Source organism: Ochlerotatus camptorhynchus, unplaced genomic scaffold, assembly GCF_037179485.1.
Source record: "Ochlerotatus camptorhynchus isolate MF236.1 unplaced genomic scaffold, CSIRO-AGI_Acam_v1.1 ptg000424l, whole genome shotgun sequence".
NCBI classification, from domain to species: Eukaryota; Metazoa; Arthropoda; class Insecta; order Diptera; family Culicidae; genus Ochlerotatus; species Ochlerotatus camptorhynchus.
In genome coordinates, this window is record NW_027040910.1 from 476,798 (window position 1) to 548,886 (window position 72,089).

The following is a 72,089-nucleotide window of genomic DNA, read 5'->3' on the forward strand; positions in this document are numbered from 1 at the left end:
CCTGTCCAACACACCTCCTGCAGCGCTACGATGCCGAATCCGCGGTCCTTCAGTAGATTGGCGAATATTCGGGTGCTCCCGATGAAATTGAGAGACCGACAGTTCCACGTGCTGAGTTTCCAATCGCAAGTCCTATTTCGTCGCTGGGGTCGTTACCATTGGTATCGGTTCGTATTTCTCTGTTGCTGATTTTCCGTTGCAATGCTTTTTAACGGCTGGCTCGCAGGGCCTGACATCAACCCCCTAACTTTCCGGAGGACCAGGGTGCACAGTTGTGCTTAGAGTCCTTCACTGGCACGCGGACGTAGATCAGCCGCCCCTAACATGGGGAACAGACGCTGTTGTGAGCCGCTCCTCCTGGAGAACAGACGCTCAGGCTTGCCGAAGCAAACCCCCCCTTCCCTGTCAGCCTATGACCAAAGTTCCCACCGGGGTTGGTTACCCGATCTTCCCTAAGGTTGCTCACAGTTCCCGGCCGGTACCACGGGGAGGTAGGGATAGGAGTTACTGGGAAGAGGTTAGTGATCTCAATGGGATCTGTATTGCGCATTACCCAGCATTGACCGACAACAGTATCACATCTGCTGTTTTAGAACCCCGTCGCCACAGGTAGGATCAACGAATTAATCATTAATTCTGAGCCGGCTTGAGCGTGGTAGAAGAAAAATCTGCGCTACCATTACCCACCTCGCCACCCAAGCAACATTGCAAGTTTTATGGAGGTTTTAAAGCATTCTACAAGTCTAAATCAGCTTCTACAGAACCCTCATAAAACCAAAATTGTTTCTTGGGCACTCTGCACCAGCGAGCATGACAGTTTGTCGGACTTTCAAAACATACCTGCTCAACATCTCCACTGCCGCAGCTATCATCACCTCAAGCAAATTTGTCTGTGATTCCGTTACTCACGTCTGTAAACCCAGCTTGTGCGACAAATAAACATACCGTTACCTGCTGTTGTTTTTATCTCGCCAATTCGATGGCCCTGTGTTCACCTGAAAAGTCATCCATTCGACCAAAATCGATTTCTGGGCATCATTAATCACCAATTAAACTGCCAACTGAGACAAAATAGTGTGAGAGCATCGCATTGTGTTAGTGACTTGACTGCAAGCCGCGTCATCGTCACTATCGAGTCATCGATCCTGTTGGTGGCGCCATTTGTTTGTCAGTTCGTATACTATTCATCAGTTAGAGCATCTCCACCTACTACTATTCAGCTAAGGTTCTCATCATGCTTGGGGTTTGTGAGAGTTGTGCAAACGAGCTCATTGAGCGGGCTGTAGTTAAGTACACAGAAAAAAAGTTGTTGAATATTACATCCAAACTGCTGTAACCAGGTCAATCCATCGGTTGTGTAACATAACGTTGTGAGATGTACATCGATTTTGCGAACAAAATTACATCCATTGATGTAATATTGTATCTGCTTTTTGCTATATTTCATCATTATTTCATACATCAGCTTGAATTACATTGATCGATATTACATTTTTTTTGCTGTGTATTGTTGATACTGTTCGGCTCAGTTCTGCCTTAAGTGCTCGAAAATGGATAGTACCATCTGTGCACAGGTTTCAAGTAACACGAACCTATTCTGGATGTGTAATGCTTCCAGATAACTGATGAAAAATGCTCGATTCAGGAATGTCATGGTTTCAACGAACGCCACAATATCTCAGAACTTCGACGAACTGAAGAATGAGATCCGCTGCATCGTATTGGATGAAATAAGGTTAGAAATTCGCACGAATCTATGTGTGTGGAATCTATCTTCGTTCGAACTCGCCACCGGAATGCACTCTGCAGCAGGCCATCAGATCTGTGAACGTGCCTCGGATTCTGATATGATTGTTATCGTTGGAGATTACAATCTATCGCAGCTGGTATGGTCGTAAGATGAAGATGCCAATAGCATGCTTCCATCCAATGCTTCTACTGAACAGTAAATCGCTTTGGTTGAATCTGTGGTTGCTTAATTCGAATGGTCGTACACTTGATTTGGCGTTTGAAAACGAACTAAACCTTGGTGATCTCATCGAACCTCCGTCATTGCTCCTCAGAATCGACAGCCATCATAAGCCATATGCCCTTCGCATGGTCAGCTTTCCAGAATTGAACAGCGCTATCATGAACGTCGATTGGAATGAACTGTTACGTGCAACAAATACGGATGAAACGGTACATATGTTTTATGAGAAATTGAACAACATTCTGGAGGAACTTGTTCCACGTAGACAAGGTAGACCTTATTAGTGCAAGCATCCGTGGTGGACATATGAGTTACAGTGTCTCCGTAATGTCATGCCTAAAGCTATGTAGAAAACGCTATTTTAGAGCTCGAACTGCTGAGAACCGAATCAATCTACATTCGCTCGAAACAGATTACATCGATTGCCGGACTGCTGCATTCCGTAGCTACATCAGACGAATGGAGCTGACCGCGAAGGAAGACCTAGTTGTGAGCCAGAACGAAATATTTTAGCTTTGCAAAAGTTAGACGTTTCGAAAGGGCTTAGCACTGACAACATACCACCGTTGTTTTTAAGAGAATGTGTTGGTTCACTGCTGACGCCACTGACGATTATTTTTAACAGATCACTCAGTGAAAGTACATCTCCCGAAGCATGGCAGTTGGCCTCGAACACCCCGATCTTCAAAGCTGGTAACAGTCATTCTATTGAAAATCATGAATGAATCATCTTGCCCCTTAAATGCTGCACAGTAGGCCTGGTCGTTTTTATGTATTTTGCGCATTTCTGATGTACAAAATATACCAAATAGACAAGAAAAAGGATGGAGGTTAGAGTGATGCAAAAAATTTAATTTTCGCTCCACAATACTTAAACGATTCCAAATCGGATCCTGACTAACCTCTCAAAATTTGAACCCATTTGGTGAGAAACTGAGATGGCACAAACCATTTGAAGTTTGTATGGGAATTACTATGGTAAAACCAAGATTTTTGTTCATGTCTATCTAATAATTCACCATATCGGTCTGCTTCAAACGCTTTTAACTTAACTTATAGGAAATTTTCCCAGCTACAACTTTGCTGAAGACCACTTTTTGATTAAATGCAAGGATCGAAAGTTATTAATGGTTCAATGCATTGATGTCTTATGATCATGCTCAATCAACTGCTCAGCAGGCAACATTGGTGTTTCTGGGGCGTTGAATAGGACACACAAATTATGGCTACTATGTCACACTGCAAAATACAGTGTTGCCTACAGAGCAGCTGCTTGATCTTGTCATAAGTTTTCCAGGATGCTTTCATGAACTGGCTGTGTTGGTGTTAGATTAGATTAGATTAGATTACAAGAACATTCTATGAAACGTTGAAAATATCTCTAAGCATTTTTTTTATAGTTTGTCTACAAATAAAAAAAAATTAAAAGATATAACATATTAATAAATTTTATTTCAAACCTGCCATGAGCATAGGTCGTCCAGATTGTCTTATCAAAGCATTGGTGGTAGTCCAAATGGATATCGATGTGGAGTTCTAAACAGTTCGTGAAAGATTTACTACCCAAATTTAATATAAAAATATTCTATTTGAATCCCTATGCTACGATGTGGAAATTATTATTTACACGTAGCCCAAAAGCAATTCTAGATAGAGCTGGAATTAGGGCGTAACAGCTTTTGTAAATAATGGCTTCTCTCGGTGATTTCTCGAAAGTGATTTCTGACTCTCCCTGGCAAATCAATATTACCATCGAATAGGGGAAGACTTCCCCTACCCGATGGATATGTTGGTTTGTGTAGGCGTGTCTTGAGTTGCTAGAAATCAACGAGAGAAGTCATTGCTTACAAAAGCTGTCACGCCCTAATTCCAGCTCTATCAAGAATTAATAAATTTGATTCAAGTTTCTATGAATGTCATGGTAGTCAAGGATCAGAAATTAAAATAAGTGAGTAATGTTACCATGCTACATTCGATATGTATCAATGGAGACGCAGGGTAATCTAGTTGTATTGGAGTAATGAGCGAAATTTCTTAACATGATAATGTTCAAAAACGAAGAAAAATGCATCGCTGATTTTTTGATATGTTGTGTAGAAAAACCTTAATTTTCAATTAAAAAATTAAAAAAACGTGCTACAGCCATTGTCTACAAACCATGAAAACCATAAAAAAATACAATCAAAGTGCTTCTATACAAAACTCCAATTTCTTAAATGTTTTGTTTTTTTTTCTGAAAAATATTTTTAAATACTTTTCATTTGATATTTGATCATTCAAATCGGCAAAGTGGTTCAAAAGTTATAATTAAAAAAAAATTAATTTTTTGAATTAAAAAAAAATTGATTTTTTGAACCACCCTAACATGGAAATGGTCACCTTAATGAGAAAAGAAAAAAAAAATCACTCAGCTTCATAATTCTTTTTCCAAAAAATAGGCGTACATAATTATTCGAGGCTCTGTAATTATCACTTACCATAAAACAGCATCACCAAGTGACTCACTGCTGGATTATTATTTTTAAACAATAATCAAGAAGAATATGACTTCACTGCAAAAAATTGCCAATTGCAGAAAACTTTTATTTCAAAAATCAAATTTAGTATGTAAATTTACGCACAGATGTTTAATTAATATGTGGCCTTGCTAGGGTTACCATATGGTATCCTAAAGGAGGACATGTCCTCCTTTTTCAACAATTTTTCTATGTCCTCCTTTTGCCCGAAAATGTCCTCCTTTTTAATCCTTGCATTTTTTCCAATAACATTTTCATAAATTTCTTTTCAAAGAGCGTTGTTTGCAGAGCTTATTTGTTTAATGATGTCGCAACTTCATCTTATCTAGCAAATGCTATTTGATGGTGGGACTAGGAGTATACTACAGTTGCCAACCCCGCTACATTTAGGCTGCGGTCAAGGCTGCCGTCCATTTCGTAAATTTTAACTTAAATTGGCATATGGAAATTTTTCAAATAAGCCTGCTATTCTACCAGACTTATTTCAGACAAACCAGGAATCAATTTTGACAAACAAATCCTCGAAAATTGAACGATAAACAACAGAGGGATTTTCGAACATTATGTATTATTTTCGAAGAGTCAGTGAAAATCCATTAAGGCTCTGAACCATTTGGTGAATTATTTTAACTTTTGGTTAAAATTTGACAGATGGAAAGTTATCGATTAACCCTGCTTTCCGAGCGTGGTTATTTTTACAGACAAGAAGTCAAATTTTGACAACCGTGGCTGAGTTCTGCTCGAAAACCGATCGATAGGTAACACAGGGATTTTCGAACATAAGAAATAACTTTCGAAATGTCACTTTTAACCACGAGTTAAATTTAACTCGGCAGACGGTTCACAGCCTAAATGGAACACAACCTTAGACTGTGTTCAATTTTTCTAAATTTTTACTTAAATTTGACATTTCGAAAATAAATTATAATGTTCGAAAATCTCTCTGTTGTTGATCATGTGATTTTTGAGAAGAAATTTGTCAAAATTGATTCCTGTTGTGGCAGAAATAAGTCTGGTACAATAACAGGTTTATTTGAAAATTTTATATCTGTCAAATTTAAGTCAAAAAATCACCAAATGAAATACAGCCACACAGATTGAATCCAACATGCGTTCGATTTTGACGTTCTGGTTCTATGGGTATTTCAAGCAGAACTATACAAATCGACGTATCTGATTTTGTAAACAATCACTTCAATCGTCGATTTGAGGCAACTGCAAGCTCACTCACAGAAACTAACAACACCAGCTAGTAGGGGAAAGATTTCTCTACCTGATGATGGTCTTTGTTTGCGTGGGTGAGTTAGCAGTTAAGAAAAATCGTCGATTGAAGAGATTGTTTACAAAAGCATTTTTCGTCGATTTGAATAGTTATGCTTGATTTGGCCGCTGCCATACTGAGAGCGAAGAGGCACGTGAAGCGTGAAGTCGAATGTAAGGAATGATAGGAATTATTTTGTACATAACGCTAAGCTAAAGCTATAGGCTGTCTTGAAATGAGCACTCATACATTTAGTTTTCACTGGAAATCCTATGTATGAGTGCACATTGCAAGACAGCCTATATTACATGATATAATCCATAGTCTGTACGGGGTATTGGAGTCCTATGCTGAATCAATGGTAAAATTAACAGGTTGCTTAGATGTTCCATGTTGGTTTCAATCAGCGATGACATGTATACTGATTTTTGTACATGATAAAAATTGGAATGGTTTTAAGGCTGTAAAGCTGCAGTTTTCATGCAAATCAGCTGGACTAGATCTTTTCCAAGTATCAAACATGAATTGTGAAGGCTAGTTTGATGCATTTTTCAGAAGTACAAAGAGAAGATGAATTGAATTGATAACGACCACAAGTTATGAACAATATCAATTGAACCTTCGCAAATCATGAATTTTGTGATAGCGCACATATTATTAAATTGTATGATAAAAACTCATTGACCTCCTTTAATGTTAAGAAAAGTAATCATTGTCCTCCTTAATCACCAAACCTCAAATGAAATGTCCTCCTTTTCAAGTTTTTGATATGGTAAACCTAGGCCTTGCTGAGCATGAGCTTCACACTTTGGTCACCTTGATGAATTGAGGATAACCCACTTTGAAACGCATCAAAACTCGGTGAGGTTTGTTTAAAATATAGAAACATACTTGACGCGTGCTCAATTCTAATCGGAAATCTACTTTCAAAGAATTCAACATAAATTCTCGTCAGAAGACGATTGGCTTCTCTCAACAATTCACTTGGATTGGTGGAAAAAGCTCAAAACATTTTTAGTTCGATTTCATCACTCACCGTTTAATAATTTCATCGGAATAACTCTCATATTTTTTGAATTATAAGTGGAAAAAATCTCTCATCATATACTAACAGTCAAGCTATGGTTTAAAGTAAATGTTTCAATACTAATCGAGCTTACTCGACCTACCGATATAGCCTTGAATACCTTGTTGCGTAGAATAAGTCATCTGCATATCACAACATGACTGTTCTATATGCACGAACAAATTTGACGCATTATCAAAACACAAAGTTTCCAAGAGTAACCTAGTTTCAACCATTCATAGAGAATAAAGCCTCCTCTAGAGTGAGGTACATTTTCATTCGACTACGTACGGTCCTGCTGAATAGTTCATCACAGAGAGATGATGCTGCCTGTCGTTCAAGCCGAGTGGCAAGCGTCGCAGTAAAAAAAAGACCCTGCTTCCATGCAAATAATGCATCTGCATTTTTCACCACTCGGTTTTGACCGACCGTAGAAGGGCCTGTTCAATAATTCAGCTGATTTTTCAACTTTTCGGACCGGTTTCAGTTTCAACTGCCATGGCAGCAAACATACGCCGTTGCATTTTCCGGAGGAGGAAAACCCCAGGAGTGAACAAATGATCCGCAATTGTTTGAACGACTTTTCTTGTCTTCCTTTTTATGGGAGCAGTTTTTTGGATCGTTTATTCCCCTCCCCCCTTGCGGCCATCAGATAGTGGAAGGCACTTAACCGTTCAAGTGGCGGAATTATTATAAATTTTTATCGATGCATAATTTCCCGTGGCGCTTTGGGGATGTTTTCAGTCTGGAGTCCACCTGCAGAGCTCCGGCTGGCTGTAATCGATACGCCATTTTCGACTATTATTTGAGCATTTTACGAGTACACTGGCGCTGATGCTGAGACTACCCCCCTGAGAGTGAGAGCCGGACGGAACGGAATGGTTATGCGAAAAATGAAACTTTGAACTCGGACCGAGAAATTCGATACCCGGTCAAAACAAGCCGAAGGCGAAGGGATGGCACAAAGTGGAAATTTTCTCTAGCTGAAAAGCGTCCGGCCGTGGAAAAGAACAGAAACAGAAATATTGAGGTAATTGTTTTACGGAAATAAAAATTGATCCCAACAGCACCGTAAAGTGAAGTTTTATTCTCGGTACGTTTCAAAGCGTGTAGAATAAAAGTTTTTATGGACCGGATGGTTTTATCTGGTTTTCACTGTTCACTTGATTGCCGGGCCTCACTCGGTGACCGAAAAATCGCGGTCGCATTCGGTCCGGGCTTTGGGAGAATTTATTGCCAAGTTTACGCGGCCGGTTGGCGGTGTTTTTTTTTTGGGGTTGATAATTGCGTGGGCGGTTGGTGGATGACGACCGGGTTAATGAAAATATTACTGATAAAAGGTAAAGTTCATCCGGGCGTAGTGAATTTGAAATTATCGTTTACAAAACTTGAGGGTTGTGATAAAACTAGTAACGTATTTCGTCCCCATCTACAGGTTACCGGCTTGGCAGGCGTCGCTGCAAAAAGGGAGAAGCAGTTTTGTTATTGTATGGTTTCTGGTAGCTGACATTAATATGTACTCCAGAAAATTCGAAGTGACATCCGAGCGAAGGCCTCCAGACCGTCTTAAGGAGTGGCGGTGGGTGATCCAACTAACAATTTTCACAATATAAACGCTTTACTCATTTCATTTATACAACCTCAAGTTGTATTCAAACGTTATACGATATGAGGAAACCTTTACTCAACCTCTATACAAGCAAATCTGGCGAACTTAGTCAACAAATTATGGTTGTTAGGACAGTTGGGACAAGCTCTTATTGCGTATCCATTAACGCTTCTATACAGCTGTTATCCTGCTGTTTAGCTGTGTGTCAACTTGAAAGGCGCTTATTCAACCTTTACTCGACTATCCAATAATCACTATACAGCTTTCTCTTGAAGCCGGGTTAAATACTGTTTAGGATTTTTTAATGGAGGAATTTATTGAGCTTATGTTGCTGTCACAAATCAAATTAATCGAAATTAGTTACAAGTCATCACCAAATTATTTTACCCTGCACTGGAACCTGGAATCGAACTCGAGACGACCGCATTTGGCAAACCTTGACACTACCAACTGTGCTACGTCAACACTTTGAACTGATGTAAACAAATCAACATGCCCTTCTACAACAAAATCGCTGAGTAGATGCTTTATAATAGTGCACATGAATCACTTTTCTCGACTAGTTACTTCAGCTTTGTAAAGGAAAGCTGTAAAATTGCACGCGTCTAAAAATAAACCTAGTTGACTGTGAAAATGCTTCCGAAGTAGCTCTAACACAGTTTATTAGCTGAGTACAGGATGTTTAGCTGTTGAAAAAAAACTTTTGATGTTTATGTTATTCAGCAATAATGGTTGGTTGTGTAGAAGCCATCAAATGAGTAATATATTCACTTTATTAGCTTTGTTTTGCAGCTACAAGTTGAAAGTTGATTAGGATGTGAATAAAAGTGACATTAGCGTTTATTGGCTGTTGTTATGCAGTGATATTGGTAAATTGAATAATGGTTGTGAAAAAGTTGAGTAAACGCTCTACAAAACAATTTTGCCAGCTTCTGCTTGTAGCTGTATCTGCAGCTTTTTTTTCAGCTACTTTACAGCACAACGCTGCAAAAGTTGGCTTACAAAGCAGAAAATGTTAGTTGGGATGTGTATAAAAGAGACATTAACGTTTTTTGGCTGTTGTTATTCAGTGCGACTGACAAATTGAATAATGGTTGTGAAAAAGTTGAGTAAACGCTCTCCAAAACTATTTTGCTAGCTTCAGCTTGTAGCTGTATCTGCAGCTTCTTTTCAGCTACGTTACAGCACAACGCTGGAAAAGTTGGCTTACAAAGCTGAAAATGTTAGTTGGGATGCCTTGTTTAATATCTTGTCTTTACACGCAGTAGGTTTGGTAAAGTTGTGTTTTAAAATTCTTGCAAAATGAAGCCGAATATTATGCGCAGAGCTGTTGTTAAGCTTTCTCGTCATGGAAATACTGTGTCAGAGATTGCAAAGACGCTGAGACCGATTCCAGGAGCTTGGAACGCTAGAGGACCGCTTCGGGAGAGGAAAAAAGACGCACCGTTAGGACTCCACAAATGCACGAGACAATCCGGTGAGGAATCGAATTCAACTATTTCCATCCGAAAGTTGGCGAAATCACTGGAAATGTCGAAATCTTTTGATGCTGCCATAGTTCATGATGACTTGAAGCTTAAATCATATAAACTATGACAAAAGCACCACTTGAATGACACCATGAAAACAAATCGGTTCAGAAAAGTTAAGGTTCTTCTGAATCGGTTGTCCAAGGGCCGCCATCAGTCAGTGCTGTTCACCGATGAAAAAAATTTCACAGCCACTAGAATGATCGGCAGTTGCAGTTGACTTCCATTGTCAAAGGGGTAAAAGTGAACAAAGCATTGTATCAGAAAGAAGCTGTTGATTGACTTAGTAGCTCCCTGGGTATCACAGCATTTCGGCAAGAACGATTGGATTTTTCAGCAAGACTGGGACAAAAAAGGCTATCATTCTTTATATTACTGTACCAGGGAGGCAACTTGAAAATCACCTTCAGAACTTTGTTCTGAATCCTTTGAAGTGATTTTTCCTGGTAGTGCAACAACTAGATCATATTGGCACAGCGACGGTCTAAAAACTTGTTTAAATATTAGAAGCTTATTCGTCAGGCAAAGTTTGGATTTCCTGTTTATAAGAGGATACAAACATTTTATATATTTGCTACAGTTGGCTTGAATGTCCTCAATGTGATCTTTAAAAGTTAATTTTTAGTCTAGTTCTAATGCAAGATATTTCCCTAGGTTTGACCAGGAAATCGGACCTCCGTCCATAGTAGCTATGTGACTACTACTAGGTTTCAAAAACGAAACCCTGAGGCAAATCAGGGAGGTCCAAAGTTAAAATGTTATACATGTAGAATACTACCCTGAGGAACTCCTGCTCTAACAGGTAGTCGTTCAGATTTAGAATTTTGATAATTTACCTACAGAATTCTGTCAGTTAAAATTTTTTGAACTAATTTCATAGTACAAAGTGGAAAATTAAACCTTTTCAATTTACCAATCAAACCTTCATGCCAAACACTGTCGAATGCCTTTTCTATGTCTAGAAGAGCAACTCCAGTTGAGCAGCCTTCAGATTTGTTTGAACGAATTAAATTGATAACTCTTAAGAGTTGATGAGTGGTTGAATGCCCATGGCAAAATCTAAACTGCTCATCTGCAAAAATTTAGTTCGTATTGATGTGAAGCATCAATTTATACAACATAATTGATAGGATATAAAATTGGATTGTCTCTGTAATTTAGAAATATTTCTTTAGTATAGATGGCGTGGATAGGTTAGTTTCATTTCCACTGGCTCCGCTATCATCTTTCGGTTTGTGCTATTGACATTCTAATTAGATTCCGTTGTTTACATTTTGCCTTTGTTTGGATTGCCATTGAAAATAGTCACAACGTAGAAAGTGAAAGTAAGGAGCAGGTGTTTTTTTCTTTTATCCGAGTTACGTCTTTGGAAAGGAGGAAGAAGAGAGAAACCCGAACCTGAAACTACCTGCATATCCTGACAAGTTCCATAGTGAGTCACCTGTGATACAACATTTTGGTGCCGTGACCAGGATACTCCTGGAAAAATAGTTCCCGTCCCGTTACACGTGTTGCGCATAACCTTGATTTGCGAACACACATCGGAGGTTTTGGACCGTATTGCTGTTTTTATTGAAAATCCAAGGCCTCATTCCAAGAGGTACCAGGTGAGTACCTCTCCAATACGCTTACGTCTAGTTTTGTGGTGCTTCTTGGTTCTTTTCGACCATTTCAGCTTCGCCAACGTCGCCGGTAAAATTGCCGCATATAGATGCCGGACGAAAAGAAGCAGAAAGCAAAGGAGCAGAAGCGGAAAAATGTAGTCGACGCCATGGACAGGATGATCCTGTTCCTTCAGAATTATGATCCCGAACAACATCAAGCTGAAGTTCCTCATAGACTGGAACGCCTGGAGAAGATTTGGGAATCATTCGAAATAGTCCAATCCGATTGCGAAGAGTTGGACGACAGTGAAGAACTTGAAGCGAAGAGTTTGCGGTGCAGAGCCCAGATGGAGGAGAAGTATTTCCAAGCAAAGGCAGGTTTGGTGTCGAGGCTACCACCAGCTGCTTCTGTCATGCCACGAGCTTCTGTGGCAGTTCGTGAATTACCAACTTTAACCAACGTGAAGCTTCCCACAATCACTCTACCTGAGTTTGATGGAGACTTCAACAACTGGTTAACCTTCCATGACACCTTCCTGTCGATGATCCACTCGTCCACGGAGATCTCGTTCGTACAGAAGTTCCACTACCTCAGAGCGTCACTGAAAGGAGAAGCTGCCAATCTAATCCAGTCCATTGCAATCACTGCGAACAACTACACCGTCGCCTGGGACACGTTGGTGCAACGTTATTCCAACAAAGCCCTTCGGCGAAAGAAACACATCCGTGCTCTACTGAAGTACCCGAAGATCGTTACCAGTCCGTCGAAGCCCTGCATAAGGTCGTGGATGAATTCCAACGACATACCAAGATTTTGGAGCAACTTGGGGAGCCCGTCGAGCATTACAGTTCCATCCTAATGGAGCTGTTGGAGGACAAACTAGACGATGTCTCTCTCATTGCGTGGGAAAAATCTATTGTTACTGACAATGAACCCACCTTCACAAAGATGATTGAGTTCCTCCAAAGGCGAGCGCGCATATTGGAGACAATCTCGATCAACCGTCCACACCACAACCAGATGAAGTCAGTGAGTCAGTCTTCTGCCTCAAAGCGTCCCAGTGAACCTCGCGTGAGTACTAACGCAGCTACTGAAGCCTTGCCGAAAGCATTTCCGCTGTGCCCTGCCTGCGAGAAGCAAAAACATTCGTTGTACGACTGCCCCGCTTTCAACAGCATGGATCCGAAGAATCGTTTAAAGGTCATAACAGAGAAGAAGTTGTGCAGCAACCGCCTTCCGAAGCGATCATTTTGCTGGCGCGTGTCGATCGAAGTACAGCTGCAAGCAATGTTCGAAACGCCACCACTCTATGATTCACCCCGGAACATATGAACTCAATTCGACGATAGCTGTAACTGCCAATCCAGGTCCTTCGAACGTTCTCACTGTCGTTTCTTCTGGTCCCAACGACGGGCCCCCGTCTACAAAGGCTGTATTCCAATCAGCTAGCGTTCTTCTGACCACAGTAGTAGTGATCGTAGTAGACGCTTACGGTCAAGAACACGTCGCCCGTGCCTTGTTGGATACTGGATCCTAGACGAATGCGATTAGCGAACGACTTTGCCAGAAACATCACCTGAGCCGTAGGTCCGTCAACGTGCCAATCGCTGGCGTAGATGGGGCTGTTACGAGCGCCAAGCACGAAGTGTCTGCCGAAGTTCGATCACGCGTGTTCAACTTCCGTGAAGTATTTGATTTCCTGGTGGTGCGGAAAGTGACCAGTGACACTCCATCCGTACCATTCAATGCGGCTGAATTGAAGCTTCCTGACGATCTAATTCTAGCCGATCCCGACTTTGGCACTCCTAGAAGGGTAGATATGATTATTGGTGCTGCTCACTTCTACTCTTTCTTGCGGAATGGCCGGTTCCATCTCCCAAGTCTTCTGTTCGTCGAAACTGTATTTGGGTGGATTGCGTCTGGAAACATCGATGAGTCCCGCGAGCATTCCCAGCAGCCGACAGCAACTTGTCATGCGGCGATTTTGGCAGATTGAAGATGTAAGCGGCTCAAACTACTCGGTCGACGAGCAAAAATGTGAAGATTTCTACCAGGAGACTGTTTCCCGTGATCCCTCCGGACGATATGTTGTTCGAATGCCCAAGCATCCCGAATGCGATCAGATGATCAGCCAATGCGCTGCGACGTTTGAAGTGGTTGGACAATAGACTGGAGAAGGATGAAGAACTGAAGACTCAGTATCACGTTTTCATGGACGAGTACATCAGTCTCGGCCATATGGTTCCCGCTCTTGATGACGACGAGAATAGTTCAACCAGTTGCTATCTTCCGCACCATTCCGTGGTAAGGCAATCGAGCACGACGACCAAGGTTCGAGTTGTGTTCGATGGCTCAGCAAAAACTAGCACCGGGCATTCTCTCAACGATGCGCTGCTAGTTGGACCAGTGGTTCAGGACGACATTCTGGACATTCATCTAAGTTTCCGGATGGTCATGATCGCAGTAGTGGCGGATGCGGAGAAGATGTACCGGCAGGTACTGGTGCATCGTGCAGATCGGTCGTTGCAGAAGATTCTATGGCCACCCAGCAGTAGTGGATCCGTTAAAGCTTATGAGCTCTGTACCGTTACTTATGGACTCGCACCATCTTCGTATCTGGCCACGAGGACCCTGTTGCAGTTGGTGGAAGATCATGGCAGTGAATTCCCGAAAGCAAGCAAGGCTCTTCGAAAGAATGTGTACGTGGACGACTTTATTTGTGGCGAGAACACAATCAAGGATGCAATCCAACTACGCACAGAATTGACGGAGATGTTGCAAAAGAGCGGTTTTCGTTTGCGAAAGTGGTGTTCGAACTCCCTACCGGTCTTGGCTGGTCTTCCTCCAGAGTTTCTGGGCACTCAATCTTCTGTAAAATTCGGCCCCGATGAATCCATCAAAACCTTTGGCATCAGTTGGGAACCTGAGGCGGACGTTTTCAAGTTTGATACGTCAATCGTAATCGATAATCAAACACCTACGAAGCGCAGCATTCTTTCAGCTATCGCTCGACTGTACGACCCTCTCGGAATCATAGCTCCCGTCGTAGTACAACCAAAAATCCTCATGCAGCATCTCTGGCTGCTGGCTCTAGAGTGGGATACCGAAGTTCCTTCCTTTCAAAAAGTTTACTTATTGATGAAAGCAAACTTATTGGACGGTAGCTAGAAGCTTCAGCTGGATTTTTATCCGGCTTCAAAATTGGAACAACTTTTGCATTTTTCCATTTATCAGGAAAGTATGCCAAATGAAAACATCTGTTAAATAATTTCACCAAGAAAAGTAGGTTTTTGATGAGAATACAGAAAATTTCATCATTACCTGGAGCTTTCATACTATGAAATTTCTGAATAGATGAAAATGATTCTAAATAGGACTAGTAAGACCCAAACTGAAACGTTGGGAGTTGCTTAGCAAGTTTCTGAGATTTTTACGAATTTGTTATCAAAATTGTACCACCTTCTTTAAGCGCTGGAATAAGTTTTTGAGGTTGTTTCAAAATTTTTGTGGGTGTCCAAAAGGGTTTGGAACTCGGGTTATCTTCAAAAGTTTTTTTCCTCAGGGCAGAGAATCACTTTTTATTTTGTTTTCGCACACCGCGCCAGATAGCTTTCATGGTAGGATAGCGTATTCCTTGGTATTTCCGCCTACGGAAATTTTTCAGACGGATCAAGAGCTGAAGGCCATCATCTATTATAATTGAATCGAATTTATCCGAACATTTTGGTATTGAGGCAGCAGTGGTAAGCATCCATACATCTGACGCCAAAGTCACGAGTTCAAATCTCACCCCAGAGTCACGAATGATCCAAAAGTGTTGAAGTGACTATAATTTAAAAAAAAATCCATAAATGCTCCATATTGCTCCCTATCAGCTCTATGGTTATTGAATGTAGAACTGTTGGGATTAGAAATTATTTGTTGGGATATTTCAAAAAGATTGACTGAGCTGTAATTGTCCAGAAGAAGTGAAGCGTTGTTATGGATGACAGAGTGATCCATAGAAGGATAGAGGAAGCCGTTACGATTTTTTGACGTAGGACTACGTCTGTGATTTTTAAATGAGGGTACACTTTGTGAAAACTGAAAATGGAACATGCAACGAAATTATGAAAGATTTTGCACATTAATAACTCAGCTGCACCTGGACCAATTTTGAAATTTTTATCGCCAATCGATCAGAAATATGTCTACGCATCGATACCAATGCCTCAGACTGTTGTTTTACAAGAAACTATTGAAAAAGAGGTAAATGTCAAGTATTATTCAAAAGCGTCGAAATAACTAACAAATCCACCAACTACGTACATTCATATGCTGCTTCCCCATCAGAGAATCATTTCTAGACGAAACATGTCGAAGTGGCATTCGCCTCCGCTCTGCTGGCGTGTGCGAATAGGGAGGGCGCAATTGCGTAACATTTTGCACACTAATCGCCATATTCAGAACCACCCAAAATGCTCTCCAGAGTTGTTATCTTGTAAGTGCACTCTACGAAGCACCCGTGTCCAGCAGCAGCCGAAACAAGGAAAAAATGAGTTAGTTACACACTTAGATTATTTTTATCAAAATCTGTGAAATTTTACCGAAATCTCAACAGCTGAACGTTCAGTAAACAGTTCGGTGATGTTTCACAAATTACAGATATTCGGTGAAAAATTACAGGAAATTTGTGAAATATCACCGAACTGTTTACCGAACGTTCAACTGTTGAGATTTCGGTAAAATTTCACAGATTTCGGTGAAATAATCTTAGTGTGTAGTCTTCATCTATGTGGTTCCTAATCTTCTATTCGTTGTTCTCTAGGTTGAAGTGGTTAAGACTAGGATTCTGATACACGGAAATTATCGGTGTCATTGCTTGTTTTTGTTGCTGAGGAATCAAATTTTAACTGACAAAGGGGCGCGCCTTTGGAGGGTGTTTCAACACTCCGAAGGGTATACATAGCGGGACCTTTCAATTAGAATCGATTCCTTGCGATGAAGGCAAGAATGACAACTGTATCAAAACCGAATGCTTCATCATTTTTCAATAGTGATGAAGTAATACGACATGTACTAAACTAAGGACACGGAATATACTACAATATTTAGATCAAATTACTGGTCACAGTAGCTTTATGTCCCGAACAGAGGAGAAAAAAAAAACATTGTCTGTGACTTATCGAACCTCCTGTTTAACTGCAAGATACACACACGCGATGGTCACAATGCACGTGCGTGTTGTTCAACAATACTTCACGGTATAAAGGGTGTCCTGCATCAAATTTCATCACGGTAAAAACGCCGTAGAAAATTATCTAGTTTACCGAACCTTTTAAAACTTGCAGACAATGAAATATATCCACTTAGTAAGCTTTTGACATATTTATTTCATTCAACTTCAATACCATAACCATACGCTCGTACCTTACGCTTAACTTCACTCATTAAGTCCTGTATAACATCTGTCTGCAGCTACTTCTCTACAGAAACCCACTTTTTCTTCATGTCTTCCTCAGCTTTGACCATCTTGGAATGCTTCCGTAGTGCCTGCTTCATAATAGCCCAGTATATTTCGATGGGCCTTAGTTCCAGTGCGTTGGGGGGCTTCATTTCCTTGGGAACGAAAGTGACCCCGTTGGCTTCGTACCACTCCAGGACAACATTTGAATAGTGGCACGAAGCTAGATCCGGCCAAAAGATCGTAGGGCCCTCGGGTTGCTTCAGTAGTCACGAACGACGCACTCCGTGTGCCTCATCAGCAGATTGCTTGCCAAATCATGTATTTCTTGGCAAGCTTTTAACATTTCTGCTTCCTTACTTCCTCGGGTACATCAAACTTGTGCTGAGCCGTGTAGAACAGTAGCCCCGGAAGCTGCCGAAAGTCCGCCTTGACGAAAGTCTAATCATCAATGATGAGACATTGAGGCTTCGTCAGCATCTGGGTGTACAGTTTTCGGGCCCATAACTTTCCACCGTCATTTTGTCGTTTTGCATTTTTCTACTATTTGGTTGCTTATATATTTATTCCAATATGAGGTGTTTCAAATTTTCTGCTACATGCTTTTGCGGTATTTTTTTTTAGTTTCAGTAGACTTTAAATACACCAAGTGTTGAATATATTGATTTCACTCTGGAATTCTTCTGCATCGCTAGAATTACATATTTCCACGAAGAGCTTCATGTCGTCTGCATATAAAAGAAGAATATTTTTGACGTAGGACTACGTCTGTAATTTCTATATGGGGGTACACTTTGTGAAAACCGAAAATGGAACATGTAACAAAATTATGAAATATATTGAACGTTAATAACTCAGCTACCCCTGAATCAACTTCAATAATTCTAACACCAATCGATCAGAAATATTTCTACGCATCTGTGAGTTCTAAAAGCAAGGTTGCAAAGACTCAGTTCAGCTAAAACAATTTTTTTCTAAATTATGAAATAATTAGATGCCATGATCAAATTTTGAATTGGGAGGATACAAAAAGAGGTTGCAAAGAATGTGTTTGACATATTAAACCTGTTTATTTCACTTCATGAGAGTCACAATCAGCGATTTTTCACAAACTCACTCACTCACTCACTCACTCACTCACTCAGCGATCAGCAAATTGCTGATTGTGACTCATAGAAAGCAAAATTTACAGGTTTTATGTTTCCAACGCATACTTTGTAACCTCTTCTTGTAAGTTACAAGTAAAACATGCCATCATACCATCTTTTGGTTTTATTATTCCGAAAAACATTATTTTAGCTGAAATGAGTCTTTGCAACCTTGTCTAAAAGTTTATCATTTTTCAAAATTTCACTATCGAAAATTGCACGAATGTGCAACTGTTGCTATGATAGTTAAAATTATCACCGATTGCCTGCGAAAAGCGATTTCCCTAACACAGATTTCAAAGTTGAATTCCATCTGATCTCACCATACGGTGTTTATTCAATCACCGCGTGGTGAGGGGTGGTTCCAATCACCGTGTGTGGTGGTGTCCAGTCGTCTTCAGGGATGCCGCATATACAGATTTATCTGTAATCATACAGATTTTTGTCACTATTTTAGTACAGATATCTGTATATACAGATTACAGATTTTTCAAAAATATACAGATTTTTCAAATTTTCAAAAAAAGGGGAAAATATGTTATACTTTTTTTTTTTATTCCGAATAATAATCTTTTTCTTTCATTTGGACAGCTTGAATTCAATCTGAGCATCAAACCCAAATCGTCTTTTTCACTAAATAAATTATTATTGTTTAAGCTTTGAATGGACTTGGAATCTTTTGAATAGACTTCTGACTTCTCGTTGGAAGAAATTGTAGTTTCCCTTTTTATTTGTCGAAGAGTCAACTGGGTAAATTGATATTTGATTAACAAAATTTCAGAAATAAAGAATATTGCAAGGGGCAATGAGCTCTGCACACTGTGCTGAAACACAGCATGACACATTGTTCGGCACATTAAGGTACACTTTGACAAGTAGAACATAAACAATATAATATAAAACGGCATCACTGTTGAGTGTTGACATTTTACCGATCGTTTCTAAGGTGTACTACTCGGGTCAATACTTTGTTTACTCACAAACGAAACTAGTGAGAGAATGTCATACATAAAACTAGTGATACAAGGATTCCATCAAGACGTTGAAAACGACAAACGCATACCCACCGGTGTTGGGGATCATTCGAAAAGTTCTGTAAGTATTATCCGAATCGTGAATCTCTTCAAACCTAGCAAAACTAAGTCCGTCTATTTTGAATCGCAGCAAAAACACACGGATCGTGTTTTCATCTAGAAAAGCTTCTATCAGGGCCTCACTTCAATCGAGTTCATCTATGTATACCATGGCCGGTCCAGAGCGTCTTGTCGATACGGCAGTCAAGACGGCTGAAACGGGTTTCCTCTAGAGACGATTTGTTTTCGATTGAGGATGAAATCATTGTGAAAAATGCCCGATGGCCACACCAACAATTTTATCAATATCAAGCAAATGGATCCCAACTATATATTTTGCAAACAGTGACAGATAGCGGACATGAAGAACCAGTGGAGGTGCCGGGCAAAGGTGTTTATCCTAGACAAATGGTAAGTTACAAATTCGCTGTTGTCGTTGTCGTAGGCGCCGTCGTAGTCGCTGTCGTAATGGCCGTCGTAGTCGTAGGCAGTACCGTTAGTATATTTAAAATTAACCACCAACCGCTGAAAATATATCGCGTATTTCTGTTGTTCATTACATACCAAGTAAAATTCGAGAACGTAATTTTATATGAATAGCTTGTTCAACTAGGTCTTCAACAATCGTCACGTCGGTCATAGCTTGTTATGATTACCTGAACCATGAGTAAAGAGAAAATCGAAACATTTAACGTCGCGTGAAAATAGATCTTAATGAAGGCCTCTTTCATAGCTTTTAGTTTAAGGATTTCAAAGATCGTTGGTTGCAGTGGCTTGCTTACTGAGCAGAAAAACGCGGTCCCAGATCCTTTCATATTAAAAATGTATGCTTAGATCACTTGTTTATCGTGTATTTCGTAAAACTTTTCGTTGTCGTCGGTGCCGGGTCTGAATAGTCATAAAAACTTGAGTAACGCTATAATGTGATATGAGGGGCTCAGTGGCCTTAGCACAACCGGTTTTGCTTACTGAGCAGAACATCATGAGTTTAATCTCAAGCCATCCACATTCAAGATTCGTCAATCGTTTTATTTGTTAACATGACTACATGGTAATAACAGCAACTCGATGATTAAAAAGGAGCTCGTCTGCCTAGTGGCAATCGTTTTTGCTTACTGAGCAGAAGACCGTGGGTTCAATCCCAAGCTCCTTCGCGTTATATGATTGTTAGGACATCAATTCAGCTTATCGTTTACCAAAACGAACCCTGCTGCAAACCCATCCCTATTACCCAATATCCCAGTGATTCCTCGTGGAAGTGCAGAGGTGTTCTCGGCTTCCATCAAAGCGAGTGTCATGTCAACACAATCCTTCCCACTCCTTTCTTGACCTGTGTTCGGGCGCGGCCGGCACTGGTATTGCCTAGTTTGAGATCACCAGTTTTTACACATTGAGGATGATTGCTAGTCCCAAGCATCGTCTATTGGTTCTCTGTGTAATTACAGCTGGTCTGGCAATAACAGAGTAGCAACCGTGAGCGGTCAATCATGCTCATGCTCATGCTATCAAGCAAATGGATCCCAACTATACAACGGGAATGGCAGAACACCTACACTATGCTGTTATTCGTATGAAAAGAAGAGTACCATGCATCCTGCAAAGATCGGATTTAACTGTGGAACGATCAGCATCAAGCATTTATAGATTGATGAATCTTCATATTCACTATTGGAAAAGTTCACCAAAACGCACTAGGACTCACGAACTTTTTCCTTGATGAACTTCGTGAAATATCGTGAAATTTTTCCAACGCTGCTCACATTCTAGCCCACATGCTGTCCTCCACTGGAGGCTTTATTCCAGAACACACTTCTTATTTTTGAACATAACATTTGATACTGTCGTGTGTATCCAATTTCGAAGCGTACAACGAAGGATCAGAGCAGGATCTTCTGCGAGAGTTGAGGTACACCATCAATTTTGTTATGAACAATAGAGAAGAAAACAAGCTTATTATAGGGGGCGGCTAGATTTGGCTCCCAGTTTTGCCGAGTATCTTCAGGACGGAAATTTTCACATTTTCTCCTGCGTTTTTCCTCGGGTATTCTTGTCAGTCATTAGTCTTAATTGGGTGGACTTTGGGGAATTTTCTCGAGTTCTATACAGATCTAAAGCGCCTGATAAAGCACTTACGCTGAAGTCTGCGGTGGCTGAGAATCCTATTTTCAAAGTATGACAGTTCTTCAGGGGAAGGCATCATAATCAGCGATACGATAGACTTGAGTTATATCTTTGAGGACACGATCAGATGATTTAAAACTGGTTCGACGCTGTAGCTCCAAGCGTGGGATTGAACTATGCTTGATTGGTTTGATGATTTGCAGTTCCTCTTTCGCATCCCGACCCGCTAACGCTCTAATAAGAATGGAGGTAAATGTCTAGCATGATCCATCAGAAAAATTGAGAATGTAAACAAAATTACAAAAGTCATAACTTTCAGGGTTTCCAATCAGCTTGATAAACACACTTTATTGTCCTTGACAGGTACGTTCGGCAGAGTGCTTGGCACATCTTTTGACACAAATAGTAGCTCGGCACGAATTAAGGTGTGCCGAGTTGAACACCCCTTGGAATATTGCATATTGAAAAATTACGGAGTTGAAATAAAAATAAATGTCCCGATAAAGGTTTTCGTAATTACAGACATACAAAAAATAAAATTCTAGAAAATTGTGATGGTTACTTCATTAAGAAAATCTTCAGCCGGAAACAGATTCGCCTCTCACAACTGGAACTTAATCTTTTGTATTTTCAATCTGAAGACAAGATACACATCACTTTAAAAAAAATATTGTAGGATTTCGGCATTTTTCAAATAGTCAAATTCTTTAGAAAGCAAACATTAGTAATTTTTCAAGATTCTAAACTTGGAACACAGTCCTACTGAACTATGAATTAACTCAATGGAGATTTACGTAAAGCTCCACTAAGACCATAACAAAGAAATTTTACAGATTTGTTTACAGAATTTTGTCAGTCAGATACAGATTAAAAAGATTTTTTGCGATGAAAATACAGATTGAAAATCAAAAAAATGTGGCATCACTGGTCGTCGGCATCAGCAGCAGCAGTGCTTTCGGCGCGTGGCTTTGACATTGTTCTCCAGTACACAACGAAGGGCTGCCTGCAAGCAGCGAGCTGCAAAGCCCATATAAGCAACCATAGAAGGAGGAAGAAGGCGCACTGCTATTGATCGGAATCAGTAGCTCTTCGTGAGTCGCTGTGGGCCATCTATGTCAAACGCGTCATACAAAAGAGTATAAACAGAGAGATACCCGCTCAAATTCCTATCCCTACACAAAACACAAGCTCCTGCTGTAGTTAACAAATAAGATTTATTATATGAGACCACGTAGTCTTACGTCACCATTGCGTACAACCCCATAGGGCTGTAGCTTGTAGTTTGTTTTTTTTTTTAATATGTAGGAAATTTCATTTATGTAGAAAATATAAAGAAGTGGGTCTAAATAGCAGCGCCGGTGGTGTAGTGGTAAGCGTGATTACCTCTCACCCCAGCAGGCCTGGGTTCAATCCCAGTCGGCGTCGTCGGGATGTTCTGAGGCATAACATCTCTGATCACTTCTGATCCTTCGGAAGGGAAGTAAAGCCGTTGGTCCCCGGTTCATGAGTTGATGGGTCGATAGGTAGGGTCCAGGTGTGGAAGCTGCCTCCCTGGCGTCGGTAGCATTGGTGCTCAGCACGGAAAACAAGATCGACGGAAAACAAAACAAAGAAAAAAAAAAGTGGGTCTAAATGAGAACACTGGGGCCTGGAACTGCTCCACAATGGTTCATTTCAATTGAGATCTTAAATCACTCAAAACGATGCTTGCCACATGAAACAACATTTGGTCAAAACAAAATACCAATAAAAATAAGATGTTAAACTTTTTAAACAAAATCTGCTTGAAAATATCCACCTTGTTCGTAATGATGAGAACCGAAACCCGTTGATTCCGGTCTCACATTTTCCCGCCAGGTCAAAATCCAATGCACATCGACAAACAAACCATAAATAATTGACCGCTATCATCGCAAACAAATAAGCCTATAAAATCCATCTCTTGATGCCGGTCGAAACAGAAAAAAAAATAAAGCAAAAATACAGCTGAACCAGAAAGTTGAGAACAGCTCTGCACCTTTCCACTTCATCGCCGGCCGCCTCACAGCTTTCACCCTTCAGTAGGAAGGTAGGACTTGCCAGCGACGATGACGATAGGTCCCGGTCGCCGGTGAAGCGCACTTCGGGAAACATAAAAAAGCACGAACCGTATATTCCGAATAAATGGAAATAAATGGCTTAATATTTCAACATAACCTCGTCGCTCTCTTTCATTCTGGTTGGTAGAATAAAAAAAAACACACGATCAACAGCAGCAGCAGCAGCAGCAACAATCAGGACGAAGGGAAGCTTCCAGTATGTAGTCGAATGGGTTGGTGGGTGGCTGTTTGATCGGCGAAGTAGGTAGGTTGCATTTATTTTCCGATGAAAACAGCTGCTCTTGTTGGTGTTGTAGTTATTGTTGTTGCTGTTGTTGATGTTGTTGCTGTAGGGCATTTTCCAACCAATACACGGCAATGCGGAACAGTATGAATAACCTCCGTGCCTGGCTGGCTGGATACTGGCTGGGATAGGAGATTTCCGATTATTTTTTTTTCCGACCTATAACTTTTTTGTTGTTCGGTCGTTTGATTCGTCTCGGTTTGCCCTATATCAACTCCCAACGGATAGAACATAAATAGAGAGTCAACAGGCGGGAGCTATGAAATCGAAGCTTTATAATCCATAAAAGAGCGGGAGTGTTTCGTGTGCGTGGAATCAATTATCGGTCTGAAGGCTAGTTCATCGGAGGGGATTTTGATTGTAAAACTAGACGAATTGCTGTGGTTAGATTCTGGGCAATTGGTGTAAAGCTGGAATTTTTTTTATTGCTGTGGGTAAAAATGTGCTAAATTGGAATGAGTTCCAGCTATCCTAACCGGAGTAAAATTATTCCTATAATTCAACTTGGAATTCTAAAGGTGGTGACCATAATAACACCACTTAACCAGAAACACTTATCGAAATAATGTTCCCACTTAAAACACACACACACAAGTACATACCCAGGACCAGATGATTTGTTTAAAACGATCCACCAGACCTGATGATAACGAATGCAAACTATCTCTAGAGGTAGAATTAATTCCGTTCGAAACGATAGCTGCCATCACAGATTTTACACTCCATAGCCAAAGAGCATCCATGGCGAGAGTGGGTCTCTGTTCCAGGAAAATTAATGAATTTTATGATAATATTCAACGATGCCTACAGACCGGCAGCCATCAGGTTTCAAAGCAAGCGTGTTACTCATTGACTTAGTGGGCATGTTTGCAACTGACTCATCCAATATTTCCACCTATCGCCGTGACAGTTCATGCGCACGCTTCTATCGCTTAAAATTGCGTAATCCTCAAATCCAGCGGCTCCGTTGTTGGTGACGGGGAACGTGATAGTGTCGCCTTTGTCATACAATCAACCCCCCCCCCTCCCTCTCTCATTAGAAACTAGAGCGACATGTCCTGACCCGAAAGGCGGCACCAAACCGCAGCCTCCCCCAGCGAGCGACTAGATTGTGCATGCAGTGTAGCAGAAAATTAGATATGAGCTTGATTACGGCCACATTACAGAACTATTATATGTTTGTTTAGTCTCATTATCTGCTCGGCTCGACTCGGCTGGATTGCGTATGTGTGTCTTTCGTTAGTGGCAGCATTTATATACCGCATGAAACTGGAGAGCGTCTTGGGCTCGATTCAAGCTATGGGAACTGTTTCCTTAAACGGTATCATATTGCTGCTTAAATAGAGGGGTTTATCTCCACAAACGGTGGTATTTTATGCCATCGGATAATATGATAATGGATTGCCTCGTAGCTGGCATACAGAATGTTGCTAAATTGTTAGTTCGTTGTCATTGCTTCGTTCGGTAGGATAAGGAGGATATGTGAGAAAGCGAAGACACCAGGGAGTGGAATCTTTGAATCCGATGACAGGATATAATTTGCTTCATAGGTTGGTCGGTTTCTTGGTTGGATGAAAGACGATTCCAGCCTGCAATGTAGGAATATATGAACGAGATTTTCCTTTGTTAACGACTGTGAATGTGAATCTTATTTCCGTTTAAGATGGTTGATCTTGGTAACAGGATACAGCTGTTAGCTACGCTAGAGGCGAGATTGAGATACGAAATAGTGAATCGAATCAAATTAATTTCGTCGACCACTATTATAAAGCAGAGCAGTTTGAAGAAGTTCTGAGGACTTGTAGAGACATGAAGATCGAATTGAATTTAAATTCTGCATGATTTGTATAGAGCAAAGCTCAGCTCCTATTGTATTTTTGTATGAAATTCGCATCTCCATGCGTTATTATTTTTAATGTTTAGCCATGTGTTCCGCGCATACCTACTGGGGTGCATATACACTTGTAGGTATGCGCAGAGCACCAGGGCGAAGATAAAAATATAATAATTGTTTGTCCAGGAGTCGAATCGATTTGCGGTCTTGGAAGAAATTGTTCTGTAAAGCGTTAGCAATCTGAGTCCCAAGTTTGGAGAAAATTGAGCAATTTATTAAATCAATAAAGGGTGATACGGTCAAAATTTGGTCAATATCAACTTGACGTATTTCTTTCAATTTTGCATTTAAAAAACCTGAACACCCCTCATTTTGAAGGTGTGTGTGTGTGTAGAATGTTGCTCCTATTTTGATTTTGGAATTCACTCTTCAGTTGTCAAAATGCCGTCCAAGCAAGAAGAGTAGCGTATCAAAATTTTGCTCGCGCATCGCGAAAATCCGAGCTACTCGCACGCAAAGTTGGCAAAATCGCTAAAAGTTGCCAAATCAACCGTTACAAATGTAATTAAAGTGTTTGGGGAACGTTTGTCGACAGCCAGGAAGTCTGGATCGGGGGGAAATCAAAAACCGGAAGCCGCTGAGACGACAAAGAGAGTTGTCGGTAGTTTCAAGCGAAACCCTAACCTCTCTCTCCGAGATGCCGCAAATAAGCTGGGTGTATCGTCTACAACCGTGCATCGAGCCAAAAAACGAGCCGGACTATCGACTTACAAGAAGGTAGTGACTCCAAATCGCGATGATAAACAAAATACGACGGCCAAAGCGCGATCCCGGAGGCTGTACACGACGATGCTGACGAAGTTTGACTGCGTGGTAATGGACGACGAAACCTACGTCAAAGCCGACTACAAGCAGCTTCCGGGACAGGAGTTTTATACGGCAAAAGGAAGGGGAAAGGTAGCAGATGTTTTCAAGCACATGAAACTGTCAAAGTTCGCAAAGAAATATCTGGTTTGGCAAGCCATCTGTACCTGTGGCTTGAAAAGCAGCACTTTCATAGCTTCCGGGACTGTCAACCAAGAAATTTACGTGAAATAGTGTTTGAATAAACGTCTGCTGCCTTTCCTGAAGAAACACGGTTGTTCCGTACTGTTTTGGCCGGATTTGGCATCTTGCCATTACGGTAAAAAGGCCATGGAGTGGTACGCCGCCAACAACGTGCAGGTGATTCCCAAGGACAAGAACCCTCCCAACACGCCAGAGCTCCGCCCAATTGAGAAATACTGGGCTATTGTCAAGCGGAACCTAAAGAAGACCAAAAAAACTGCTAAGGGCGAGCAGCAGTTCAAGGCAAACTGGCTTTCTGCGGCGAAGAAGGTGGACAAGGTGGCTGTACAAAATCTGATGGCAGGGGTCAAGCGTAAGGCCCGGCAATTCGGATTTGGAAAAGCGGAAGCCTAACTGAATATTTTTCCTGAATTTTATACTAATTGAACTTGAAAAAGAAATTTAATTTGATTTTTTAAATAAACGATTTCACCGATTTACACGCGTTTTCCCTTGACCAAATTTTGACCGTATCACCCTTTAGTTTCGTTCCGTTTCCCATTCATTTTCCCATTCATATTTTAATGCTCTCCCACAATTCCAGATCGCAACCGAATTCATTCAAATGTGGCACAGTTGATACGAATGGAAAGAGCTGTGAGGAGCAGACGGTTGTGATCCACCAAATAAAATTGACCCTCCCTAGTGTACAAACTAGGGAAGAGCAGATATCGGTATTTGAGGAAATTTAGGATAGTAATAACCAAACGACGTTTTTGCTGGATCCTGAAGACTACACACATAATTTGCATTACCAATATTTCAACAGTTGACCAGCTCTGCAAATTATTTTGCTGAGACTCAGTAAAATCATTGCCAAGACTGAGCTAACAAATTAGAATTTTGCTGAGATCACAGCAAACAAACGAATATTTTGTAAATCTACCAGAAAATGCCGAGCTAATCAGCTGTTGGAGATTTTACCGAGCTAGATTGAGTGTGTACAGTGTGGTCCTAATACTAGGAGGATAAAAATGCAAACGACGCTGGAAATTCAGAAGGCTGTTCTGAAGTCTTTTCCTCTTCGGGCAGCATCGTTTTTCGAAAGCTGGTTATAATTTGCGATTCCAGGAGCAGCTTGGACAGAGATCATGTTGAATGTATTTTTTACATTTAGTTTAACAATTCCATTCTAAAAAATCTAAATCTAAACATCGCTCGGCTAAAGAGCTTGTTTACCGTTGAAGCCAAGATTTTATAAAATTATCCGATATCGATAATATGAAATCTGAATCCAAACAAAAGGGTGTCCCACATCAAATTTCATCACGGAAAAATGCTGTAACAAATTACTCATTGCGTATTTTCTCTTGAAAATTTGGATAGAAGTAGCTCAAAGTGTATTGTTCACACTGTATTTTTATCGCTGTCAACTTTTCGAAAGTTGAAAAAAATGGCGTCACCCGAAAAGCAACGTCGCGCATTGATTTTGCGCAAGCACCTGAAAAATCCTGATCTCTCTCATCGGTATATCGGAAAACAACTCGGAATCGTGCAGTCAACGGTGAGTCGTGTGATTGAACGTTACTATGAATCTCGGAGCATCGAACGGAAGGCGAAAAGCGGTCAGGATCACAAACGTGTCGTGAAAGCGTTTAAGCTGAATCCCAATGCTACGGTCAGGGATGTGACCAAAAAGATGAATCTGTCTAAGTCTTTAGTTCAGAGAGCCAAGGACCGGAAGGGACTGTATGTGTACAAAGTGCAGAAGGCTCCAAATCGTAATGAACGGCAAAATACGGTGGGAAAGTCACGGGCCCGGAAACTGTACACCCATATGCTGACGGAACCTGATTATCTCATCATGGATTATGAGACTTACGTCAAGGCGGACTTTTGGCAGCTTCCGGGGCTACTGTTCTTCATCGCCCAGCACAAGTTTGATGTTCCGGAGGAAGTAAGAAAGCAGAAATTTTCAAATTTTGCTAAGAAATACATGATTTGGCAAGCGATTTGCTCATGTGGCAAACTGAGTGCGCCGTTCGTGACTACCGGGAATGTAAACGGGTAGATCTACCTCAAAGAGTGTCTACAGAGCGTCTGCTTCCTCTGTTGAAGCAACACGAGGGCCCTGCAATCTTCTGGCCGGATCTAGCTTCATGCCACTATTCAAATGTTGTCCTGGAGTGGTACGAAGCCAAGGACATGAAGCCCCCCAACGCACCGGAACTAAGGCCCATCGAAATATACTGGGCTATATGAAGCAGGCACTACGGAAACATTGACTGAAAGGAGGTTGTATCGGTCTATAGCTTGAAGGCAATGTTGGATCCTTACCGGGTTTGCGGATTGGTATGATTTTTGCTACCTTCCAGATGCTTGGAAAGTGGTGCAGTTCCAAGCATCTGTTGAAGATAGCGGTTAGAAGAGACTGCACTTTCATGCTGAGTCTCTTCAAGATCAAGTTGAATATATCGTCAAACCCGGGAGCCTTCATGTTCTTGGTGCATTTCAGCGCTGAGCAAATTTGTTGTACTGTAATCTTATCCGCACGACACAAGGGAAGACATCTAGGTTTTGAACGCGACTTTGGATAGTCGAGCTAAGCAAATACGATGAAGCGACATGTCCACCGATCGCATTTGCTTTCTCCAGTGGGGTGGTTAGAAGCCGTTCGTCATCATTTTTGACTCTGAGAGGTGGATTGGGTTTGGGATGAGTTTTCAGGACCTTGGCTACCTTCCAGAATGATCTGGAGTGGTCGTCCAGATTCTGGACAGTTCGGAGTGAGTCCATTCTGGAAGCAATCTGCCTGTTCAGATCGGCCATTTCACGTTTGTTGTCCACATCTCCAGTTCTATGAATCTGGCGTCTACGAACATTCACAAGCGAATCAGTAATTGGGTGTGGGAATCAATAGCTTCAAACTTATCCCTCACAGGAACTTGTCGAGCACATGTCTCGTCAGCCACGAATATGACCTGTTGGAGTCCTTCCAGCGCCCGGTACGGAGTCAAGCGGCGGATCTTCGTCGATGCCTCTTTCAACTACATGTCCAAATTGCACCCAGTTGACGAGGTAGTAGTCTTTGAGCGGCTTGGAGCTGGAGCCACGTTGATGTCGACTTCAGCTACTACAGTCCATGTTGAGCGTGGTTGAACAATAGACATCCATTCCGGTTCCGCTGGTAGTTTCACCAAGCTTCATGACGGGCATTCATTGCTAATCCGTTGTTGGCGGCACACTGCCGAGGGCAATAAACAGCAATGAACCGGACATTTCCTGTTGGTGATCCGACCTCCACACTAATAGCCTCGATGATAGAAGTGCGGATGTGTGGCAGGGTGTAGAACTTAATTCCTTTCTTGACGACGACCTTGTGCGATCAAGCCGGATAATGTTGTGGTCAGGCAGCCAGAAGTTGTCGCTGGACCATGTCGATGCTGTGCTTGCGAAGGAAGTCGGCAAGCTCAATCTTTTTTGCTCTTATAGAGCAAACATTCCAGGACACGATAGTTAGCGGTTAAGACTCCATACTGGATGATGAGCTTACCGAGGATTTGGATCTGCTCGGACTTATTACGGCACTTACGATGAGCACCGGTATTGTTGACGAATATTTCCATCAGTTCATCCGCTGAGAACAGAGGGTTGCACAGCCAAAACTAGTTAATCCAAGTCGAGCTATTTATTACGCTGCGTTTCCGAGGGGTCCCTTCAACCGAAGGGAATTAACATACAGTATACCAGTTCCTGCTGAGCCAACCTAGGCTCATTCCAGTGACTCATTCAAGTGAAGGAGTTGGCCGTTGTCGAGGAAATATTCCGAGAGCCCATCGGGTTCCTGCGAGTGTCCGATAAGGGCAAGCTACGCTTGTAAGCTTCAATTATGTTAAAAAAATACGTTGTGATAACAGCGAACGGCGTCATCCAAGTCATTTGGATTTTATATAGTAGGAGAGTATCTATGGTATTTGGTTGCTAGTAGCTCAGAATATAGATTACTGGTTTTCTAAAGCTCAAGGCATATGAAGAAACAAGTGTTAAAACTATACGTATTTATGATCAGATACAGATTCCTTATCTGATACATACCAGCTATCCAGCTCATGGCTTATTCAATTTGCGCAGAGCGTACTGTCTAGCACTTCTTCTCTAGAAGATACCCTGTATTCAAAATTGCAAGATTTTTACTATTCAGTATTTATTCAAACTAAAGCCTCTCGGATAAATATCCGAGGTACCCCAGATAATGTGGTGGGCATTTGAATCGCTGGTAGACCTTTTTCTACTGAGCTCGGCTGTGCAAATCTCAACAAAAAAAAAAGTTTTACTGAGATCACCGAGGGGGACGACTCTATCTACGATGCATAAAATATTGTGTTTTGCTGTGGCTAGCTGCGCGTACGCTGAGTAGATAGAAAGAAGATTTATCACGATTTTGAAGATTTCCTGCAAAAAGATGATGCGCGATGCAAGTGGATGCGAGAAATGAAAGAAGATTTTTCGAAGATTAATTCGCTATTGTAAGATTTATTGAGCATCTAAAATTGAGATTTAGATGTGTCGCCCCCCTCGGAGATCACAGCAAACATTTAATTTGTTTGCTGAAATTCTGCTAAGAATTATCCGAGACTCAGCAATCAAATGTCACTTTTGCTGAGATCTCAGTGAAACGTATTTTTGCCCAGCCGAGCTCGGTAGAAAAAAACTAAGTGTGTTCCTTTTACGTCTCTTATTCCTCTTGGATCCTTGTTTGGACAATTCCTGTACAATCCTTCAGATTCTTATAGTAATCTGCTTGGAAGTCGATTTGGATAAAAGTTTAACAGCCGCCATAGCGCCAAGGCGCAAACGAAAAGGGCAATCTCTTGATCCCCCTTCTGATGAAATTAATTTGAGCAATCAATTTGATTTGCTCACGGATTATGAGAATGATCTATCGTCTAGGAAAAATTTTAGTAAACTTTCCCGGCTTAATGCCAAGAAGAAAACGATTCCCCCTATTGTGATGACCACTTCCGATTTCCATGCTCTTCGCACGGAACTTTTGAACTTCGTGAAATTCAAGTTGAATGCCGTGTATTGGTTGAAGCCTTGGACGGATTTAAACGTCACTTCAAGTATCTTACTGAGAAGCAGCACCAATTTTTTACTTACGACACCAAAACTGAACGACTGTTCAAGATTGTCATGATTGTGATGAATCCCAGATGATCAAAGATGAACTCGAAATATTCTTGGAGTTCTGCCAGTCCAAGTAATTAAAATGAAAATCGCTGTGTAATCGCTTCTTCTTACCAAAGGGGAATCTGTTAGCAATGAACGAAAAGTGAGTATCAAGAATCCGGTAATTTTTTACGTTTTAATTCCTGTCTTCGAAGTATCGTCAGGATTTTTAATGGTGAATCAAATTCACCCCTGAAGTTTCATCATTCCATCAAGAGTCCAGATATCATGCAGCTTCACAACACCCATCACTCGACATGAAAACCCTTCCGTCCAACCGTTCGTCCGCCATATCCATCTCCTCGACTTTCAGCTTGATTGATTATTATCTTGTAATACATAGCTGTAGTGGATTTGATGATGAGCGTTATCTCGTTTTTTTTTCTCCTTCCATTCCTATCCTATATTGCGATGAAGCTGAAGAGCAACTCAGCCTACATACTCACACTCCCGTGGTAATGTCGTCTCACGGCGACAGGCAACAAAAGACCACTTCAGGGAAGCTTCGCACTTTTGAATATACATACGTATGAGCGTACAAGGGCCCCATCCACATAGCACCCACCGAGCATGGCAAAACCTAAGGATAAGCACTCGCTCGCCTTCAAGTGAAAGGGAAAAAGGATAATAACGATGACGCTACTTCCAGTTCCAGCAGCGTTGTTGAACAGAAAGCTGTCTGCTACGCCAACGTCGACTTGTCGACAAGATCCCCGCATATGCTTTTTCAGGTTCAACGTGGTGGTGGGTACGGAGTTTAGATACTTACACATCGGACGAAGAGAAAAATCCGGCTTCGGTCCGAGATTTTGACGCTGATAGCAAGTGATGGGAATTTATTGCCTCGTCCTAGGCAAACCGAAAATGGCCAAGGATTTCCTTTGCTCCGGTAGGTAGGTTTGCTTGATTTAGCCAATCCGAACAACAGAAACATATCCTAGGTAGGGCAACCTCGGCATCGGATTTTCTCAGACTCTCCACGCAATATAAATAGCAATTGCTTAGGTCTGAGGATGGTGGTGGCGGCAGAGGAATTGACAACAACCGTGAAAATGGGAGAAAACCGTCCCTGGGAAAAAAGACAACCGAAAAAATATCGTCCCGAGGATTGATTTATTGTTTTACAGCGCTTTGATTCCTTTCTCTCACACACACACACGAATACACCCATCCGGGCCCAGCGGATGAGGGGAAGGGATTGATTTTCCTCCGTTTGGATTTAAGAAGGCATGATTTAGGCTATCGATGGGTTTACACGCTCTCTGGAGTGGAAATAATCCCGTGAAGCAGTCAATTTTCTGTTCGACGTCACTTCGTATTAGGACATTTCCCCGACAGGATTAATGGAAAGTGATTTATGACTTTATCGGAGTTGAAATCGAACTCGGGGCTAGATTAGAGATTTTCCCGTTTTGACAAATAGGCTGCACTTCAATATGTAGCCATATCCAATCAAATTAGAATTAACTTTTTTTGAAAAACATCCCCACAACCGTCGAATTAGCAATCACCGCTTTGAGTGTCGTAAACTTAAAAACGACCCCTTTCGGACCATTGTTTTAAATATTATGCAAATTTAAATCACCAAACCCTCCCCCTGCTCAGCCCTACAAATTTATCTCGAATCAGCTCAAAAAACTCCATCCGTGCAGGGCTCCCCCTCTCAGGTTGATTTTCATATCTGAATATTTTATGCGCAACAGTTTAATTGATGTCCTCGATTCCGGAGCAGTACCATCAGGACGAAGTGAGACGAAAAATTAAATTTGCATTTTGTGCTTTCGTGATTAACGGGTCACTGCCGATGACTTTCTACCGTTCTGAAATTCTACTTCAAACGCTCCCCCAAGGGCTTGGCTAGCACAAATTTGCTGCCCTTGAGCGCAGAAACTCCTCCATCTCATAAACTCAATTTCCACTGGCAACGCCACGCGTTTTCCGGCCTCTGAACCTGGCACAAATTGTTTTGCATTATCCGACACGCTCAGATAGGGACACCTTCCTTCGCTCTCCCGGCTGCCCGCGACCTGTCAGTCGTAAGTAATCATTTTACCTTTCCAAGCGTCGGCGTCCTCGAAAGCTGAATTATTCATCGGTTGCCGGGAGATTACCCTCGGATGGAAGTGGTCACCCACTTTTATGGAAAGCTGACAAATGATGGTGCTCGGTGAAAGAATATGGGTCTTTGTCGAAGTTCTGCTTCTCTAGCTAGGTATAATAATCGTGTGCAACTGGAAATGGCATCCTCGTTAGGCCTCACAAATGCCTATTTATCAATTTTCATCAACATCATTTGAAGGACAAAGCAAACAAGGCACATGTGATGAATGGATTGTGTCGCCCTATCCACCCCCTCTTGCAGTAGCACCAATCACTGTCCAGTTCAGCAGCGGAAATCGATTCTACCTTCACACGCTACATTTAATTGATACGGAAATCGTGTTTCCAGACCACAATCGCTATCGGCGAAATCCGCACATCGACCGATTCTAATGGATCATGTATTTGGAAAACCATAACCCTGTTAGGCACACTCACTTTGAACTCACTCTCTTACCTTGCCGGCCCATCAACCGCAGACTCCCGGGAGCGAATCATTTCAACGATCAACGCCGGTCATTACTGTGCGTGTTCGACCATCATAGCTGAGGACGGGCTGGCTCATGCCGAAGAGGGACGCTTCCTTACCATTTAATCTCCATTATGCGACGTAGATGAAACCACATAGAGGTACAATCATTTGCAATTGCATTTACATCGTTTAGTGTGTTTGTGGGCAGGAGCTTCGGGTGAGATTTGTTTAATGCTGCGCTCAAGTGAGATTTTTTTTCGATGACTGCAAGCTAACTGCAAACACTGGTGACTGTGCGAAGGGACAAATAGAACAGCGCTGCGCTTGAGCAAAGATAGAACCACCAAACAATTTTAGCTAATTAAATTGTTTTCCTAAAATTTAAACTGAGTAGTCGCACCTAATATTGACCTGAGTCATTAAAATGTAAATCTACCTAAAATAATGATGACCCGTCCCTTGAAGTCTTAAAAAAATTACTGTGTATCAAACAGTGTTGACAAAATCATCATTCAAATGATATTTTCCCGCTCTCAGATGCTCTCAATATCACGCGTGATATTGAAATCAAATATCATGCTCGATATTCATTTTACACGCTCCTTTTATATTACGAGACTATTCACAAAATCCAAAAATTAAACTGAGAGTTAGCGGCGCCGGTGGTGTAGTGGTAAACGTGATAACCTCTAACCCCAGCAGGTCTGGGTTCAATCCCAGTCAGCGCCGCCGGGATATACTGAGGCCTAACATCTCTTCTTCTTCTTCTTTTCCTTTATTTAACGTCGGTCTCTGTTCCGCAATCTAGTGCCAATCACCGACGGACATCGATTGCCATCCATTGACGGCAACCGAATGTGCAGGACGGCAGCTTCCACACCTGCGTAGGATATCGCATCCATTCATTCAACACACATGGGTCGGGACCAACGGTTTTACTTCCCTTCCGAAAGAAGACGTGACCAGAGATTTTTATGCCTCAGAAAAATCCCACCGACCTCGGCTGGGATTGAACCCAGACCCATTGGGGTGTTAGAAAGCAGTCACGCTTACCACTACACCACCGACGCCGGCGGCATAACACCTCTGATCACGCCTTCCTTCGTAGGGAAGTAAAGCCGTTTGTCCCCGGTTCTTGAGTTGGTGGGTCGATAGGTAGGGTCCAGGTGTGAGAGCTGCCTTCCTGGCGTCGCGTGGCGTGGTCTACAATCGTGAAAAGACGGTCTAAAGTAATTATCTCGTGAATCTTGCCTTTTAGACCAGTGGTGTCTTGGGGAAAGATTATGGATATAGAAAGTTCCTTTTTTTGACGTTGAAAGATCAATGATTAATCCTCCTAGAAGTGAGATCCAAAATTTATTTCTCCTAAAATTCCATATGCAGGATTGGTGTCTTCGGAAAAGTTTTAGAAAATGTCAAAACAACCCAAATAACAATTCAGTAACTATTTGGCATTCACTCTGATTTATGATGGTTTTAAAACGGCAATGAACAATCCATTGAGTTTAAATACAGCATTTCGAAGTGTAAAACATTCCTGCTTAGTAATTTAGCATTTTGCTGTTTTAAAAAACCTTTTATATTCTGGCAAGAAAGTCAAAAACTGTCTTGTTTAAAAAAAAAATTAAAACAGTTTTCGAACCACCCTTAATTTTTTTTAATTCAAGCATAAACGTCATAAGCAATTGTCTATTAATGTCTTGATAAAATACTTTATAAACGTGTTCTATCATTAGAAAAGCAACCATAAAACCATTAGGTTTTTCATTAGAGCAAAAAGCATTTAATGTTGTTTTTAAGGCTTTTTAAAGTGCACCATAAACTCCCCACTTACTCTATTTACAAATTGAGCTTAAAAGGTGGCTCCTCATAGTTAATAAAAGTCAAATTTATGACAAGGAAGTCTCGAAGGATTAGTCTAGCATAAAAAATTCAAGTCGATTTCAGCAAAATTTACTTCTTTAGAACCAGCACACCATCAACGACTGACCATCTGGCGGAGAAGAGTAAAGTGAACGTGGCCCTCGAATTCATAAAGCATTGTCAAAAGTTTAAAAACATACCAGCCTTCTCCAAATCTTGCGAATATAGATGACAATCGAAATAACAACCGACAGCAAACAAATGAAACTGTTAGTTAGCGGAGATTGACTGGTTTCCGATCCATATCAGCGATTTTATTCGGCGAAAGAATCAACTCTTCGAAAATATCATCCCCGTACATCCCTGCATCGTTGGATGGTGCACTTCCATCACACCATCCGGAAGAAGGGGATCTTTTTTGGGAACGATTGCGCTTCCAGCTCTTCGAAATGCGAAATGTTGTAAAACAGTATCGCAAACTATCTGAGTAACTGCTTCCAACCCATCGGGAGAAAACTGCCTGGAAGAACCCTGAATCCCACAGCGCAACTATCGAAAGATAAACAAACTTTGAAGTTTAACTTTGTGTAGGCTACTTTGCCTCCATAAATGCTGCCATAAATCTGAACGGGTTAGGATTTAGCAAAATCAAGGGGTTGGTCACTCTACACAGTGTGTCAAAATCAAACTTGGGCACACCCGGGTGCAGTCATTGGAGTTATTTGGCACCCATGGTTACATTTTTTTATGATCTTTAAAGCTACTGGCAACACTGAAAATTTTCAAATCACAACCGTGAATCTCAACAAAGTCTCACCATGGATTCTCACAATCGTTACACCCGTGACGGCAGTTGCGTCCACATTTCCTCCTAAACGAAGAACTGCTGACAGCGGTATCTTGACCTGACCGAGGTCTCACGACTGCGGCTGCTTCCAATGCTGCTGCTGGTCCGTCTTTTCTGACGACTTTTGGAGGAGACGGACCAGCAGAAGGAACAGCAGCAGCAGCATTGGAAGCAGCCGCAGCCGTGGGAGCTGCAGCGCTAATTCGTGTAGCCGTGGCCGACGCTGGAAATCTTGGGCCGGTCACGACAAACGGTGCTTGAGTTTTAATCGGAAAGTCAACATTCAAACAAAAACTATACCATCCGACCATTCGAACTGCTCGAATACATCCGCCACGTGGCTACTACGCCAACCATTCCATCGGCCAATATATAATGTTTTCGATGTTCTCGTTGCTCCACGCACCGTTCATAAACTTGGAGGAGGAAAAGCACAGCTTCATAATGAACGGGAATTTTGTGCCTTTGTGATCGATCGCGCTGTGGTTGCACTTCATGATGGCGTACACCGCCAGGGCTTCACTCGGGAACTCGATCAATCCGAAGGAGGAACGTTCCGATTTCAGCGGGAACATTCGCACTTGCGACGGGTGGCAGTCCTTGGTGGTGAATGCAGTCAGAAGCAGATCCTCGGACATACCGGGTGGGGTATTGAAGAAGTGGAGAAACTTGCTCGGGAATGGAAACGATTGTTCTTGGAGGTGCTGTACACCTTGAAGATGATCGAATTTTCCGGCAGAGTATACGGGTTGGTGGACTCTGGCATATAGTTCTGCTTGGAAAATGCTATTTGAATTTTGCTACCATCATTTCCATTATTTCAATGTTGTTCAAGTGCTGGATGCTGCGTTCGACTGGTTCGACTGCAATGGCGTCTCCCATCTGGACCATGGCGGTACTGAGTTCGTAGACCATCATCACTGCGCCCTGTTGCTATGCCGGTTGAATGAAGTTGGATGGTCCGTTTCGGGTCATCGGGTCGGGCCCTTCGTCAGTCCGACGTGTGGTCCGGCCGATGTTGGTTTCCAGTTTTCCGACGGATGATACTCGGGCGGTAAAAAAATTCGTTGTGCGAGGTCGGCATTCCGCCGGAAGGATCGTGTAGCAACGGAGCTCGTCAGTTGCAGGCATCCTTGAAGATGGATGCAGCCAGTGTGTAGTCCCAACTGGAGTCCGTGTCGTTTTTGAAAACATTGAAAAACAAAACAAAAACAAGAGCTGTTCAAATACCGGGTTGCCAAACAAGACATTATTCACAAGCAAACAAACGTCAGTTCAATGACTTCTTGGCACTGCCTGTACAGCTGCGGCACACTGAGGTACACTGAGAAAAATGTTGGCACAAAATAAGTGTGTAGAGTGACCACCCCTTGAGCAAAATGGCTTTAGATAAAAACAAATCAGCCTTCAATTTTTCTTCATAAAAGCCATTTTAAAACCTTATTAGTTTGTTAAGGATTTCTTGAAGCAAAACAACTTTTTCACAAATGACCCATACAAATCAACTTTTTTTGCCATAGTAAATTTAGCAATGAGAAAACATTTAAATGCAAAAATCTTAATGAAAAAGTCTCGGCCTAGCTCGATCTGAAGATTTTTTTTTTTCAATGTAAAATAATTAGTCAATTCGACATTTCACGAGGGTGGACATATTTTTTACGATGTTTTCACATACATTTCACATAACATTTAATAAGGCACTAAAACTAGGTCACACCATGAGAACTATTGAAATAAATTTGGATATTCAACAAAATTTCAATGCCATCAATTTCTATTTCATTAATTTTGATAAGATCGGATTCATAAATCCTGTTCTATCTCGATTGATGCTTTTCTAGTGGATTTAGCAAGCCGCTAAGGGAAATGGCTCGGAAAGGGTTTTTATTGTTGCTAAATAGCTTTTGTTGTAGCTTTCAAATGGTTCTCAATGCGTTCGTCATAAAACCTTTTGTAGTAAATCAATCTTGAAGAACTTCGAACCTTCTCCAGGGTGGGCCAACTAGACATAGTCTAGTCTTTATGAGGTTTTTGTGGATGTATTATTGACAAAATAGCCTTGACCAGAGTTTTATGAATGTTGTTTTATAGTTGCTTTGTAGTATTTCATAAAACTTAAAATGGTACTTGGGAAGAAACTTTGCTGAGGACACTAGGTGGCTATATTTCACCTCGTTGAAATATGGAACGTTTTTGGTGGAAATTCCTTAAATAAAAGTTTCTGAGTTGGTTGGAAATGCTAACATGAAGCTTTAGTGTGATGATTTATTAGCTAGAGAATGATCTTTAGAAGAGGGCAGGTGGATAGTTCCGTTAGAGTACGGCAGTATGAAAATTGAATAGAAGTTAAAAATGAGCGAAGGGCCATTAATGTGACAGTTTTGAAAGATAGACGCACATTTTTGCCTAGCCCGTACGATGTACGCGGGGACTTGAAGTATGTCTCCAAGTCCACAGGCAAAAATGTGCGTCCCTCTTGTTGCTCATAAACTGACTGCGGCTGTGGAATAGTTCTAGCGACGTTTTCATCACTACCTAAAGCCCCACGTTGCGAGAGCATTTCCAGTCGATGGTGTGTTATAATGCAGTTCTTCTTTACCCAACTATTGTGTTGCTCCTCTCGTCATGTAGGCATGTACTTCTTAGTTTTGTTACAAAATACATATTTTTGCCATTTGATAGCAATTTGCTACCATTGTCCACCACTATCTTGACGAAATCAAAGTCGATTATATTGGTTCAATAAATTTGCATTTCATGCAGAAACTTAAATTAGAAATCCTACTGCAGGAATCTTGTTTTTGAACAAATCGTGTAATTATAAGTTATGTTCAACTTTGTTGTAGTTTGAATAGTAAGCTAGTACACTTATCATAGAATAAAACCATTTTCCTCATCGCGACGCAAGGTGTTTGAAATTATCCGAGAGGAATCAGCTTTTGATAGAGATGAGCAGAAAAAACACGTCACCAGTTATGTTGTGATTTGAGTTTGTTAGTTGAATTCAACAAATCCTATCCGGATCTCATCATTCAACATGTTCAAAGCAAAATTTTATCATTTATTTGTATGTTTTGATTATTAATACTAACTAACAATACCCAAGCAACACACATGTTCTGTAACAGTTTATATAACCTTTATATGACTATTATTGGTTGCATAGCAGTTTACTCAATATAATTCTATGAATTTGTGTTACTTGGGTAGCTTAACGCCTATTCAATTGACTATTTTGTTCGACAATTTTCCACAGAGATGGCGCTGTTCCGCTGGTAGGAAGTGATTAAAATCCCCATAAAGAAATTGAGAGAAGTAGGAATAATTCGCTTTCGGTGCATATTCAGATAAAAAAAAAGTGAACGACAACCTAAAGAAATTTATTAGGGACTTTGTCGTTCAGTTTTTTCCCGGAAATTATAGTTAATCAAGCTACAATTAATTAAAAATGATTTTTCCCCATACAATTTTACCTGCTTTACTACCAGTCCCCAGAGAGCCAAAAAATTCAAATTTGAGAGAGAAATTCTCTCTCACGAGCTCAATCTCTCAACATGCCATGTATTTTGTTGACACTCGATTTGTGATTTCCCTTTCACAGATTACAAAATAGACACTACAAAACATGTCTGGTAACTCTATATATGCATTTGCTTTAACATTTGAAGTCCCTCCTTTTGTACATATTCTGCGCAAAAGATAATTTATGCCCCACCCCATACATAAAATTCGGCGGGAAATTCTGTGAGGGGTTAGCTTTTTTGTGTGCAGAATGTGTAAAAAAGGAGGGACTTCGAATAATAATCTAAATGCATATATAGAGGTACCAGACATGTTTTGCACTGCAGTGTCCTCTGTGAACAATTATAGGAAAACAGATTGTGTCTAGTTTCCGATAGACATCACCGCAAACAACAGCAGTGACATCTGATGGAACATGAATGCAGAAGCTTGACAAAATGATTAATTAACCTGAAATAGACAAACTATATGAGCGATGGCACAAATGCCACAGGAAACTATATGTTTTTGAAGCTACATATAGTAAGTGGCTTGATGAAGAAGTTTGTTTTAAAATCGCGGGTACTTCTGTGGAAACGAAGGAAAAGGAGACGAAGAAAGGTCGACCATCTGTGGCTTTCGATGATTCGTCAGCTCACAGTAAGCGGCGGAAAATAGGGACATTCAGAGGTCAGCAAAACAGAAATGCATGCATTGCCTATCAAGCTGACTGCTGAAGAGGGTTGTTCGCGACCGAACCGTTCGCTCCGGAAAGACCACCAAAATGAACCAAATGACGCACACCAACAGAAGCAGCGGCAGCAGTAGAAGCGACGTGCATCAACAACAGCCAACTAGAAGAAGACAACATAGAATAGTGCGCAACGCCCCGCCCATTATACGTTGTCCCATCTGTGAATGGGCATAAAAGAAGCAGTCCATTTGTGAATGAGTTCAGTTGAATTTTGTATCGCGTAGTGGTAACATCGAAGAATAAAAGGTTAAAAATAGTAAGATTGCCCTCCTTTTCTTCTGCCACCTTCAAACCCACATTCGCTGGACTGGTCGAACATCTGCACCGATTCCGCTTGTTTTCGCTTTGACGGTAGAATTCTCCACCTTGGTGCCAAGGAGCGCGCCAACATATGGTCCTTCGAGCCGGATATCCAACCAGTGTCGTGTCGACATCGAATTCAAGCGTGAATAAATTGAATCAAAATGCCGAAAACGAGAAAGTCTACCCAGCAGGAAGCAGAAGATGATGGCAAGGCAGCATTAGTTCACCAGCGTTGCCAAATTCAGGCAAAGGTGTCCACGATAAGTCGCACACTTGAAGAAGCCGAGGATACCCCAAGCAAAATTAGTGCATCGCTTCTGAAGGTGTTTTCGAAAAAGCTCGAACTACATTACAACGAGTTCATTTCAATTCACCAAGCAGTAGTTGCTGTCACCCCCTACAACGATATTGCACTGGAAGATGATGCTCTGGACATTTTCGACGCTCTCCACACTGACACGCTTTCCTTACTTGAACTGCTCACCGAAACCATTTCCCCTTCCGGTGAAGGGGGTGCAAATCCATCCGTGATCATCCAGCAGCAATCACTGCGGGCTCCAGTTCCCACCTTCGATGGAAAGGTGGAGAATTGGCCAAAGTTTCGAATGATGTTTGAAGATACTGTCGGACGCAGCGCAGATTCCGATGCAGTGAAGCTGCATCATCTCGATAAGGCGCTGACGGGTGATGCCTCCGGTTGGATTACGGCAAAAATAATCGTTGACAACAACTTCAAACAAACCTGGAAACAGCTCAGTGACCAATATGAAAACCCACGAGTAATCGTCGATACGCATCTCGAAGGGTTGCTCGAGATGAAATCGATGACCATCCGCAACCATAAAGACTTACTCGAGCTAGTGAAGACATTCAACCGGCATGTTGGCGGTCTCGAGTACCAGGGACTGGTAGTTGATAAACTATCTGGTCTCATCCTCACGAAGATCCTCACTTCACGATTGGACGATCAAACACTCCAGTTATGGGAGAGGACACAGCAGCATGCCAAGCTGCCCCAGTACCAAGAAACTGTGGCCTTTCTTCGAAGCGAATGCCAGGTGTTGGAAAGGTTCCAAAACCGGCACCAGATGACGTCAAAAGAGCCAAATCCAAGGCAACAACAGGGTTCGAAACCAACTAACCAGAAAGCCCACCCTGCAACGACTGTGACTTCCAGCAGTTCCTGCCAGGTATGTTTTAGCAACCATCGCCATTTCGAATGCCCGAAGTTCCATCAAATGTCACCGGCTCAACGGATTGAAAAAGTGAAGGAGTTGAGAATCTGTTTCAACTGCCTTCGCCCAGGTCATCGAGCCATCGATTGTTCATCCAAAAAGACGTGTTCTCGCTGCCAGAGAAGACACCACACTCTGTTGCATGAACAAGCAGATTCGAATGCAGTGGAGGTGGTACCAACAAGCCAATATGAAGAACCAGCTTGCCAAACCTCTTCCGTGAACCACTCGGAGTCTCAACGAGTCATCGAGAATGTTGCGTCGTGTAACCATTCCAAAGCTGCCAAAACCGTGATGCTCATGACCGCTGTAGTGCAAATCAAGGATTCTCGTGGATGGACAACCCCGTGCCGTGTTCTGTTGGATAGCGGCTCTCAAGTCAACTTCCTATCCAAGGCAATGGCTGACCGGTTGGCCACCGAAAGACGACCGGCACATGTACCCATTGCTGGAATCGGTGGGTCCAAAACCTACGCCAAGGAGAGGATGATGGTGGAAGTGGAGTCTAGGCATTCCGACTTCTGCACTACTATCGAATGTCTCGTAGTTCCTGAGATAACGGGAGCGATTCCAGCAACGAAAATCAACGTTTCGGAGTGGCCAATCGACACCGATCTACTTCTGGCAGATCCTAATTTCCACACTCCTTCCGATATCGATATGCTAATCGGTATCTCCCATTTTTTGCAATTGCTGAAGACAGGCCGTATTCAACTGAGTGAAAAGTTACCGGAACTGCAAGAAACCCATTTTGGATGGGTAGTTGCAGGGGACATCGATGACGTGTCAACCTCCCAGCAGTGTTTAGCTGCCCTGACGGATCCTATTTCTGAAGTCCTTCGCCAGTTCTGGGAGCTGGAAGAGATCTCGGAGTTAGAACCACAACCCACTGAGCAAGATGAGTGCGAAAAAGTGTTCCAGTCTACCCATCATCGAGACGAGACAGGCAGATATGTGGTGAGTTTGCCATTCCGCGAATCGGTGCAAGAGCTAGGAGACAACCGAAACTTGGCCATGCATCGGTTCCTCTCGTTGGAGCGAAGATTCAAGAAAAATCCAGAGCTGAAGCAACAGTATTGTCGATTTATTGATGAGTATGAAGCATTAGGGCATTGTCAAGAGGTGAACGAAGCTGATGATGTTCCCAATCAACGTGTGTATTATCTGCCACATCAAGCCATCCTACGTCCATCGAGCTCGACAACTAAAATGCGAGTTGTTTTCGACGCCTCTGCCAAGGCATCCCGATCCGAAAAGTCATTAAACGACGTTCTTCTAGTTGGAGCAACACTGCAAAGTGACATCTTCAGTATCCTGTTACGTTTTCGGAAATATCAGATAGTATTTACTGCTGACGTTTCAAAAATGTATCGACAGATACGCATGGCACTTCTTCACGCATGTTTTCAACGAATTTTCTGGCGGTCAAGCCCGGAAGAACCCCTCCGTGTCCTGGAACTCACAACCGTTACTTACGGGACAGCCGCTGCCCCATTCTTGGCGACCAGATGTTTGATGCAGCTCTGTGACGATGAAGGCGATTCATTTCCACTCGCTGCACGAATCATCCGCCTAGATTGTTACGTCGATGATGTCATCTCAGGTGCGAACACCGTAGAGGAAGCCATTGCAAGTCAAACCCAAATTCAACAGCTACTTGGACGAGGTGGATTTCCCGTCCACAAATGGAGCTCTAACACAGCAGAAGTACTGGAAAACGTTCCAGAAGCCGACCGTGAGAAACTAGTACGTCTGGACAACACCTCAATCGACGTTATGAAGACATTGGGATTGATTTGGAGCCCACAACGAGATGAATTTGTGTTCAGCACCAATCAAACCGATCGAGAAGCAAACCAACCCACGAAGCGATCGGTGCTATCCGAAATTGGAAGACTGTTCGATCCGCTGGGTCTTGTGACGCCGGTAACCGTTATCGCTAAAATGATCATGCAGAGGATTTGGAGATCCGGTCTTCCGTGGGACACCCCGTTGGAAGGAGAACTTTTACAATCCTGGACACAATTCCGTGAAGCCCTGCTTTTGGTAAGTGAAATCAAGATTCCTCGATGCACCATTTCTTCTGATGCTACCGCCATCGAAATCCATGGCTTCTCCGACGCCTCGGCGGTTGCTTACGGGGCGGTCATTTATATTCGCTGTATCCTACCGGATGGTAAGGCTCGACTCAACATGCTGTGCAGCAAGTCCAAGGTCACCCCGATGGCTGAGATGAGCATTCCACGCAAAGAATTACTCGGTGCCCGGCTACTTGCCCGGCTACTCGTGAAAGTACTGGACTCCCTCCAACTGGAGATATCGCAAGTTGTTCTCTGGTGTGACAGTCAGGTGGTGCTTGCCTGGTTACGGAAGCCGTTATCATCCCTTGAAGTGTTTGTGCGCAACCGCGTTGCAGAGATTTTGAAAAGCACCGAAGACTGCACGTGGAAGTACATCAAATCGAAACAAAACCCCGCCGATTTAGTGTCCAGAGGTCAATTTCCACACGCCCTGAGCACCAATGAACTTTGGTGGAATGGGCCAACATTTCTAAGCACCGACCAATACCAGTCAGAGATTCCTGATGACATCCCAGATGAAGATCTTCCGGAGTTGAAAAAGGTAACTGTAACCGCCATACCAGCCGTTAACGAGGAGAAGATGGACGTATTTACTAAGTTCAGCTCGTTCAGAAAGCTTCAACGGATTATCGCGTTGGTCCAGCGATTTATCCGTAACTGTCGACTGAAATCTCGCAACGAACGAGTCCTCCAGCGTCATCCTACAATCCAAGAACTACGCTCGGCTTTACAGCTGATTGTAAGGGTCATTCAGCTTGAAGCTCTGGGTGATGAAATTTATCGTGTGACATCTAACGAACCGTGTAAGAAAATTGCTGCTCTGAATCCAATTTACAACGATGGAGTGCTGCGCGTTGGAGGAAGGCTTCAACATTCTCGGCTACCTTTCGATACCAAGCATCCACTATTACTTCCAAAACATCCAATCACCGATCAAATCATCCGTACATACCACGAAGAGAACCTGCACGTTGGTCCAACTGCCCTATTGGCCGCTCTCCGATCGCGTTTTTGGTTGCTGGATGGAAGATCGTCCGTCAGGAAGATTACCAGAAGCTGCATCACATGTTTCCGGGCGAAGCCTAAAGGTTCTAATCAACTGATGGGAAACCTGCCGTCCTGTCGAGTAACACGCGCTGAACCGTTTCTGAAAACTGGAATCGACTATGCCGGACCGGTATTTGTCAAGGAAGGTCGTCACAAGCCGAAAATAGTCAAGGCCTACATCGCGGTGTTTATCTGCATGACCACCAAAGCTGTTCACCTGGAATTAGTTTCCGACAACTCAACCGCCGCGTTCCTAGCTGCACTTCAGCGCTTCGTCAGCCGACGGGGCATTTGCCGAGAGCTCTTTTCGGATAATGGCTCCAACTTTAAGGGAGCCAAGTCTGAATTACACGAACTATATCTACTCTTCCGAAGCTGCGACGCCGTTGACAAGATAGCATCCTTCTGCCAGCCGAAAGAAATCTCCTGGAAATTCATTCCGCCGGAAGCTCCTAACTTTGGCGGCCTTTGGGAGAGTGCAGTGAAGACCGCTAAGTATCATCTGAAGAGGACTCTAAAAGACGCCAAATTGACATTCGAAGAGTATGCGACAGTACTTAGCCAGGTTGAGGCTATAATGAATTCTCGGCCTCTCTGTTCAACACCAGATCCAGACGACGAAATTTTGACACCAGGCCATTTTTTGATTGGTCGTCCTCTGATAGCCACACCGGAGCCTAGCTACAATGAAATACCAACCAATCGCTTGTCAAGGTGGCAGTATCTACAGTACCTCCGTGAGCAGTTCTGGAGACAATGGAGCCGGGACTACTTGCTGAACCTGCAACCGAGGGGAAAAAACCGCCAAAGACAGCCAAACATTCGCCCTGGTATGATCGTGCTACTCGAGCAGAAGGATATCCCACCGCAATGCTGGAAGATGGGAAAAGTCGTTCAGATTTACCCAGGTTCCGACAATTTGGTGCGGGCGGTAGACATCATCGTTGAAGGTTCCATCTACAGACGAGCGGTATCCAAACTATCCGTCCTTCCGATTGCTGACAACGACAACGACAACATCCATTCAGTGAATTCTTCCCAGCCTGGGGGGAATATGTTCGCGACCGAACCGTTCGCTCCGGAAAGACCACCAAAATGAACCAAATGACGCACACCAACAGAAGCAGCGGCAGCAGTAGAAGCGACGTGCATCAACAACAGCCAACTAGAAGAAGACAACATAGAATAGTGCGCAACGCCCCGCCCATTATACGTTGTCCCATCTGTGAATGGGCATAAAAGAAGCAGTCCATTTGTGAATGAGTTCAGTTGAATTTTGTATCGCGTAGTGGTAACATCGAAGAATAAAAGGTTAAAAATAGTAAGATTGCCCTCCTTTTCTTCTGCCACCTTCAAACCCACATTCGCTGGACTGGTCGAACATCTGCACCGATTCCGCTTGTTTTCGCTTTGACGGTAGAATTCTCCACCTTGGTGCCAAGGAGCGCGCCAACAAGGGTGTTACATTAATAATTGAGGCAGCTCTTAGTAAAAACCAATACAGTTTGCTGTGGTCTAAGGGAATATCGCACCATGCTGACATTTTCCCTGCATGTAATTTGATACTAGAGGCCAATAAAAAAGCGTACCCATCATCAAAAGCAGTCACAGTATCTGAAACAAGTGCAGAAGTTAAGCTACATGATTTGGTAGATTTGGACGGTAAGGGCCCATGCATTAATTATGTCACGCTAAATCGAGCAAAAAATTACCCCCTCCCCCCCTATCGTGACGTTTTTCCTATACCTAATGCATTGCTTGTCACAAAATCTTAGACTTAGATGATCAAAAATCATTAATGGTGATTCCTTGAAGAGTCCACAAATTGCTTGATGATGGCTGAAATGCCCTTTTACTTCAAGTGTTCTAGAGAACAAATTTCGGACACAGTTGTGACATCACTCACGAAATTGGAACTCCCTGTCTGCTGCTTAAAATGTAAAGCTCCAGTTTCATTGTTGTATGTTTTGTAGCAGCTGTGCTCTTGAAATTTTGAGGTGATAGTATAGCGCATTACACACATTATAGGAAGAAAAAGGGGGCAACCCCGGCGTAGTGGTTAGCATCCATACCTCTCACGCCAAAGTCACGAGTTCATATCTCACCCCGGACAAGTCACGAATGACCCAAGAGTGTTAAAGTGACTATAATAAAAAAAAAAAGTAGAAGGGTCTGCGCCTAGGGGCACGAACGGAAGCTTGACGTAGGACCAGTGATGGAAAAGTTCGCGAAAACTCACTATGACTCGCAAACTTTTCCCTTGGTGAACTTCGTGAAATATCGCGAACTTTTCCAATACTACGTAGGACCGCTAGTGGACGGAACAAATATGAATATTTAGTTCTTTTAATTAATCAATAATCAATTATCCTAACTCTTTCCGTTTTTTATTTGTAAGCATATCAAGTTTGTAGTATTTATTTCAAAGAGAAAATTGATGAAGAGAATCCAAGGGACTGTCAACTTGAGTATTTTCGATTCATCTACCCGACTTTAAAATGTGTATTTTGAATTTTTTGTTATTTATTATTTTTTAAGATTTGTGCATGTGCATGCATGTATTAAAGAGTATTCAATTCACCCCTCACAGGATTTCCTTCCGAATTATATGAATGGGGTGGGGCGGAAAGTATCGTTTGAGCAGAATATGTAAAAAAGGAGGGACTTCGAGAGATTGAACTCGTGAGAGCTAATTTTCTTACAAATTTGATTTTATTGGCTTTCAGGGGACTGAATATACACCCAAAGCGAATTATTCCCACACCACCACTTACCGTGATTGAATAAGCACCGTTCAGTGGGGCCGCATCGAATTCGATTTTTAAGTCTGTGTTAGGGAATGCGCTGTTTTCAGACATTTGGTGCTAATTTTTATCACCATTGCAACAGTTGGACATTTGGTATTTTTCAATAGCGACCTATTGAAAATTAACTAAGTGTACATTTTAGCATATTAGTAGATAAATTTCCAAACGTTTGCCTCGTTTTGAATTAAAATCTATCTGCTACTGGTCGAAACCTGACCTCTTTTCGTAATGCTGTGCGTTTTAGTTTTTTGAAATTGCGTGGATTCTATAGATCCTGTGGAGATCTATCTAGCCCTGATGTATGTGTTGGTCGAGGGAAAAATGTAAACTTTGCGGGAGACGATGTCTTAACACTCGAAAGCAATTTTGTGATATATGAAGTAAAACAAATCCTAGCTAGTTTTGCATGATGATTTTGTTTGATTTTATTTATTTGTAAAGTCGCCGGGAAATGCCAGCTGGCAATTTGTTTTTTTTTTATGATAACTCCTTACTTGAAAACAGACAAATACTCACACACAGGCTGCTTTTTCATGGCATACAGAGTGATAATTCAATAATCAATAAATTATCTCAACATTTAGTGGCAAACCATTCATAAATTTTGGTAACATACAAAAAATTCTATAATCCTCATTAAATTTCATATGTAAGCGCCTATTGAAACAATCTTTTCGGCGTCACTACAAGGGTGATTGATTAAACGAAAGAAACGAATCGTGCGGAATGAAAGCCGAGGAAAAACTAATTGCACCAATATATTCAGGCCTACAATTCCACACCTTCTATAGACAGGTTGATCCTTGATAGCTAGCTGCTTGTGGGAACTGATGACCATGACCAATGTCCAAATAATATTCTTTAACAAATTTTTGGTGGCCCTGAAAAGGACCGTTTTGTAGTGATGGTTGAGTAATTCTGAGCTGGGTGTTTAACACGGATGAAGCTGTCGAGCTGTATGTCGTTTGGAGCGAGGGTGACACGTTTGGCATAGCCTTTTGTTGGCAGCCTGCTGCTACTAATTTCGACGACCCAACACCACCACACAGTGGTGTGGTCGTTAGGAGCGTGTGGTTCTGAGTATGGCGATGAGTGTGCAAAATATTACGCAATTCCATCCTCCCTATTCGCACGCGCTTGAGGATCGGAGGCGAATGCCACTTCGACTTGTTTCGTCTACTTACTACTCTCTGACGACTGTGATGGGGAAGCAGCATATGCATGTAGGTAATTGTTGGATTTGTTAGTTAATTCGACGCTTTTGGACAATGCTGGACATTTACCAGTTTTTCAATAGTTTCTTGTTGAAAATCAAAATTCCGAAGCATTGTTATCGATACGTAGCTATATTTCTGATCGATTGGTAATAAAATTATTGAAATTGAACCAGGAGCAGCTGAGTTATTAACGTTCAAAATCTTTCTTAATTTGTTACATGTTCCATTTTCGGTTTTCACAAAGTGTACCCCCATATAGAAATCAAAGACGTAGTCCTACGTCAAAAAATCACGGTTTTTCACAGTTTCATGTATGAAACACTTTTACGGATGTTCCAGATTTTCCGAAGGCCGGTCCAATGGCCATCCAGGTTCATGTTAATGTCACGACCCCAAATTCTTTCTTATATTACAGTTCCACGTGTTTTCGAAAAAATTGCGGAGCTCTAGGATCAGTTTCATGAATGGACCACTTTTACGGATGTTTTGGATTTTCCAGAGAACAGCCCCATAGCCATCTGGGACCATGTTTATGTCACGACCCAAAATTATTTTTATATCACAGTTTCAAATTCTTTCGAAAAAAAACCGTAGAACTTAAGGATCAGTTTCGTGGATTGACCACTTTTACGGATGTTCTGGATCTTCCTGAGTACGCTTCCATGGCCATCCGGGTCCGTGTTTATGTCATGAACCCATTTTTTTCTTATATCACAGTTCTTAATGTTTTCAAAAAAAAAAAACAAGGATTTCTAGGTTCAATTTCGTGGATTGACCAATTTTACGGATGTTCCGAATTCGAATATATAGTAACCATGACTGCACTCTGGCTAATTATGAACATTTAATTGATACGGTGGTGCCTATTAAACTAATGCATGGATCTTTGGCCACTTGCAAAACCCATATACACTCCTTTAAAAAAAAAACGTGTGACGACTCGCTTTTGAATAAATAGACGACCCTATTTTTAATTGCAAACTTGCCGGTACACGTTTTTCGGAGGCATCGTATTCGGAGTGTTAATTCTGCGCTCAAGTGAGATTTTTTTTGATGACTGCAACTGAACAATGGTTACTGTACAAAGGGACAAATACAGCAGCGCTGCGCTTGAGCAAAGACAGAACCACCATACTCAACAAAAAATTTTAGTAGATTAAAAGTGTGCTGTGTTCCTTAAATTTAAGTTAAGTAGTCACAGTAGCCAATATTGACCTGCGCCCTTAAAATTAAAATCTGCTTAAAAAAATGTTGCGCCCGTCTCTTGAAGTCTTCAAAAAATTACGTTGTTTCAAGCAGTGTTGACAAAATCATCATTCAAATGATATTTTCCCGCTCTCAGACGCTCTCAATATCACGCGTTATTGAAACCAAATGTCATGCTTGATATTGATTTTACATGCTCCTTTGATTATTGAGACTATTTACGAAATGCAAAAATGAAGCTGAGAGTTGACGCGATACAAAAATGATTCCGTTGTACATCGTTTTCTAAGAAAGAGAAAGTATAGTTTGCTTTCTCTCTTTACTCTTCACCGATGGCAGAAACGAAGCTACTGCTGCCAGTAGTAACGGTAGTTTTGAGTCGCGTTCGGGTGTAAAGCAAAACTCGTGAAACTCAAACTCACCGTGGTTTGGTTAGAATGAGTTTTGCTAGCTTGATATTCGTAACAACGATATTACAGCTTATAATATCATCGGCAGTCTAGCGTGATCTTGGGGATTGGTGAGATTTGATTTTTTTTTATATTTTCCCAACACTGGTTTCAAATAGTATATTATCTAGATGACACGATGTGTAGCACCGTACTCTACAGGTGACAAAGGTGGTGTTTGCCACACAACAGAAACCCGAAGGGCAGAAAATCGCTCTAATATTCCTTTAACATCTTCATAGTCCCCTTATCCTTAAAAGAATCGTAATCATTTTCCTAGCAACACCATTTTTTTCTTGGTTATCGCATAACATTTTTAAGGAAAAAACGAGAACCATTTCTATAAATTTTCCTAAACATTAGTGTTCCCACAACGGCGCCGGTGGTGTAGTGGTAAGCGTAATTACCTCTCATCCCAGCAGGCCTGGGTTCAATCCCAGTTGGCACCGCCGGGATGTTCTGAGGCATAACATCTCTGATCACGCCTTCCTTCGGATGGGAAGTAAAGCCGTTGGTCCCCGGTTCATGAGTTGATGGGTCGATAGGTAGGGTCCAGGTGTGGGAGCTGCCTTCCTGGCACGTCGGTAGCATTGGTGCTCAGCACGGAAAACAAGATCGACGGAAAAAACATGCCAAAGGAAAAAAAATAGTGTTCCCACCTCGGGCAAAACAAAGTTCTCAAAACTTACAGTAAGTTACCAAATCAAACCCTGAAGTTTTTAAGACGTTGAGTAAATGGCTTCGGCACCCATTGCCTGTTTTCGGTAATTCAAATTTGAACGTTAATTTTGCTTATAGCGAAGTGTTTAGGTGAGAAAATATATATTTTCTCACCTAAACACTTCGCTGAACGTATTTACACGATTTCTTAGTCTTTCAGCTTCAATATGATTACATTTTTACGACTAAGCAAACCAATTTTGCCAGGTTTTTCTGCAAATGAAACATACGCACAACAAAATACGGCTGATCTCGAGTTGCCGATAATAGAACAGCTGGTTAACACGCCTTTCAAATGGAAAGGTTGCCAAAGAAAAAGAGGCTGCCGACAATAGTCACACTCACCTGCGAAGTTTGAAGTGTTGTAAAAACGATTTCAACACGTTATGGACAATTATGTCAATTGGGATGAATAGAATAGCAAGCAGCAGATAAATGTAAATAAACAAACACGTCATATGTGTACCTAAGGGATGGTCCATTAATTATGTCACGCAAATTTGGCCCATTTTCAACCCCCGACCCCACCCCCTTTGTCACATTTTTTGTATGAACCTTAATTTTTTTTGTATGGCTCGTCACAGTTTTCAAAACCCTTCCTCCCCCCCTAAATGTGTGACATAATTAACGGACGACCCATAATGCTGAAAAATTGCTTATGGAATTGAGGATGATGCTTAAATTGACGAGAATACGTAAATTCCCCTATGCAGAACGTTAACAAATCAGAGTTGAGTTTTTATGAAAACTCCCAGAACTTCTATCTTAACCTCAACATTTTTTTGCGAAAATTCTATGAAATCTCTTCATTCAGTGTCGGTAGTGGTAATTAAGACTTACTAAGAATAGTACTACGGACCACCTGTTCCGATGGTAGAAGTCCATCACACAAGTAACCCTTAATTCACGGTCCCATGCGGCCTTTGAATGAATGGTTGGGGTGGTCTAACGAAAGCGCCTGTGGAGTACCAGGGTGCATGTCTTTTCGAGCCGGGACCTCGACTATTTGAATTCAATTTATGTGTTTTAAAAACGGGTAGATTTGAGGATTTAGTAGTTAGTTTCATCTTGTGTTCTCCCAAGTTGTTAGCTGCCCATCGGTGTACCCTCATGTTTGTCTTTTTCATCAGAGTGTCGCTTAGTTCGAGATCAAGAGCACATTGCTCTCCAAACCTTGTGTTCACAATCCCTACCCTGCACAGTTAAAAAAGTGGTGTAAATTTCCGTTACTATGATGCACATAAATGGAGCGTCATATATCATACAAGTTTAGATTATAGATCGTGTAAATTTATGAGACATGTCATGCAATATCCCATAAATGGTATGCAACTGTCAACTTTTATGAATGTTTGCATGCATGGATGTTTACATCGCCAGCAAAATTCAGAACTTTTTGGTGTGTGCCATCCATTTGTTACAATTTGTTACCCCTAACCTCGAGATCGCCACGAGTAATCGGCCCCCGCTTTACTAACGTTAGTTTTAAGTTATTTTGTTATCTAAACAATGAATATCGGCTCCGCAAAGGTACAGCAAATGAGCTTGGAAAAATAAACGAATTAATTATTAAAAAAATACCAGGGTGCCCTACACAGTATGAACCCCACTAGCATGAATTTCAGTTGCTCCTGAAAGTTCATGCTGGTAGACGCTGATGCCCTGTTTACATTATGCTTAAGTCTCAAGTACGATGATACTTAAATCCTATACACCAAAAGTACCAAAAACTGTACCCATTTGGGTACGCTTTATGCGTTTCACTCAGAATACCGCGGCGGATCGCCCTTGGCGTTTTTCGAATCATTATCAATTTTGTCTCTACGTTGCTGTTCAAATTATACTGGAGGTGGAGATTGTGATTTCTTGAGAAGTTATGAGTTATGTCTGCTGTTAACATATCACAAATCAATGGCCTGCATATAACAACAGAAGCACTACGCCGGTGGTGTAGTGTTAAGTGTGATTGTTTCTCATCCCAAAAGGCCTGGGTTCATTCCCAGTTGGTGGCGCCGGTATTATCTGAGGTATAAAATCTCTGATCACGCTTTCCTTCGGAAGGTCGGTGGTTCCCGGTCCCATGAGTCGATTGTGGTACATCCAACCAGGGGATGTAAGATTCGCTTACAATTATGTGGGATTCATCATCGGAGGATGTTAGTGAAACCGCATGAATCGAGGATGCGATATACCGAGCTGCGGAGACAGAAAAATGTGTATTAGTGAGTGAAATGTGAACATTGCGGTTATCAGGCCTGTGATTTCTCCACTGCTCTCTCCATGCTTCTGGATATGGAGGAGCTAAAAGTAAACAACAAGCGCTCATTTCCTCTCATACTCGACTTTGTATGGTTTTTTTTTCTGCTGAAGAGATTCAAGGCAAGCATGTGTGCGTCGTTCGACAATGTTACAAATAAAAAGCTTACTGATATAGTCGAAAGCGTAGATAGAACACAAAACCATTACATCGTCTGCATGTTCATGAACAAAAGATGATAGGAAATGGAACTAACATTCATTATAATACATTTTTGGTTCACGTGTAGCCCCTTTAGAACTTTCTTTAGCTAATAAATTATCGCCCTAAAGCGTCATGTTGATATTGGTATATTTAGCATTTCCTCTCAACTCTCAATATCCCAACAATTTGTGACTCTTTATCAAATCTAACGTTAAGTACGGAAAGGAAAACAAATTTAGAAGACATTTATGGTAGCAACATTTCATTGTGTTAAATTCCGCTTGAAAAAGAGAGGTAAAGTACGGGTTGTGCTTAGTAGGCCCCAAATTTTGTGTTGACGCTACTACTTTATTTTTAATTTAAAAAAAAAACTTCTCTCCAACTGAATGGTTAGCGAAATGGACGAAAGAAGATGTTTTTTTTTGTATATTCCTAAGAAACCATGGATTTTCTTATCGATAAAAGGATCAGTTTAGGCGCGAAAATTTTTATTTTAATTGGACATCTTACGTAGGTATTCATTTGAATCCAATTTCATTCCCATATTTAGCAAGCTATTATAAAGGTTAAATATTAAACCAGCTTTGAAAACCTCGTATTTATAATGAAAAAGCTCCTGACAAATCAACGCACGCAAGACGCGATTTTAATAATTTATTTGGAAACGAACCACTAGAATGTTAGCACAGCATTACAAGTTTTGGCAGCAGTTGTATTATAGTATTAAAGCCTGTTTTGTAGCAGATCATGGTGAAAATATTGCACATCTAAACGAAAATTTAAAAAAAAGTAAGCCAGCGATTATATCAAAGAGGCCGAAAACGATTCAATCGCTTCCACATATTTTCTGGAATCAGCTTTTATGCATTTAATCGGGTTTGCACTGGAAAGTGAACATTTTCGCACATTTTTCCATTGTCTCGCCTGTTTCGTTCTACCATCTACGTGCAAAGTTACTTGCTTGGTGGAATTTGCATTCGTTCAGCAAGCTTTTGTTTATCTTTTTTTCGCATGAGTTATAAATATTCTCAATACTGCATTCCTTGGAAGTAGGAAGTGGATGTGTTTAAATTATTTATTTCAATTAAATAAACAACCCGTAAACCTTCGTGCTATTTTGAATGCCGGAAAACAAATCAAGATTGGATTCTCTTATTCCTATTTATCGAACAGTCGAATGACAATTTTACAGGTATTTTATCGGTGTTGTACCGAGAATTAATTCACTACTAAAATCGTCAAGCAATAATCTACAATCAAGAAGTAGAGGCCTGCTATCTTTGCTATATTTATAGCATTATCAATGAAGTAATAAAATATATTTCACCTGCGAAAAAGATAGCTCTATCCCACACCCACCAGCGTAGCAACCATCGCATCTGTGGCCCTGTCGTAGCTTCTTTGTCGGTAAAAGTTCCACCGAGTCGTGGACTTCACTCGAGTGAAAATCAATATCGATCTCCTTGAAAATTCAACTCATTTCATTTTTCTCCCGAGCGCCGGGGACTGACGAACGGCTAAGAGCCGTGAAAAGCCAGCTACACCTTTCACCTTATTCAAGCTTTTCAATCCATGCGTACAATGAAATCTTCCCTCACTTCACCTTCCACTCAGCTGGGACGGGGCGAATGGATGCTACTCCATCTTCCTCTTCTGCTTTGCTCGCAGATATCATCGATTCTCGTTTCCGAACGCCAGACTCTGTGACTGGGTGCGGTAGTAAAGAAAGGAAAAAGGTGCTGAAGCCTCCCATCATGCTCGGTATGGGGGGTTAGCTGGAATCTGGAAGCATATCAACGCGTACTGATCTCACTCACTGCCTCCTTCGGGGAAGCCAACATAACAACCGAACGGCAGACCAACCGACCAAACCAGCCGAGAATTATATTTGACGAAATGTAATTTCCTATCTGTCTTCGGTTCGTGATTTTGAAGCACCGCACCAAGACAACGAAATGCGAACGAAATCATTACGTTTGTCGAGAGATGTGGAGGGAACTCGAACGACATGTTATAATTCAATCACGATCAGGTTGGAGCACGTCGGAATGGATTTATGTCTGCGGGAGGTGGGTCTTTTGATGAACTCCTTCAGGGATGGGGTTATTTTTCGCGGATGCCGTGATGAGTTGAAACGTTTGTGGGTAAATGGGTATAGGGGAAATGTCGGAACCATATAAGACGGAGTGACATTGGGCCTAGGGGGGTGGCATTGAACTCAAATTGAAAAATGTTTATTGATGCCAATATCTTAAATGAACAGAAAATGTTGACTATAATATGTTCATTGAACTCCTGTAGTAAAGTGTAGATAATTACTTTTGTTCTGATTGTCTTCAACCACTTTTTTTTTAAAAACATTTGTTTCGTTAACGTTTATTCGGAAAACTTATTAATCTACCTTACAAACTATTCCATTCGAACGTCCACTAAGAAATGACTGACTTATCCTTAAGGTACTTCCTACCAAACCTACCATAGTTACCTAAATTGCTTCGGTCAGCTGGGGACGATGAAGGGACCCACGATTAGCGCTGCCAGGTCATTTTCAGAAAAATCTGGACCAGGTAGAATATAAAATCTAGAAAAATCTGGAATACTCCAAAAAATCCTCTTTTTTTACATAATGCTATTGAAATCAAAGTGATGTGCCAATCTCTGGAATTTATTTAATGTACTAGAGGTTATAAATTACATGTTTAAATAAGTTATATAAAGCAAATAACTTAAGCATTGCTAAAACCATCCAAAAGTTGAAAAGTATTGACACGATGTGCCCAAAAAGTTCAAATCTCTACTACACAGCATTTCAAAAATTGAGTTAAATGTGGGTAAAAAACAGCAGAAAATATGGTTAGAATTGTTTTTTAAACTGTAACTTTTTTAAAAAGAAAGATAAGCAAAGAATCGAGGAAATTTGATGGGATGGATTTTTTGAACTAATAGTCGATGTAGCCCTTTCTATATGATGCAGTACCAGAATTTAAAGATTTTATTAGTTCTAAATAATTCTAATATTACTCTGAGGTTGATCAGATCTGCAGTTTAATTCTTGACCTCATACAACACCCAACACCCAGCAGATCAGTAGGCAATTTTATTTTGAAGCAAATCATCGCCTTTTTTTAGTTCCATTTGAATCATCCTGGAATTCCATTCTATATTCCCCTAAAATAATCTTGAAAATATCTAAACTTTTTCAAAAACATTCTAAGAGTTCTTAGCAATACCTCTTGTAATCTCTTATAAATCACTCTCCAATTCCACAACTCCCTCAAACTGGCAAGAATTGGCTAAATTTTTTCGTTGACATTCTTAAAATATTCTTTACTATTTCCTTAGTACACTTTTCAGAATGACCGTCACACTCTTCTCAGACTTATCCAATAATTCCCTTCAAACTGCTTTGTAGATAAAGTCAGAATTGTTTTGAAATCCTTTTCATTATTACCTACAATAAATATGAAACTATCGATTTGAAATTGACTCACTACTTGACTAGCCTATTGGTCTCAAGCAAATCGTTTAACGTACCCCATTCTAGTCAAAATTATAGTACTACACAATGTTTGTTTTGATTTGCTATGAAAGTTTGACCGATAAAATGAGGGGTTAGTGGATTTTCCTATGTTTCGAGGGGTGAATCGATTAGCTTGGGACCGAAGAGAGTACCAGAGCTGAGCCAAAAAGTTGAGCACGTTTCTTCGAGACCTTCTAGTCTTAGAGTTACCTCTATGGTATTACCTAAGTACTCAAGTACTTTGCCAAAATGGTTTTGAAAGTCACCCAGAAATTGCGCTTAAAATTTTATTAAACATATCTCCATAGAAACATTGGACAGAATTCTTTGAAATTATTCTCACGATTCGTATCAGCATACTTCTTAAGTTTCATCATAAGTATTTTCTCTTCCGGATTGTATTTCCTTTATCGACAAAATCTCCATGCAATTGTCATCAGAGTTGACTAGACAATTGACACCGTCTTCAACCAGAGGTTGCACAGACTGAATATTTAACACTAGACAAGGACAACACACACTACCCATTAGACCAGTAGGGAAATTTTCAGGTTGCCAAAATCACTTCGTGGCACTCACAATACACCTAAATGATGGGTGACGCCACACGACCCCGAAACCCACAAAGATGGATGTAATTCTACTCAGAAGTAGCTTGAAGTTCTCCTTTAACCCTTCGTCGGTGCAAAAAAAACTTACGTTATCTGTACCTTGGGGTCAATTTGACCCCAAATTCAAATTGTCATATCTCAGCAAATGTTCAATGGATTATTGAAATTTCAAATGCCATGTAAGGTAAATTTAGTGGACTTTCTGTTAAAAATATCAAAATTCATTTTAAGGGGCGGATCTACTATAGGAGCTACGTAAATGCAAATTATATAACGTTATCTACAGATCCTGCACATATGGATGTTTTCCGTCTTCAGCAAAGTTGTTCAGATGGACAAGACCAATCTTCAAGAAAAGAGTTTAGTTCAGAATTCACTCACCAGGCACCGTGAGAGTGACATTCATTTTGAACTGATTGCCATAACTTAACTTTTGGACTAGATAGAAGGTTTCCGTCTTAGGCAAAGTTGTTCAGATGGACTAGAACTATGCGAAGCCATAGCTAAACTACCGGAACCGCGCATCCCAAGCTGGGGCTGCCCCCGCTCCGACCCTCGAGGTTTTACCCTGGTCGATATTTTCGATAAGAAAGACATGGTGATTCTGAATGACGGTGTGCCCACGTACTTTAACGGGCGGCATACTTCTGCCATCGACGTCTCTGCTGTCAGCCGCTGCTTTGCCGGAAAAACTCAGTGGAGCACGAGCACGGATCCCTATGGTAGTGACCACTACCCCATCAAAGTTCAACTTTCGACCGCTATCTTCCCGATGACAACACGGAGGCCCCGATGGCGCTATGAACAAGCGGACTGGGATAGCTCTGGTGAAGCCTTTCAGTCCTTGTTACTACAGCGTTGTACAGCGAACAGCATTGAAGACTTTTCAGAAGTGGTATACGAAGCAGCAACAGCAACCATCCCAAAGACCAGCAGCGTTCCGGGGCGAAAAGCGCTACACTGGTGGAATGAAGATACGAGGAAAGCCGTTAAAGCCCGGCGTAAAGCAACACACCGATCTCGCAGCCATCGAGAAGTACGAAAACGAATTCAAGCGGAAAGCTAAGCCTTCGACGTCATCAATTGCAAGTTTTTTTCTGTTTCTTCTGACGCTGGAAACTCGGACATCAACCAGGCATTCTCCTGGCAGGAATTGCAGCATGCCCTCCGCTGCAGCAACGGAAAGTCAGTGGGTCCCGAAATTGGGTACCCTCTACTCAAGAGGTTACCAACGTCAGGCCAGCTACGGATGCTGGAGCTTTTCAACAAGCTCTGGCTCACCAACTCGTATCCAGCGTCGTGGAAAGAGAGCTTAGTCATTCCCATCCCAAAAGCCAATGAAACAACCCGTGAAGCTAGCAAGTTCTGGCCAATAGCCTTGACATGGCCAAGGTCCTGGAGTGAATGGTCAACAGGAGACTAAAGCATTTCCTTGAAGCCGAAAACCTGCTAGACCATCGACAGCACGCCATCCGTCAAGGGTACAGAACGTCAACTTATTTTGCAACATTAGGGGAGGTCCTCAAGAGTGCCAACGATAGCGGTCTCCACACCGAGATCGTCTCGGTGGATATATCGAAGGCCTTCAACAGGACGTGAACGCTCCTCGTCTTAGAGCAGCTTGTCAACTGGGGGCTGTGTGGACTCATGATCCACTGCATCAAAAATTTCCTGACCGATCGCTTTTTCAGAGTCGCAGTTGGCAACACGAGATCCCAGCTTTTCAGAGAAGAGACGGGCGTCCTACAAGGTTCAGTTATCGCCGTTACCCTCTTCCTTGTGGCCATGAACGGAGTTTTCAGAGGACTGCCGAAAAATGTTTACATTTTCGTGTATGCAGACGATGTACTTATCGTAACTACCGGCCCAACAGCAGCACGTAACAGGATCAAGGCCCAGGCAGCAGTCTCCGCTGTAGCCAGGTGGGCCAGCGCGGTAAGTTTCCAGCTTTCGGCCACCAAAAGTGTCAGGTGTGTCCATCCCGGCACCGTGTCAGCGGGTCACCTATTAAAGTTCAAAGCCAGCCCATATCACTGAAGAAGACGGTCCGTATTCTGGGGGTACTTGTTGACCGGTCCCTCAACTTCGAGCAGCACTTTAAGGAAATCAAGAACGACTGCCGCAGTAGGATCAACTTGATCCGCACCATCTCTCGCCCCCACCGGTCTAACAATCGCGAAACTCGTTTCCAGGTTGCAAGAGCCTTCATCGATAGTCGCCTACTGTACGGTCTTGAGATGACATGCATCGCCACCGAAAAGCTCCTGCAGATACTAGCACCAACTTTTAACACCTACGTTCGCATTGTCTCCGGTCTTCTTCCGTCAACGCCCGCCGAGGCCGCATGCATCAAAGCGGGTATTCTGCCCTTCCGCCATCATATAACCGCAGCAATTGCAACGAAAGCCGCTGCCTTTACCGCAATGAGCTCCGGAAATGACAGGATCTTTCTCCTCGATGAGGGGAACAGACTCCTCCGCATGACTGCCAATTCGGAGCTCCCCCCAGTGGCCAAGGTCCACTGGTACGGAGACAAAAGTTGGCGCATACCTCCACCAAAAATCGAGAGTCGGATAAAAAGCAGGTTCAAGGCTGGATATAACTCTGCAGCGCTGAAGAGAACAATAGCCGAACTGCTATGCTCGGACTACTCAACCCATGCCCACATATACACAGACGGATCGCTTTCCCGAGCCGGGGTCGGAATTGGAGTAGCCGGAATTTCAGCACCGATGAGTAGCAGCCTTCCGCCACAATGCTCGGTTTTCTCCGCCGAAGCTGCGGCCATCTTTGTTGCCGTTACAACACCCTCGGACCGGCTCATACTGGTGCTATCCGATTCGTACAGCGTGATACAAGCCCTTACATCGGAGACCATGACTCAACCCTGGATACGGGGTATTGTGGAGGCCACACCTCCAAGCACGGTGTTTTCCTGGATCCCTGAGCACTGCGGTATCCCAGGAAACAGCGAAGCCGACAGCCTAGCAAGGTCTGGACCAGCTGGCCCCCGTTACACCGACGAAGTGCCACTACAGAACATAAAGCGATGCATAGTCAGCAAAATGTGGGAAGCCTGGGAAGCAGAGTGATGCCAATCCTAATTCCTCTTCATCCGAAGAATCAAAAGAACGACGAGCAAGTGGACGGATATGTCGAAACTACGGGTCCAGATGGTGGTTTCTAGTCTAGTAGACAGGCCATACAAGGATCTCACATAGTTTTGGTGGGACGCAGTTCCACAGAATGTGCTACGTTTGCGGAACCACTGCACCGGTGGAACACATCCTATGCCTGTGTCCACAATACCAACAACTACGGGAGCAGTACGCACTTCCTAACAGCATTAGGGACATACTGGGCGATGAACCTTCCACTTTAGCGACAGTTATTTATTTCCCCAAGGACGCTGGGCTATACAACAACATTTAGGTCATTTTAACTTTCTTTTGGCTGACGGTACATCTCTACCAGACGGGGATTACCCCTCCTACGGTGGAGCTCCGATCTCTTTCAAAACCTTACCTAACTTTGATGTACCAGATTGTTTTTTTTTTTTCTCGTTGCCTGTATTGTTAGTCTTTTTACTGGAATCTGTTTTAATTGCTTCTATTTGAGTACATGTGAATTTTAAGCCAACTCCGTAACAAAATTTGCTGGCAGAACCCCCCTCTGGGGCCTTCCATTTTATAGAGAAGAACTAGCCAACGGCTTAAAATCTCACTAAATTGCGTATTTATTTCTTTATTTGGATGTCAGGAATCTTCTGTACAGAGTTGGCAACTAATAGATTATTTTTTTCATCTGACCAAAATTACTGAAGAGAACGATATTCTTATTAGTTAAAATATAAAATTAAAGCATAAAATCTAAACAAAATGACACTTTAGTGATGTAATTGTTTTAGTTCATCTTAAAAACTTGACCGAAATAAAAAAAAAAAAAAAAACTTCCAGTGAAACAAAAAAACTCGAAACAATGTGAAGCAACAGCGCAAACTGATGAGTGAATTCTTAGCTAAACTGTTTAACATAAAATAGGTCTAGTCTATCTGAACAACTTTGCCTAAGTTTGGAGCATTCAATCTAGTTAAGTTAGGTCAAAACATTCTAAATTAATGCCACACGAACACCACCTGGTGAGTGAATCCTGTGCCAAACTTTTTACCACAAAATAGGTCTTGTCCATCTGAACAAATTTTCTGAATACGCAAACCTTCTATTTAGTCCATGTGTTAGGTTAGAAAAACAGTTTAAAATTAATATCACACTGGTGCAACTTGGTTAGTTTGAGTTTTTAAAGATAGGTCCAGTTCATCTGAACAACTTTTCCGAGCACGGGAATCTTCTATCTAATCCATATGTTAAGTTAGGGCAAACAATGAAAAAATAATGCCACAATGAGTTAACTTTGATCTGAATTATTTACCATAGTATAAGTCTTGTCCATATGCACAACTTTGTCGCAGACGGGAACATTCTAACTTGTCTAAACGTTAAGTTAGGGCAAACAATTTAAAATTAATGTCACACTAGCGCTGCCTGGTGAGTGCATTTTGAACTAAACTTTTTACCTTAGGAGAGATCTTTTCCATCTGAATAATTTTACCGAAGACGGAAACTTTCTATCTAGCCCGTGTGTTAAGTTAAGGCAAACAATTCATAATTGATTTCACACAAGCGCTGCCTGGTGAGTGAATTCTGAACTAAACTCTAGTCCTGAAGATACGTCTAGTCCATCAGAACAACTTTACCTAAGACGGAAGCCTTCTATCTAGTCCATATGTTAAGTTAAAGCAATCAATGCAAAATGAGTGTCACTATAGCGTTGCCTAGTGACTGAAGTCTGAACTACACACATTTCCTGAAGATAGGTCTTGTCCATCTGGACAAATTTTCTGAAGAATGGAACCATCTGTATGTGCAAGATCTGTAGATAACGTTATATAATGTTTATTTACGATGGCGCAACTTGATCATTTTCATTTAAACGCCATCTAGTGAGTGAATTCTGTCATACACTATCGATAGTTTTGAAGACCTTGAATTTTTGAACATCTTTACAGAAAGAAGCAACATCCTATATGGTTGGGATCTCGTGATACAAACATTTCTAACATCATAATATGCCATTTCATGAGTATATTTTTGCAATAACCCCTGCCCCCGAGATATCCACCCCTAAAAAAAAGTCTGATAATTGTAGCGGGAATTCCACTAAAGTACCTATGCAAAACATTTGAAATTTAAGAAATCCATTGAAAATTCGTTAAGATACGGCCTAGGTACAGACAAAGGGTTAAAAAATCTGTAAATATACGTGGTCTGTCTGTGTATCTGGCAAGACAACTAAAAATCTGGAAAATCCAGATAAATCTGGAATACTGGCAACACTGCCCACGATGTCCGTAGCCCAAGATGCCACATCGCTGGATTCAGGTTGCACCTCGTTGTATACTTGGAAGTCGCGTACTGCTACAACCGTCAGTGATGTTGTCTAATGACGCGTGGGGACGTTTGATTATTGGTGTGTAGTTGTAAGAGTGACTGCCTCTCACTTGAAAGAGCCTGGGTTCAATCCCAGTCGGCGCTGCCGCCGGGTTTCTGAGGCATAATGTTTTTCGTATTGAATACCAATGCTACCGACGCCAGGGAGGCTGCTTCCACACCTGGAACATTTTTATCGACCCATCAACTCATGAACTGGGGCGCCGATTGGGATTGAAACCGGTCTGGATGAGTGGCAATCACGCGTACACCACCGGTGCCGCAAAAGTATAGGATGAAACATACTATGGATTCGTTCGCAGGGAAATCATTGATATTTTTGATGGTGATCGGACGAAAATAGGCGATTATGACGAAGTCGCACTCTACTCTATTTCAATTGCCTGGTGGCACACCGAACAATGCCTGGTGGCACACCGAACAATGTATCGTTCTGAGCATTTGAAACAGTTCACAGATGTAAAATTGTTATACATTCTGCAAAATAGAATGGAACCATTATTTCCCCTGCCTTCGTGGTAACTCCAATCTAACCACTGGTTTCTTCGTTCTTGGTGTACATATATATGAGAATGGGTTTATCAATCTCTGCACGACATAAGGAGTGATGCACTTCAGTTAACTACGGTATGATAATTACTGAGACCATAATTACCTTAGTGTTCCTACCTGCCCTGCCCACTGCCCTCACCTTGGCTGCCATGCTCAAGTTCACATCAATTAGATTGTTAATTGCTTCGCTACCGCAGTCATCCCTTCGTCAACGACGTCGTTTGCGCAACAAGGCCGTATCGATCCTAGCTGAACATGTTCAGGAAATAATAATGAGTATCCAGGAAAAGGTCATCAAGTTCCTCCCGAACAGCACCGGCGGATTTTTTATTTTTACCATTTGCACACTTCGAATCGTCCGTTCTGCGAGGGCAGTTCTCTCATCTCGCATGGCGTCGTCGAGCAACCAACCCAACACACCGAATCAATCGATCGAATTCAATTAAAAATTCATTCCCTGTTCGGCTGTCAACTTCAGCTCCGGCAGTGTCCAATTTTCCGCCTGGTCGGTGGTGCGCTTGTCGAATTCAATGATGGAATCCCCGTTCCACCGAATGCTGCAAAGAAATGGGATCTGAATGGATGCCATTCCGGAAGCTGGCTGTGTGAAATTTTAATGCGTTCGGAAAAGACATTAACAAAAGGAGAGGTGACTTTTTTTTTCCAACCCCTCCTCTTTTTCCCGTCGATGCAAAGCGATGTCGACGGGAAGTCTATAATTTGACACTGCGATCGTCAATAATCACTTCATCATTAATGATGATGGGTGGCATAATGACGGTGGCGGTCGGTGGGGGGTTGACTTGTTCGTTGCCAAATTGGTCCTGTTCTGTGTTCGACGTCGACGTCGTCGTCGTCGTCGTGGTCGTCGATGAAAAGAGTGTCGATGCCTATCATTGGGTTTTGTTGTGCTGCCGCCAGGAGGATGCCACTAATAATATTTTCGACATTATTATGTTGACAAGATTTATTGCTGACGTGCTGCCACCATCGACGCCGGTAGGTAGATGGTCGGGAATTGCCTCGGGGAATCCTGTTTATTGCGTACGCATCGTCATCTGTCATTGCGGATAACGTCACCGTTGGGGGAGATTTATTTGTTGACAATAATCAGATCGTTGCGTACCGATGTTGAATGAGTGTGTAATATGGCGTGGGGCTGGGATTTTATACGCTTCATTAGTTTGATGAAACAATTTATATATCATTTGGGGGCGGGCGTTTGGGAGCCATGGATCAAATTTGATGAAATAATTGGATTTTCGTCTGGCTGGATAGAGCGAAATGGGCCACTTCTGAAGGTCCCCAAAATATAAGACCATCTACCGCGGTGCAATGGGGGGCTGGCAAAAAACGGCCCACACCTAGGGTGGCAAGCCGAAAAAGATGAATTCAATTTCGTTGCAAAGTTTATTTCCTGAACTTTTTATTAAATAATTGATTGCTTGGTTTTTAACATTAAGACAAATGTTTGCAATGGTGCATTACAGAAAATTTCATTTTTTGGGGATCTGTGATTAACAGTGTCTATCATAATTGCCAAGGTCATTGTTGACGCCGGGATAGACTGGCCGATACTCAGAACCGGGGGTGCAGTGATCATATGCATGAAAAACACTTTGCAGTAGCATTGTCTACTGTATTAACACGTATATACTCTTCTTGCTACACCTTTTCCCAGTTTGTGGGCGAGAGGTGCGACAGGTCGAGCGAGCGCGCGCGATGTACGGAGTCTGTCCGTGCAGAAGAGAACCGTTTCCTTCCGTGGTCAACAAACGAACTGCTGGTTTGATTCTACTACTACTTAGCTGCTGCTGTTGCTGTTCGGGAAAAGGTGGGTTGGGAAGGGGGGGGGGGGGTTCTTGTGTACGATTGACCAGCTGTATATATTTCCATCGATCCTGTGGCTAAAGATAGGACAATAGCCTCCAGTCTGTCCCGTATGATCATATGAGTGAAGAATAGTGGAGAAGCTCAAAATAGTCAAAAAACTAGCAAGTAGAGAATCTGCCTTTCTGCACTATGGGCTATGGTGGGTGTCCATGGTGGTCAAAATAAGTATAATCTTAAGCAGTTCACGTTCGGCAAGAACAGTCATAATACACATTACTCAGTCAAAATCACTATTTAGCAGGAAATTTGGAAATCAAGTTTTAATACTGTTATTGCGCTGATCACTTTTGACTATCAACCGTCATTTTATACTTATCTAGTTTAGCCTATGAAAAGATAAGCATTCAATCTTCCATCGTTTAGTTTTGAACTATAGCCTTTAATGGAAGACAACATATCAAGAATACTGTCCACAATCGGGTAATCTGCCGCTCAAAGGTAAATGCTTCGAACGAATTTGATAGCAACGATTACAACCTCAGAAGAAAGGTTTGTGTATTTGCTCGTATTTCAAGCGTTGCTTCCACCTTCACCCAAGTGCAGCGCTGCTGTATCTGTCGCTTGGATACTGTCAAAGTTGCCAGTCTTCTTGATATGATGTCTTCGCTTTAAGCCTCGGTATGGCAAACAAAGCAGTATTTTTGTTGAGCTGTGCTGTGATATTAAATCAATAATTTCGTGTGAAATAGTGCCGTGTGCCGCGAAAGGATTATTTCAACGTGCGCCCTTTGTGTTTTTTAACAGGCTAAGTAGAAGAACGGCTTCCACAGCAGTTCTTTCTTGTTAAATTTGCATTTTTCCCCCACCGCGCTATTTATTTTACATAGTGAGCTGTGATAAATAGCAGATTCTTAGCGATGGACCCAATGTTAGATCCATAGGCCAACATAAGAGCCACTTCCTCTATGGAAAAAAAAAAATATTCTGCCTAATTATCGTGCAGCTTTTGACTTGGTCAGAGGAAAATATTAATAGAAGCTTCGGGAATGCACTTCTGGACAGCATGTAATCGGGTTACATAAATATATAGATTTGTTGAGTACCCAAGTAACCAAAAGTTCCGCATTCAACGATAAATCTAACTTCTTAGTTCCATAAAGTTCAAATAAAGTTGCATTAGAACCTTCAAGTTCCATGAAGTTCAAATAAAGTTCCGACAGAACTTCAAAGCTTAATGAAATTCAAATAAAATTCCTAAAGTACTTTCTTCCAAAGCAACCAACAGTTCCGTATTCAAATATAAAACCCACTTTCAAGTTGCATAAAGTGCATATAAATTTTCAACATAACTTTCTGGCTACTTAAAAAGCTATAGAAAGCACACAAGGAGCTTCAGACTCTTGAAGTTCAATAAAAGTTCCACAAAGCATCCCTAAGCACTTCTTAGCAACTTCAAGCAAAGCTGAAAACATGGCCACAACAAAGTTCCGAAGAAGTTCCCAGTGGAACTTCTTAGCAACTTTAAAGTATTTTAAAAGTTCCATGCGGAACGTCTTAGCAACTTTAAAGCATCTTAAAAGTTACCTGTGGAACTTCTTAGCAACTTGAACGTTTCTTAAAAGGTCCGTCATAGTCAATATGAAGCAATCCGTACAAGTATTTTTTTAGGAACAAAAATTAATGTACGTAATTATGAAATTATCAGTGAATCAGAACCCGTGTATTTGGCATGCAATCTACGAACGCTAACCACTGCGCCACAAGTGTGTTGGAATACAATGCGGGCAAACACCAATGTAAAATTCATCAAGGTGTTGCGTTTCGTATTCAAGTCAGTCAACTGGCACTGCAAACTCCAACCGTATGTGGGACAACAGCTCACTTTAATATATTTCAGATTGCGTAGCGGTTCATTCTGGGGCCCTCATGCAGAAGGACTGAGTTTAATTCTTCAATCAGCTCCAATACTACTACCAATTCTGATAAATCAATGAACATTAATTCCTGTCTTTAGAAATAACTTTCACAAAAGTGCGAACTTAATATAGAATTGGTGTAGAGGACAAAAACCAGTTTTAATTTATTTTCTAAAAGTTCCGTTCAAGTTCCACCAGAAGCTGCTTAGAATGCTCTTCAATTATGGTACCGGAACTTTTAAGTTCTTATAACGACTTAAAAATGAGGCTGCTTAGAATTCTGTAGACCACCTTCAACCAAGCTGCTTAAGCCACAAATAGCCTTTTATCAGAACTTTTGGTAACTTGGGTATGTTCTAGTTGAAATTTGTATCATGATTTTTGTTCGGTTTTTAAGGTTGGATATGTAGTTTGGCACTCAGTCGATTAGATTTTGATGCGTTGTAGGTGTGTGCTAGTTTTATTATCGTAGGTGTGATTTCTGTATGGGGGTACACTCTTTGAAAACCAAAAATGGAAATATGTTACGAAATTATGAAAGATTTTGAACGTAAATAACTCAGCTGCTCCTGGACCAATTTCAATGATTTTATAATCTATAGATCAGCAATATTTTTACGCATGGATAACAACAATGCTTTCAACTGTTGGTTTTTAACAAAAAACTATTGAATAAGTGGTAAATGTTAAGCATTGTCTAAAAGCATCGAAATAACTAACAAATCCATCAATTAAGTACATGCATATGCTGTTTCCCCAACACAGTCATCAGAGAATCGTTTCTAGACGAAAAAAATGTCGATGATAGAAGAACATAGCACAAATAGGTTAGTGAAGGCATGGTCATCAAATGAGGAAATAGATGAAGAGAATTGATTTTCACCCCTCTGCGTCTAAGCCCCTTTTTTTTTTAACTCTTTATTTGTTTCAAATTCAAAACAAATAACATTTCATTTTTAACCTAGGTGCTCCAGTTACTACAGTAACTTACCAGCCTTAATCGTTATGATATATATCTTAGTGTTTTTACATTGTTCCTGTCTTGGCAATTCAGTATTTTAAACAGGTTTTTTAAACCTGCATGTCAGTATAACAATTGATAGCTTAAAACTAAAAAAGTCAAAGCCCCTTAATTCAGCCGTCGTCATAGCAATGGAAATTCTGTGACATCCAGAAAACCTGTTTAAAATACTGATTTTCCAAAGCAGGAACAATCTAAACACACTTAGATATAGGGTAAATGGCTCTAATGTTGGCCTATGGATCTAAGGTTGGGTCCATCGCTAAAAAGCTGCTATTTATCAATTTTATCTAGATGAACGCGTCTTTGGGTCGGTACTAATGGATATTTTTGGTCGCTATTGAAAATTTAGTCGATTTCTGAATTTATGTATGGGTCCATATTAGGAGTATTTTGGCCGACATAACATCAACTTCCCCTATATCATAACAATTAAGGCTGGTAAGTTTCTGTAGTATCTGGAGCATCTAGATTAAAATTAGGTGTAATTTATTTTGAATTTAGAATAAATAAAAAGTTAGCTGAAGGATAAGAGAACGGAGAGTCAAAGGTGATGACATGTGGAATTAGAAGTCGTCGAGATTGAATGCACATTTTTAAACATCGTTGATCTAGTTACTTAAGGCAAATGGCTCTAATGCTGGCCTATGGATCTAAGATTGGGCCCATCGCTAAAAATCAGCTATTTATCAATTTTATCTAGATGAACTCGTCATTGGGATAGGCTGATCGACGGGGGTCTTGAATTTAACTAACGGATCCTTTGAAGCGGTCGTCGGTGGCTTGCTGATCGATGCTTGCTAAACGGGTGCTGGCGGTTTAGCGTTCGCCATCGCACTGTTCGACCGAAGGTTTTTGGCTGGATAGCAATGGCTTTTCAGTCCGTAGTTCATGAGTCCTGATGGGAATATGAGAGGTGGTCTTGGGGTAAGGAATTTCGCTTCTGGGTCCTACCTGTGTATTTGAGTATTTGTTGGGGACTCTTTTCAGTTCACTGCTCGTTAGACTCAAATCAAACATGGTAAATGTATCTCGCGTAATAGCTGAAGTAGAAGAGAACCTTCTATTCATTTTGACCCAGTAGCTGCACTCTTAACCTAAGCCCATTTCCAACTCCCTTCATCCTTACGCCTTATCGGTACGTGTTCTGTTTTGTTGGTTTAGAGTAGGTTGGGAGCAGGGTTGCTTCCACTCACTTGCTATAAAAAAATATTGTTTGGAATTATGCAATCATTAGATGCAATAATGCTATGTTGTACTTGTAAGTAACAAGAAGAGGTAGTAAAGTATGTGTTTGACTCATAAAACCTGTCAATTTCGCTTTGAGAGCGTCACAATTAGCGATCTTATGATTCGTGAGCTGTCTAAATTGGCGGATGTCCTTGATTTTTGTTTCATCTATATTAAATCTATTTTCATCCAGCTCGTCTCCAAGGAAACGAACTCTAGTTTTATCGAACTCGCATTTTGCTGCATTGATGGTCAAGTTATGAGCTCCAAAATTGTCAACACTTTGACAACCCTCTCACGAAGTTTATCAAAGTTGTCCGCGAATATGAGGACGTCGTCATTATAAACTATTATATTCTCCACACCTTCGAGGATTCGACACATCTCGAGTGAACCTGTACATACCATTCTCCGATAAAAAAGGTGGTTAAATCTCTCGAATCTTTGTGTAACTCCAAGTGGTAGAACGCGTTTGTGAAGTCTAGATTTGAGAAAAACTTCGCCCCATATAGTTTGGTTTTCATCTCGTCCACCAATGGCAAACGAAAGTACTTTCGCTTGATTGCTTGATTAGGTGCCCGCATATTAACGACGAGGCGAAAGTCATCTTTTCCTTTGGCAACCGACGACATGCCACTTATCCAATTTGGACCCTCTCTGTCACTATCTCTGTAAGCTGCCGGCACGTTGTAGTAAGCGTTCTTTACTGGTGATACAGATTCGTCGACACTAAATTTTACTAGTACACCCGGTACCTTTGGGAACGCCTTGGTTTCTTCCGCAGCTACACATGCGTTGACGGTTGCGCCAACTTGTAACAGTCTCAAGTCGCTTGCCGTGGATCGACCAAGAAGAGAACGGCGTCCATCGGCAACAACTAAAAATTCAGCGGTGATCAATGGCTTGACGTACTCAACCACTTCGATTTCCGCTCTAAACCCACACTTCACTGATAAAAGTCGATTGACGCGTAAGGTTGCAGGTTACTACTGGCCTATAAT

General features: G+C 41.7%; 2 protein-coding genes across 2 annotated transcripts; both read left to right on the plus strand.

Annotated features, from left to right (window-relative positions):
* The first annotated feature begins 13,417 nt into the window (after positions 1-13,417).
* LOC135711191 (uncharacterized) lies at positions 13,418-27,358 on the plus strand. The gene is made up of 3 exons (XM_065233971.1): positions 13,418-13,645; positions 13,713-14,653; positions 27,211-27,358. The coding sequence occupies exons 1-3, from the start codon at positions 13,418-13,420 to the stop codon at positions 27,356-27,358; spliced, it is 1,317 nt and encodes a 438-aa protein (XP_065090043.1).
* A 14,478-nt stretch (positions 27,359-41,836) lies between these two features.
* On the plus strand, positions 41,837-47,137 carry LOC135711193 (uncharacterized). Its single transcript, XM_065233972.1, has one exon. The coding sequence runs from the start codon at positions 41,837-41,839 to the stop codon at positions 47,135-47,137; it is 5,301 nt and encodes a 1,766-aa protein (XP_065090044.1).
* Positions 47,138-72,089: the final 24,952 nt, after the last annotated feature.

Bases quoted from the DNA above. Each gene is read 5' to 3' on its own strand.
- LOC135711191 (XM_065233971.1), top strand. From the start codon at position 13,418: ATGGCCGGTTCCATCTCCCAAGTCTTCTGTTCGTCGAAACTGTATTTG. The intron at 13,646-13,712 runs GTTGTTCGAATG...CGACGTTTGAAG, and splicing joins GTGATCCCTCCGGACGATAT to TGGTTGGACAATAGACTGGA. The intron at 14,654-27,210 runs GTGGGATACCGA...CCACAATTCCAG, and splicing joins CTCTGGCTGCTGGCTCTAGA to ATCGCAACCGAATTCATTCA.
- LOC135711193 (XM_065233972.1), top strand. From the start codon at position 41,837: ATGCCGAAAACGAGAAAGTCTACCCAGCAGGAAGCAGAAGATGATGGC.